This window comes from Aulostomus chinensis, chromosome 5 (genome assembly GCF_037954235.1).
Source record: "Aulostomus chinensis isolate RoL2024-O1b breed Wild chromosome 5, RoL_Achi_v1.0, whole genome shotgun sequence".
Classification (NCBI taxonomy): Eukaryota; Metazoa; Chordata; class Actinopteri; order Syngnathiformes; family Aulostomidae; genus Aulostomus; species Aulostomus chinensis.
Window position 1 is genome coordinate 13,816,926 of NC_141324.1, and position 70,338 is coordinate 13,887,263.

General features: G+C 43.7%; 6 protein-coding genes across 8 annotated transcripts in view; 3 read left to right on the forward strand and 3 right to left on the reverse strand.

Annotated features, from left to right (window-relative positions):
• The first annotated feature begins 9,669 nt into the window (after positions 1–9,669).
• Positions 9,670–16,031, forward strand: dmbx1a (diencephalon/mesencephalon homeobox 1a). 2 transcript variants are annotated; one of them, XM_086204899.1, is made up of 5 exons: positions 9,670–9,916; positions 12,766–12,935; positions 13,165–13,343; positions 13,893–14,292; positions 14,428–16,031. In XM_086204899.1, the coding sequence occupies exons 2-5, from the start codon at positions 12,782–12,784 to the stop codon at positions 14,865–14,867; spliced, it is 1,173 nt and encodes a 390-aa protein (XP_086061025.1). In that variant the 5' UTR covers positions 9,670–9,916; positions 12,766–12,781; the 3' UTR covers positions 14,868–16,031. The 2 variants fall into 2 exon arrangements, with proteins under 2 accessions (XP_086061025.1, XP_086061026.1); XM_086204900.1 differs by lacking the exon at positions 9,670–9,916 and having other exon boundaries at positions 12,479–12,935.
• Positions 16,032–27,473: 11,442 nt separating this feature from the next.
• nsun4 (NOP2/Sun RNA methyltransferase 4) lies at positions 27,474–31,954 on the reverse strand. The gene is made up of 8 exons (XM_086204901.1): positions 31,799–31,954; positions 31,241–31,454; positions 30,582–30,729; positions 30,079–30,233; positions 29,813–29,973; positions 29,590–29,714; positions 28,579–28,711; positions 27,474–28,416 (listed from the first exon to the last, which is right to left on the reverse strand). Exons 1-8 carry the CDS (start codon positions 31,889–31,891, stop codon positions 28,273–28,275), a joined length of 1,173 nt encoding a protein of 390 aa, XP_086061027.1. The 5' UTR covers positions 31,892–31,954; the 3' UTR covers positions 27,474–28,272.
• A 114-nt stretch (positions 31,955–32,068) lies between these two features.
• LOC147261331 (cytochrome b-c1 complex subunit 6, mitochondrial-like) lies at positions 32,069–34,060 on the forward strand. Of its 2 annotated transcripts, XM_086204903.1 has the most exons (5): positions 32,069–32,230; positions 32,628–32,702; positions 33,494–33,655; positions 33,750–33,795; positions 33,955–34,060. In XM_086204903.1, the coding sequence occupies exons 1-4, from the start codon at positions 32,183–32,185 to the stop codon at positions 33,780–33,782; spliced, it is 318 nt and encodes a 105-aa protein (XP_086061029.1). In that variant the 5' UTR covers positions 32,069–32,182; the 3' UTR covers positions 33,783–33,795; positions 33,955–34,060. The 2 variants fall into 2 exon arrangements, with proteins under 2 accessions (XP_086061029.1, XP_086061028.1); XM_086204902.1 differs by having other exon boundaries at positions 32,070–32,230; positions 33,750–34,060.
• A 1,135-nt stretch (positions 34,061–35,195) lies between these two features.
• Positions 35,196–43,949, reverse strand: pif1 (PIF1 5'-to-3' DNA helicase homolog (S. cerevisiae)). The gene is made up of 13 exons (XM_086204904.1): positions 43,868–43,949; positions 43,079–43,701; positions 42,871–42,994; positions 42,413–42,538; positions 41,575–41,728; positions 40,406–40,520; positions 40,096–40,202; positions 39,865–40,004; positions 39,377–39,483; positions 39,203–39,290; positions 37,922–38,067; positions 35,603–35,794; positions 35,196–35,432 (listed from the first exon to the last, which is right to left on the reverse strand). Exons 2-13 carry the CDS (start codon positions 43,619–43,621, stop codon positions 35,385–35,387), a joined length of 1,890 nt encoding a protein of 629 aa, XP_086061030.1. The 5' UTR covers positions 43,622–43,701; positions 43,868–43,949; the 3' UTR covers positions 35,196–35,384.
• A 21,611-nt stretch (positions 43,950–65,560) lies between these two features.
• Positions 65,561–67,245, forward strand: ptger4c (prostaglandin E receptor 4 (subtype EP4) c). Its single transcript, XM_086204905.1, has 2 exons — positions 65,561–66,567; positions 66,667–67,245. Exons 1-2 carry the CDS (start codon positions 65,707–65,709, stop codon positions 67,243–67,245), a joined length of 1,440 nt encoding a protein of 479 aa, XP_086061031.1. The 5' UTR covers positions 65,561–65,706.
• Positions 67,246–68,403: 1,158 nt separating this feature from the next.
• The window catches only part of LOC147261334 (uncharacterized), a 17,749-nt gene continuing 15,814 nt past the window's right edge, over positions 68,404–70,338 (reverse strand). The window contains exons 3-4 of the mRNA XM_086204906.1: positions 69,944–70,157; positions 68,404–69,864 (exon numbers count right to left, since the gene is read on the reverse strand). Coding sequence (XP_086061032.1) covers positions 69,353–69,864; positions 69,944–70,157 — 726 coding nt within the window. The 3' untranslated portion in view covers positions 68,404–69,352. The remainder of the gene's footprint in view (positions 69,865–69,943; positions 70,158–70,338) is intronic.

Below are 70,338 nucleotides of genomic sequence, written 5' to 3' on the forward strand. Positions count from 1 at the left end.
CTGTTTTAGGTTAATTGTGACGTCAAACAGGTCACACACATTAGGAGTGTTTCCATCAACAGGTTTTGAGCAATAAAACACTTCATGTGATGGCATCAGAAGATCGCAGTATGACAGGTGACAGTCGTGGCTTCGACAGAGAAGAAAAAAGAAGAGGCATCTACAAACCAAAAAAATGGAGAAATCTTTAGCTTCAGTTGGACAAGTTGTAAGTGTTCCATTCCCAAATTGTATCAACCATGTTGCTACTGTGCAGTGCCAAAAAAAAAAAAAAAAAAAAAATTATTATTACCCTGGAAAACGTCAGTTGAAACATTTGGTCAGGCATGACGGTTAAAGATTCACTATGTCAGAGCTTATGTGAAAAAAAAGTGATTCCATCTCCAGTTTTGCACAATTACTGTTATCAAAAAAAAGGGGGGGGGGACTTGAGCAAGTATGACTGTTATCTTTTGAGTTTGTGCAAATTTTACCATTTCCATCAAAGTTTTTTAATGCGATACTTAAAAATGTTAAAAAAAAAAAAGTAAAATGTGCACCTCTCAAAAATATTTAAAAGTTCCCTTGAAGTGGAGCTGAAGAAGTCAAATTCTCACGCTGCAGCTTTCAAGCAGAGCGCTTTCCCCTGAAGCTCATCTGTGATCGTGTCAGCTAGCGCTTAGCTTAGCGATCTCCTGTTGCTGCACGGTTTGGCTGTTCCTTCCCCACTGTTTAAATTCCACATCAGTAATCGTTCACTGTAATCTTCCTAGCAACACATAATCACAGGCTTTTAGCACTCAGGAATTAGCTCACCTTTGTCCCATGGGGGCGTGTGTTCATGTGTGTGACTGGATGAAAACCCTTTAATGACTGACAGTCGTGTGATGATGCAGGTAGTCGTGCCTGTTTTATTCGTCAGAAGCAACGCAAGGTGGGGTTTTTCCCACTGACATACAACTTTTTCCTCTACCTTTTCTTTTCATGCATTCTTGGAACTCCACACACGTATTGTGCACACATGCGCACGCATCGAAGGTGAAAACTCGAAGAAATCCATTTGCAATTTAAATGGAAATGTAATGAGCCCATGTGGCAGTGAATTAGCCTGCTGATCAATTGATCATGTCAAGGACAAATAGGTAAACAAACATATCCATTAGCCTCCTGCTCCACCTCCTCCCTCTGCTCCCTGCTGTGGAGGAGCACTGGAGGATCACTGTGAGGTGAGAGCCAGTGTGTGAACACGTGTGTGTGCGCGCCAGGGTGAGAGGTGATAGCAAATACGGACCAAAGTATACTTTCATGGGGATGTTCCAATAAAACACACGCACTCTGGGTTCTCATTCACATAGACAAATGTAAACAGTGTGAGACACACAGTTGCGCACCCCACTGTGCCGGTCCTGCCCAGCTTGTTACACAGACACTTGGGCCCAGCAAGGTTCCTTTCAGAGGCAATGGAGGGAGGGTGAGGAGGAGGAGGAGGAGGAGGGACAATGGGGTATTCAAACAGGGAGCAGGTTAGAGAAAACAAGTGAAGAGGGTACCAGAGAACAGAGGACTGAAATCGGACGCGCTGCCTGGATTCACACCAATCTGTGGGTGTAAGTGTTCAAGCAGGATATAACTGCAGATTCTAATGCAAGAAACCGTCCATTTGGAGACAGGCTGAGAGAAGAAATGACTACAATTAAGAAAGATTTTGTTTGTGCCAGATAATGCTCTTTAATACTTCAAGTTATAACCCCATCATTTCCTTCTGGTTCATTTGTCCACCCCTGTGGTTTCTGGTGAACGCTTTATCTCTCAATTCATTCATCTAGTCTCATTTACAGAGTGGCAAAATCAAAACGGAAGTTTTCCCAGCAAACTTTCATACCCTGACCAGGGCCACTCAAATACTGGTCCTTAATATGTAGGAAATTCAGTTTGCTAAGGTTGGTCAAACTTTAAAACAAACAGGTTACCAAAAAACAAACAAAAAAACAACAACAGAATGTCATAGCATGCGGCTGTTTAACTTTTGTGTTTGTGGTGGTTCGTCCATCAGCAGGACAGTCTCTCTCTCTCTCTCTCTCTCTCTCTCTCTCTCTCTCTCTCTCTCTAAAACCCACCTGTCGAGGAGGCATCCTGAGTTCAATTCTGCTTCGAGGTTGATTCCCATTAAAGGGAGCTTTTTCTTGCTAATATCAGCAGGTAGTTACCTATGGGGGGAATTTTGGGTCCGTAAATACAACACTGAGCACTTATATGTTCTGTAAGTATAACTATATATACTGTATATATACTGATGACATTCTTCGAGGTTATTAGAAAAGTGTGGAAACAATTCGAGATTGCTGAACCAACCCCTGGTCTTTGTGGTTGTCTCTTTAGTGGTGTGCAGCACAGGTGTACCAGTAAATACTGTCCTACCAGCAACACGGTCACTGTTGGACTGCCTTGCTGCTGTCACCAAACAGAGAAGGTTTGTAGCACCGTGGCAAAACACAGTTCAAAACTACCATTGATGCAATTTTTAAACAACATGATTTGCTATGTTTCCAGTTTGTTTCCAAACAGAAGATAATTATGGGCACTTCCTCTTCCTTGGCGACACTGACCAGCTCTGACTTGGGGATCTCAAGACGTTTCAAGGCCAGCATACTAATATGGTCCCTCCACCTGGTCCCCAGAGAGGCACCCAGGTGGTATCCTAACCTGAATCGTCTCAACTGGGTCATTTTGACACAAAAGAGTTGTGAATCTACTCTGAGTCCCTCACAGAGCTTCTCACCTTATCCCTATGAGAGACGCCAGCCTCTGAGGAAACCCATTTCTGCCACTTGTATTCACGATCTCGGTCATGACCCATATTTCATGAGCATAGGTGAGAGTGGGAATGGAGACTGAGAGGAAGGTTGACAGATTCTGTTTCTGGCTCAGCTCTCCTTTCATCACAGCGGTGCGGTAGTGTGAACGCAAAACCCATCAAATGTGTTGTTGACAAAATGGAACAGGCGGAGATTTGTTAGCTGCTGTTCTTGCCACCGTTCATAATATGCAGTTAAGGTGACTCTGCTCTCCATGCCAAGCAGCGATCCACGCCTGACTGGCCCACAGTCCGTGAGGCTGTTCTGCTTTGGGCTGGTCTCATCACATTCAGCGCCCCGTATATTTCCCTACCCAAAACTGGAAGGTAGTTCCACATAAGAGGAGTCTGATAGCTGGAAACTCTGCCTCCCATCCCACTTTTGGAGACTCAAAACTCAAAAATCATAAACTCTGGGAGTCAAGTGTGAATTAGGACAAAGCCAAAACATCAATACTCCATAATTCACTGCACTCCAGACTCACTGAGCCACGTCTATGATCAGTCACAGTCGCTTGTTTTGCTAATCTATCAGTCTTTGAAAATTCAATCACCACAACTAATTCATTCTAATCAGAAACTAATGAAGAACTTCTCGAGCTGGAATGTAGAGTTACCTGAGTAGTGTTTGTCTGTCAGCAGGATTATGACAAAACTATCAGGCTGATTTTCTCAAAACTTGCTGGAGTGGTGTAATATGGCACAAAGAAGAACTCATTATATTTTCGGCGCAAATTGGTCGTAGCGCCACCTTGTGGAAACTGACGTGACGATTGGACTGACTTGATTTTTCACACTCTGATATACTCCTTCTAGTTTAAGACCATGTGAGTTTTTGTTAAACAGTGGTTGTCTTGATATTATGCCATGGAGCAGGAAACTGTCGTACGTGGACGCCACAAGGTCAGATCTTTTCCAGAACTGGAGACATCTACGAGCTGAATTTCAATCATAGCGCCACCAAGTGGTTAGGGGAAACCTGATGTAAGACACAACAAAATGTATACTGGGTTGCCTTCGTGTGATGTACAGCAAGTGTGTTTTCAAGCGCCACCTCGTAGAACATGGAAGCAATGTTCACATGAGCATTAGTCCGCTTTTTCACGCAAAATCCAGATATTGTCAGGTTTCACCTCCCTCTTGGTCAACAGAACAGCCACACGCTGCGATGTGTACGAGGGTGTGAGGGCTCACTCATTGCTACTTGCAGCATTAATTAGCACAAAAGTGACAGGAGCCAAAAGTTCTGCTTGGCAGACGCAAGTGTTCTCTGAGTACTTAGCTTATATGTCAGCAAAGGTTCTCAGCCACTCAGGTCATGAGTGAGTTTGCGCGAAGACGTTTCGCCTCTCATCCAAAGGCTCTTTGAACGTCCAGTTCTTGTTTCGTGAGGACCTATGACAGCGATCTGACCTGTGCCGAGGCCAAGAGCTTCTCCTCAGGTGCCAGCCTTACTCTGAATCCTGATACTGATGGCAGTTGGAGGGACTGATCCAGAATGCAGGACTCTAAGTTCATCACATTTAGATATTTATATAGCAGTAAGATAATATTTCCAGAAATGACCTTGTAATATTACCTGAGGATCTTATGACAGCAACAAAAAATACCCACCATGCCAAACAAAGAGAAAAAAACCCAAAAACCTCCACCACGTTTGATGAAAACTGGCCTGATAGTATTTTTTTACATTCTTAAAGCAAACTAACTGACGGAAGATGATGAAAACTCACCTCTTTGGGGAAAGTAATTACAAGACTACACAATGTGACAAGGACAAGCGAATTCAAGTGAATACTAGTGATCACAATGTACTTGTGATCAGATAAGAGATGGAGACGCGCGGCAGGATGACAGCTTCAGCATTTCTATTGGGGGTTATTTCATGCCGGCTGCCTGTTCAACGAACAGAAAAAAGTGCCACCATCTCCACTTCCAAAGCAGGATAGGATATTATCCTTGGCTTTTGAGGGCAAGGACACATGGAAAGGCATTTGGAATATTATAATATCTTAGCATATACTATATCTATTTTGGTGACATGCCCAGTTAGGAGCATGCTGTAGGAAATACAATGCACTTTCCACAAGACATTGAGAGGCAAAGTACAGATCCTCCTCCTTGGGTGTATTTAACGAAGGAAAAGGTGACCTTACATGTGATTCTACAAATAGTTGCGATACTCAACCTCAAATCTGTCTTGCATAGGAACAAAAATATAAAAGACTGCTGATGAGGAAATTGCAGGTTAATACAGGATGAAGAGAGGGGGGAAAAAAAGACTGGCACAAAAAGAACACGTTTTTTAAAGAGGACCATTTGTAAAACAAGGAGTGTGATCCAGATTATAGGGCAACAATGACACAATCCCTTATGTTCATTCCTGTAATACACTGTGAAGAAGAGGATTTATACTTTATTGTGAAGGAATGCATGGAGGCTGCTTCGCGTCTCCTTCTCCGTCTGCCTGCCTCTTTGGGAAACATTTTCCCCCTCCTGAGGCCAGGTGTAATCCCTGCATGGCGGAAACAAAGATGCCTTCAGCCAACTGCTGATCAGCCTTATAATGGTTCAAGTATTACGAGTGATACCACCAGAGGGAAAATTCCTTCAATCCAGTCTAAAGCTTTCTGACTCCGCAGAGGGCTGTTGGTTTGGGTGGCTGGTTGTTGGATTTCTCCCAGACAACTCTCCCTCTCTCCAGGTCTGAGATGGATTGCACTGGATTGCCTTAATTGTGTGTAATGACTGAATTGTCCCAACTATTTGCTTCATTAGCTCTGTTAGCTCTATTAGGAATGAATGGAGGCGAGGAGGAGGCAGTAATTGAGAGTGTTAATGAAGGCAACAAGATGATTATCCCGCTGAACGTGTCTAAAATTAGAAGTAAAATAATTCCAAAAGCTTTCACTGATATCCACCCCTGGAGCAGGTATGACTTACACCGCTGTGATATCCCTCCGAGCGCCGGCTAAAACCTTGTGAGCGCATAGTTTCCTAAAGCCATCTCCAGATTAGGGTTCAACTGTCCGTAGTGGAGCAGATACAGTGGGATTTTCCCTGGTAAAGACAGATGTTTTAGAAGAAGTGGAGGGATTCCGGCTCTCCAGAGCAGCTTTACAGGGGATAGTATTGTCAAGACTTTGCCTCATGAACCCGTCACTTCATCAGAGAGCAGAGCAGGCCACACCCTCTCTCGCTGTCAGGAAGAAGAATTTACAATATACACATTCTGACTGAAATGATCTCCAATCTGCTGATTTTCACGATCCAGTTTTTATGTGATGCTGCAAATGGAGTTTAGAATGACCAGAGGAACATTGAAATGTAATTGTTTTCATTTAACAAACCAGGTAAATGTAAATAAACAGAGAGCTAAAGATTCACGTACTTTACGCCTGGAAAGTTCCCGTCTCAGGTTTTCAAGCACAACGGATGTTTATTTTTACACTTACATCAAGTTCCACTGAAGCAACAGGAGCTGCAGTGAACGTCTACACATTAATTACAAATTTGTTTCGTTGGATCAATGAAAAGCAGTTAGTCTGAGATATTATCTTGCCTCAAAAAGTAAAATGCGAATAATTCAAGTCGATCAAAATATGTATGTAATCTAACTGAATCCCTCTCAAGTTGTCCTGTGATGATCAGAAAGTCTTTTCAGGCTGTTTCTCTGTGACAGAAGGTGGAATTTCTTTCTCTCTTAATCTTCCCCTGTGACCTTGTCTTCACCCGTGAACATCCTCCCTCCACTCAGCGGAGACTGAGACCACCGTGCTCTCTCTCTCTCTCTCTCTCTCTCTCTCTCTCTCTCTCTCTCTCTCCCTCCATTTGTCTTAACAAACATTTTATTCGTCCTAAAACGTGAAGCAGAAGTTTGAATATATGCAGGTAACTCGTGAAGTGTCCCCGCTGCAGGTGTGGTGAGGGTGCGCCAGTAGAAGGAAACCCTCCCCACATGATCTCTCTTTATTCTCTGTGAGTGTGTGAGATTTTTTTTTTCCTCCAACAATCTCTTGTTCTCTCCTTTTCTCTCTCCTTCTCTGTCACTCTCTCCAGTTTTTTCCTTCTTTTTTCAACACATAGGTGGATTAAGGCAGAGGGGCTTTTGTTTAGATAAAGCGAAGGATTAGGGAGAGATTTGCCCCCATAAAGTTGTGGGCTTGATGGGCCTTTTATCCCTGCATGTCCCTAAAGCTGTGTTGCCTCTGGATTAGGACTATACAATGGGGCCCCTTGTGCAGAGGGATCCGGGCCAGAGAGAGAAAGAGAGGAGAGAAGGCAAGGAAAAGAAATGAGACAGAGGAATTGAGACAAGGGAGAAAAGAGGGCAAGGAGAGAAAGAGAAGGGGATGGAGGTAGAGAAAGAGAGGGGGAATTATACAGCTTTTAGGGGAAACTGACAGGTTGAAAACTTTTAGATGAGGGATTTGCTGAGGAGATCCTGAGATCTTGTCACCAATAAAAGGGATTTCAAGAGGATCCAGAGGCGTGGCGCTGACAATAAACCGCAAACTGTTTCTTTAAATTCATTTATCTCACATAGTTAAAAAATAAAAGCGGGTCTTTACTGTGAAAGTGCTGCTAATAACATGTCTAAGATGTGGCTCCTGGCAAATTGCTTTGTTATTCTTGTCAAAAAGGTCCCCTGCAAGGAGTCGATTTTAAACCACACATCAAAATGATTAATTGCTGTGGGATGAACAGATGCTGGAACACCCTTGAATGGTGTCAGGGAGGCTGAGGCTTGCTGGATTGCAAATCTAATGTATTCATGAAGTTACAGAAACATCATTAAGTGTATTAATTAGCTGTAGGAGAGAATTCGAGGCATCATTTTCATCTTTATCACTTTAGACAGAGGCAGCTGCAAAATGAAAGTTGTGTTAAATCGGTTGCTGTTTTCTGCGAAATCATAAAAACTCAAGAAGCAATAAAGCGAAAAAGAAAAAAAAAAGATTCTGATCAAAAAGGAAGATTTCCTTCACTGTTATGGAGTTTACACTTAATTTTTTTTTTTTTTTAATTAAAGACAAAATAATCCTGTGGCTTCATCCAAATATTCCGAGAGCTCTTCATGTGGAGGTCATTGTTTCCCCACCTTGTATTCAGCAGGGCACCGCCGGGTACAGGGGTAAGGGGAGCTGTGTTTTGGCGTTTAAGCCCCTCAGATGCGCTGGACAGCTCCAGTCGCTCTAAGGAGCTTTGGGTGGAGAGGCGCTGAGAAGAAACTCTTTCTCGCTTTAATTGCTTTAGAGACGGTCCTCACAAAGAGACAGTGGCCAGATTTACCTCCCGTTTAAGTTCTTATTTCCATTGGTTCACAAGTTAATCCTCTTTCTTTCTCAAACCTCGGAGAAAAGCGAGTGATAGGAGCCGAGCAGGGCGAGAGAACCAGAGAGGCACACGAGTTTTCAAGCGAAGGTAAAGACTTGGAGGCAGACACAGAAAAACTCCGAGCTGGTAAAAAACAAACACATTTAACGGAAACATATTGACTGTATTATTATTATTATTATTATTATTATTATTATTATTATTATTATTATTATTATTAGGCTATTATGCCTTTTCTTGATAGATGTACCACTGACCACTGTTAACTAAGTTACTCATATTTCACATGAAATAATTCAGTGCTGCAGCAACTAATGACGGAAATATTTAATCCTTCTAATTGTTTTCCAGTTTAATTTTGAAAGTCATATCGAATCAACTGTGATGTGAGAATATTTGACTGACTTACACCGGTTGTATTTAAATTTTTCATAGGTTACATACACACGCGCGCGCGCACACACACACACACACACACACACACACACACACACTGCAGTCCTGTGCGCAGTGTGTTTTAATGTGAGCACTAATATTCTCTACTCCATGAAATCTTTTGTCTCCTGTTGAAATGTGTCAGAGAGAGAAACATGGTCAGAGATAAAACTGCGTCACAGGCCGAGCACTTTCCCAAAGAATCCCCCAACAAAATATGCAAGCTTTACATTAAAAGGCTACTTTGCGCTGCCCTTAATTCCCTACCTAAACGGTTTTGCTCCGGGAGAAGAAATCTTCTCTAGAAAAAAAAAAAAAAAAACCCTTCAAGAAGAGAAGGGCATTATTGCCCTAATCCTCTTACCCGCAGTCATTTTAAGACAGGGGTTTTTGGAGGCTGAGATGGCGTCTTGTCTTCCCTATCCCATCCCAAATCCTTCCAGACCGGGAGAGAGTCTAAAGGCAGCACCCTGGCATCTATTAGCCATCTCCCTAAAGTCGCTCTCTCCTCCAGTGGCATGGGGAAAAAAAGCCGAAAAGCAAACAAACCAAAGGTTGGTTCCTTCTCATCAACAAAACTAAAGAAAAGCAATTGGATTTATACGCCAAGTGCATTTTAAGCAGTTGCTCATTTCAGTACATGAGCTCCAAAATTAATAGTCTATAAAATGAACGTGCCGTGTTTCTTTACTGCACGCTTTGTCTTTACTCAAAATTCACAATTCAAAGCTAAATAACGTCAGAGCCATCGCTTGTTCAAAGGTGATGAAAGTCATTGAAAATATATGATGGAAATCGAACAAACCTTTTTCAGAGTCGCCAACATGTTTAATCAGTCACCGACTGTCATGGAGCGATCAGAAAGCGCGATTAATGAGCAGCCCAGATGGAAACAAACAAATAAAGCAAGTGTGGACTAACGGCGAGGGGCCGGGCCTCGTAATGTGCTTAAATGGATCATATTTGAAAATAACTCCTGGAGTCACTGAACCAAAGTCCGCCGCTGGACGATCAGCGAGCTCATTGACATGATTGACAACGTGGGCAGCCAATAGGAAGCCAGCCTGACTCCGGCGAGGCTTCCCTTTAAAATCCCTCCTCCGGGCTTCCCGCTCCAGCGCGAGACTCGGAGACCTGGCCGCGAGACGTGCGGGAGGAGCGCGAGCTGTGCGGACTTGAAGAGAAGCAACGGACCGGAGGAGTTTTTCATGACCGACTTCTGGTCTCAGTGCGGGACACAACAGACACCGGGCTGAGAGAGACGGGGGGACACCTGAGGACCCGAGGAGCCGCTCTGCGCTGACGGAGGAGGTACAAACTTCCCCAGCACGTTAGTTGTTGACATTCGGGCAGGGACGGAATTCAACGCTCACCGGTGCAAAAGTGTGTTTTATGCCAGTCTGACGTGATTCCGGTGGCGACTTTATTAGCCTGTTAATTGTATTTTGTGTGCATGATCCAGCAGAGTCACGCTCCGCAGAGGTGTGACAAAATTACAACATCTGTTTTAGCTCGGAAGTCATTTTTATAGCCTGCGGAAAATCATCTACATGGAAAAAAAATCACGTTTTCTGTTTGTTGGGATTTTTGTTGTTGTTGTTTTAGCTTCTGTCTGCAATGACGTTGCTCTTGACAACACATAAAACAAATAAACCAATGAAAAGAATAACAATTACATTATAAAAAAATATGTATTAAATATCAGGCTATTCGAAATAAAATGATTCTTCTTCTCTGCCGGTTAGAAAGAGAAATGGGCCTTTAAAAAAATCTGAGTTGATTTGGACTGGAGAAGTGACGAACTAGCGAGATATCTCCTGTTTTTCCATGACTATTTTTTTTTATTATTATTATTCCTGTCAGAAAATTAATCCCAGATTCGATTTTTTTTTTCCCTAAACGGAACGAACCCAGTGAATTCTTACGAATTTAAATTTCAGTCCGCATAACAAATATTCTTCATAATAACAGCCGGGATGAAAGTCAGAGCTGCTCCTCGCCCTCTGACAGTTGAGTGACGCAGCAGCGAGCAGACCGTCAGGTGGACCCCGGCCCCTCGGGGCTCTTACCAAATAACATTTTTCCTCATTTAGTCGGATCAAAGAGTCGCACTGTACATGCCGATTTACATAATGACGGTTTGATAATCGAAGCGCTGAGCGGAGCTGCCAGGAGGTCCCGGTGCCTGGAGCGGAGCTTTCTGAATGACAATAAGAGCAGGGACAAACTCCCAGAGATGAGCCATTGTAGCGGAGTTGATGAGAGGTGGTGATAAATAATCATCAGCCGACAGCAGACGGAGCGTGGAAGTTCCACCGGAGACGGGAGCTGACACAGCGTCTCATTTACAGCCGCACGTCCCAACAGTCCCTTCTTGTCGAATCGAAGGTCAAACATGTTGTAGTTTAGTTTTGTGCGCCTTTATTTACCTGTAAAAACTTCACTTTTAAATGTGAATGGGAGCGCGCGGAAGGGTGAAATGGAGGCTCTGTTAAAACACACGCGCACGCTGCGACCCGGCGCGAGCCCGGTGCCGCGGTACGTCCGTCGGTGTCAGCGGTGATGATAAATGGAGGGCCTCGCAGTCGAAACCTATTTGCACTTCCATTAGACGGGGAGCCAAATGGGGATCAACATGCATATTTTTACCCGCAGAGAAGCCATACATCTCAGCCAAAACGTTGCCCCGGGGCGATGGGATAAGAGGCCGCCAGAGAGGGGCATGGGAGGGGGGAGAGGGCTGGGAGGGAGGAGGGAGGGGGTGGGCCCATTCAACTCAAATACTTGAGGGAGTAAAGTAAATGTTTAGCGAAGCACCTTCTGTCCCGGCGAATTAAACTATTCCCCACCGGCCTCTGATCACATTCATCAGCCGCCGCAGCCACTTAATAGGCTGGGAATGGGCACTGCGGGCATAAGACACACACACACACACACACACACACACACACACACACACACATTAAATTCAGTGCGTTTTGTTACAGTTTGGCCTTCATGATTGATAGTATTTAAACATTTATCATTTTTAGATTGATGCTATTATTATTATTATTATTATTATTATTATTATTGTTATCATTATTATGAGTGTTTAAGAACATTAACGCGAATAAACTATAACCGGATATTTGAGATAATTTGGCGAAGTCTGGTCCTTATGATATATAAAGTAATTAAAACAAGTCAAATAATAGCTAGAATAGAATTTGTAAAATAATAAACTTCAGCTTCTGTCGCAGATATGTTGAGTCTGTTCAGTATACAGCGGGCAGATGTGGATCTCCTCCCGGTGGTCTACGGTTATAATCAGCGCTGGGCCTCCGGGGGATCTCCTCCTCTCTGCTAATACATATCTAATCGTGTCCTCGAGCCTTTCATCTATGGAAATCTTGGTCGGGAACTACAAAATAGAGTTTGGGAACTTGCTGCTTCGTGCACACGGACGATGGTTACTTCAAGAAATTGTCTTATTCGTGCGCAGTGAGAAACAGTCGAAATATAAGCTTAAATCCACAAATGACGTTTCTTTTTTTTTTCTTTTCTTAAAGGAATCATTGAAGCCCCCCCCCCCCGCCACCCCCCCCCAAAAAAAAATCAGAAAAATAAAATTGACGCAAGAACGAAGTGTTTAAAACACGTTGAGAAATCTCAGTCTAAAAAAATAATAATAACGATGCAAGTTTGTCACGGACACCCGGAACAAATCTGCTTGTCATTTTCCAACACATCTCATCAACGCTCTGACTTGTCAAAGGTTTTCAGGGGGGATTTGGTTTGTGGGGGATCCCAGTGAATTCACTCCTGAATGAATGAATGAATGCATGAATGAATGAGGCGTCCGTCACGGTTCATTATAGCAAGAGTGATAATTACCCCAATTAAAAGCCCTTTGTATAATTAATGGAATGAACAGAGCGATAATTGGATGTTAATGGATAACACGTTTGTGCCGGAGCACATGTTTAAATCCAGGGAGCGCGTGAGCCTGCTGTCACGTTGTTCCTACGTCACACATCTGATATCAGTTGTTTTTATTATTAATTTGTTCTCATAAAATTAGCAGATCACATGCTCAACGGAGCCCGCACGCGCCTTCACAGTCAAAAACTGGCCTCCTTCTGATTGAGAACTGCACCGTCCTGTGTTCCGTCCCGCAGGTAGCGACCTCCCACCATGCAGCACTACGGGGTGAACGGCTACTCTCTACACGCCATGAACTCCCTGAGCGCCATGTACAACCTGCACCAGCAGGCCGCGCAACAGGCGCAGCACGCGCCCGACTACCGGCCCTCGGTGCACGCGCTCACGCTGGCCGAGAGACTCGCTGGTAATGGACCACACACACACACACACACACACACGCAGCTAATCCTTCTGTAAACCACTGCGTTTTTAAGGTGATATGCGCTAATTTAGCCTCCAAACGTTCCAGTCGGACTTCGTTGACTCATCCCAGCTCAGGCCACTGATGTTCTATTGTAATGATGTTGTATTTATAACCAATAAAATAAAACTTGCCGTGTGTTTCTTCTCCTCCAACGGCTGCGCATTTCAAGACATCATCTTGGAGGCTCGCTACGGCTCCCAACACCGCAAACAGCGCCGGAGCCGCACGGCCTTCACCGCCCAGCAGCTGGAAGCGCTGGAGAAGACCTTTCAGAAGACCCACTACCCGGATGTGGTGATGAGGGAGCGGCTGGCCATGTGCACGAACCTGCCCGAGGCCCGTGTGCAGGTAGGCCCCTTCTAGGAAAGCCGGCTGTGCTGATGCTGTGGTGCAGAATCAGTCCTCAGTTCATGCATAGGTTTCTTATAGGTTTGCTACTTTCCCTACTTTGTTACCGTTTGATTCGATTACCTTTCATCTTAAAAGTGTAACCTTTACAAAAACAGTCGATTTAGAAATAGTGCAAAAACAAAAGTGCTTTTTAAAAAAGGCACCTTCTTTTGCTTGTTTGCAGAGGAAAATACAGTAAATGTTTTTGCTCAAAATAATTGTAGTTAGCTGGGGAATGTGATATACACATCCACATATACATATATTATTATTATATTATTATTATATATTATTATAATTTTTTTTTTACATAAGTGAAAAAAATATATCTATTCTTCACTTCTTCAGTATCATCAGACTTTCTATTATTTGAGTCAGATATTTAGCCTCCACCTGCATGGCTTGTCTAGGGACCATCAACTGCTCTATGTGTTTTGTATTTTAAGCTGCTAACTCTGCTAATTCTGCTAACTCTGCTAACTCTGCTAACTCGTCTTCCTCTCGTAGGTTTGGTTCAAGAACCGCAGAGCGAAGTTCCGAAAGAAGCAGCGTAGCCTTCAGAAGGAGCAGCTTCAGAAACAGAAAGAGGCATCAGGGGAAGGAGGAGCTGAAAAGGAGGATGCTCCTCTTTCTTCCACTGTCCTTCCTGACACCCAGCTGCCTCCGTCCTCGTCCTCGTCCTCATCCTCCTCTCTGGAGACAGAAGGTCCTGTGGTTCATGCTGTACCTGTGGACATGGAACTGAATGTCACGTCAGCAGAACATTCGGGCAGTGAGTCGGCGACTGAGGATAATGCCACTGATAGGGAGGATGAGAGTAAATCTCAGAGAGAGGAGATGCAGGGTGAGAGAGCAGCAACACCCGGGGACGTGTCCCCGTCCTGCAAAAGACTCAGTCCTAAACCAGGTATGCATGCAGGAGACTTTACTTCAGTTTTTTCTGTCAAGAAACTTCAATCCTTCTTTTATCATTCACGTACTTGTTCCTAGTTGACTTTTAATTAAATGTATGTGCCCCTAATGTCCTCTTCTCTCTTCCCAGACTCTCCTGTCGTCTCTCCGTCGGTGACCCCCTCCTCCTCCTCGAGCGGCCTGGCCAGCAGCGGCCCCCTCTCTCAGAGCCACTCTTACTCCTCCTCTCCTCTCAGCCTGTTTCGCCTACAGGAGCAGTTCCGCCAGCACATGGCTGCGACTAACAACCTGGTGCACTACCCTGCTTTTGACCTCACTGCCCCATCTTCACTCCCCTACCTGGGAATGAATGTCAACATGCCCCCTGCACCGCTGGGTTCCCTGCCCTGCCAGTCATACTACCAATCTCTGTCCCATCATGCCCAGCAGGTGTGGAACAGCCCGCTGCTGCAGGCGTCAGCAGCTGGAGGCCTCACCAGTCACAACAGTAAGACCACCAGCATCGAGAACCTGCGTCTGAGGGCTAAACAGCACGCCGCCTCGCTGGGACTGGACACAATGTCTAACTGAGATTGTACGGGGGACATTCACATCCAGGCCAGAGCTTCGGGCTATAAATCCTACTCCTGTGTCAGTGTGATAGTTCTTTAGGAGCACTGTATTGACCCCTCCTCGTAAGGATGGGAACATAAAACACGCCAGCATGCACCGGACCTACAGAACTCCATACTTGTTGAGACAGACCGCACCACATCTCCTGTCCAGTAGCTTCTGTTGCAGCTCAAGGCCTCACCCCGGGAAAAGAAAACAAATCAGACATTGATCCTCACCAGAAAATCACAGATGAAAGAAGAAAAGGAAGAATTTCCGGTCCATAATATCCTGCGGTGATGTTTCCAACAGGCTCATCTGAAAAAAAAAAGAAAAAAAATCACACAGTTAAAAGACAATGCAAATAATGTTTACAAGAATGATGAAAAAGTGAGGCACTTTTGGAGGAACTGGGGGTGAAGGGTATTGCTCAGGCTGCAAGTCTGTCGCAGGACCGTTGACATTTCAATTAAGCAACATGGTTGTGTACATAGCATACATAAATAACAATAAAGTCAAGACATGTTGTCCTCAACAGCGTAATTACAAGTGACTAATTTACCAGTTTAATGGCAGCAATATGCCACTTTGTACAGAACGCTGGCTTGATAATGAGAAAATGATTTCAGTGACTAAATTCTCAAAGCGTTTAATTACATTTTTGCCCTGGGCTGATGGCGGCGGGGCAAACGCAATTATGAACATGCATACCATTTAAAACCAATGCAAAGAGTCTGTAGCCTACAATAAATCTGTCAGTTCACATGGCTACGTTACTGGCATCACTTTACAACGACTCCTCATTAACAGGAAACGTGAAAAAAATGTGGCTGTTAATATTCTTGCTGTTCTGCCGAGGAAACATGCTGCTTTTATCCCTCCGACTGTTAGCACTTCACACAAGTCTGATGTTTTCTGTTCATGCGTTTAAAAAAAAAAAAAGGCACATTATTTTAATATGTAAAATACAATAAAATCTATCTATTAATGTTTACTGATATGGTAACGTTGTATAATTGATGATGGAGTTCTTTTAGCTGTCAGATTGTTAAGATTGTACTTGCTGAGCTCACCGGCAGCCCTTCCCACCCCTCCTCTCTCTCTCTCTCTCTCTCTCTCTCTCTCTCTCTCTCTCTCTCTCCATGAATTCATATTTTAAATGTCTACTGTGTCTGGTATTTGACTGGAAAGAAGCAGCTGAACGGATCTGGATGGCTAAAACACCCGCCAGCTGCTGTATTTTCTTTTTTTTTTTCCAGTCAATTTCACGATCCAGGTAGAAAAGTGAAGAAAAGATTTGACTGACTAATTGAGCTGTGTGTGCTGCTGTCTTGATTCTACTTGAGTTCCGTTGTTCTGCTGTTGCTGTTTCTGTCCCTGTCCAACTACTTGGTCCAGTGGTAGATAGATGTATGACGGTGGAGGAGAGACCATCAGCAGTGTTGTTTCCTTTACTCCTCCTTAACAATGTAGACTTGAAATAGTGTTGTTGTACAATAATCACAAATAAAAATATTGCTCGAAGATCTTTATAACGATGACATCTCTATCTCTGATGAGTGTTTGCTCACACGTAAGAGGACGGCGTGGAAGTGGTGGAAATAAGTTTTATGCAGATTTACAAAAAAACAAACAAAAACAAAATATGCCGACATCAAAAGGTTTGTGACGATTTTGAGAGTGATGGAGTCTGTGACCGCTACGAGAGGACGTCAGCCCATCGACACAATCAGTAACATTTACAGCAAGTTACAAAATTTTTTTTTAAAAACGACTGAAATTTGGTTTCTTTATCGTACATGACAACGAAATCACAAACAAGAAATGAAATGGGGAACTATTGTTTTTTAGAAAAAAATAAAATCCAAGGAGAGCAGACCAGAGCTGAGGAGGAGGGAGGAAGTCTAAAGGCGGATTGATATTCGGATTTTGCATCTTTCACGATGCAACATTGGACACTACGTTGCGTCATCGCACCTCAGGTCACGTGCGGCGTCTGACAATTTTCACTAAACAACATTTGTTTTAGGGATGAAAAGTTTGATATCATATTATGAATTCATATAATTTTAGAATTATTAAATGTGTTGTTAATTTGCCTCTAAGGAAAAAACTATATCATGTTGGTTCTACTTTTTTCCACAAGCAAATGCAGTAAAAGACAACAACAAAAATTTAAGAATGACAAGGACTGGTCTTACACCCTTTGGTGTCAAGGACTATGAGACGTTCATCTGGGTGAGTTCTTTTTGCTCGTCTATGCTTTAGTGTTGTTTTTTACAGGCATGAAACCATTTACCAGAGCAGTCACACTTTCTGTTGTTGTGTCGCTTATGGATGGAATTACGGTGAAAATAAATTATTCCCTTTTATTTGTTGACACCCCCCCCCCCGGGGGTCCCTGGCCCCCACTTTGAGAACCATCATTGAAGCGAACAGCTGAAAGAGTGTTTGTGTGTGTGTGTGTGTGTGTGTGTGTGTGTGTGTGTGTGGGTGTGTGCCCACATGTCTTCAACCAAAGATGAAGAAGGGATGTAAAGGTCATATTAACAACTACAAATAAACTGTGTTAGCATCTGCAGAGAGACAAAGAGACAGAAAAAGAACAACGTAATCGGAAAAATAAAATGCTGCACAGAGACATAAGCCATCCCCAATGAATAAGCAGGCCATTATCCTGAAGAATGACGGCCCGGGGCGGTGATTATGCCTCTATTATATCTTTAACAGCATGGTTTGTCAAAACGCACAGAGCCCCACCCCTTACTCTGCTGGTAGACACACACACACACACACACACACACACACACACACACACACACACACACACACACACACACACACACACACACACACACACACACTCACACAAACATCCCTGCGAACACCTCCAAAACGTGCCCTTGCTCTTCCCGCAGAAAACTTAAGCTGTGGGTGTGACATTGCTCAGCTGCTCATTGAGGATTCCAGTGTGTAAATAACAAACGCACTTTTAATAGAGCGAGTTTGTTGACAATAATGAACGACTCCTTCTAAAATCAGTTAGATAGATAATGATCTGAGTAGATTAGCAGCATTAATGTGGCTGTAAAGAGTCACCCCAACCTCGTTGTGTTTTATTACACCATATAACCCTGTGTGTGTGTGTGTGTGTGTGTGTGTGTGTGTGTGTGTGTGTGTGTGTCCTCCGCCAAGGGCGTCCTGATTACATGACTGATATGACTGGATATGCAGTCCAACTGAATGTCCTTGTTATCCAGGGTGCGAACGTGTCGAGGTACACGCCATCATTTCCTCCCAGGAGGCTCTGGAGCGGTTAACATAACACAATAGTCTTGTTCCAAATGTTCTCTCATTTCTTAACCCCCCCCCCCCCAACAGACACACACATACACACATACACACACGCCTGGGGGTTGAGTAGGGATTGCTAGATTGTACTGCTGCAGGGTCAAGTGAGTTGAGCTCTTGATGCTGGATCAGGTGCTTCCATCTCTTTGCCACTAACGCCATGACCAGCTATTTGTACACACATAAACACACACATCTCCATCCACTTCCCTTTAAGCAAGTGTTGACGTGTGTGTGTGTGTGTGTGTGTGTGGGGGGGGGGGTGCTGCCTGATAAATAGCAGTAGAACGCATGAAAGCAATACTGAAAGGTCAAACAGGTTTCATCCTTAGGATTTTAGACGTCTTGGAACTTAAAAAAAAAGCTTGACGTACCTTTAAACAAGAGAGTTGTGTGTAAAACCCACACAGGCACATTGGGTTCGCTGAATTACTCGTATTGACTCACACACTCACACAGAGCAAGCCCCCCTCACAAAAATCACAGTGTACCATTCAATCAGTGCTTTTCTCTCCCTTCTCTCCATGGTTCTCTTAAAGGCTTTAACCATGGCGGGAATGAAAAGTGCCAGCGTAAGAAACCTCAGCCAATTGAGGAGGTGACAAGGTCTGCCAGAATATGATCCTAATCCTGTTTCCAGCATTCTTTTAGCTCACTGGCACTGCCATTTCACCATATATTCTCGGAGCTGTCAGGCCTGGGGAAATCCCTCTAATAGTGAATTGCCCAGATACACATCAAAGCCGTCCTGGAAACCAGCAGCAGCAGCAGCAGCAGCAGCAGGAGGAGCAGCAGCAGGAGGAACTGAACAGAGACGGACTCAAAGTACAATCTGGCTCACAGCTGCACATACACTTCCAAATAAAAAATAAGAAAAGAGAAAAAAAACAAGTACCGCTTAACGTGATTCAGCTCGTATATGAAGGAGTCTAAACTTGTCAAACATTTCTGCCGTAATCCTCTCCCCCTTTTTCCTGGATTCTTTAACACTTTTGTCAGAGTTTGTAACGAATAGTGCAGGTGAGAGATAAAGAGAGATGCTCGCCGAGATAGAGAAACAAAGAAAGGAGTGATACCAAGAGGCAGTCAACAGGTGGCTAAGCTGCATCCCCGGCCACCTTCCTTTAGTTCCACCTCATCCTCCATTTTCTTCTTGTCCTCTTTTCTTAAACACTCTGACTGCCATCTCGCCCCGCCCCAGATAATCTCCTTAGAGAGAAGAAAACCTCCATTCTCTCTCTTTTTAATCTGGCTGCAGCCTAAACCTACGGCTGCATTTCCAATGTGGGCCTCGCCAAAACCAAACGGCGAGCCCCGCCAGCTAGTTCTCCCGGTGTCAAGGCAGCGAAGGATCAGATAACAAAGTCTTCTAGAGGCAGCTTATTGAAGTCATTCGAAAAATGTTTTGTTCTTGTTGTTGTTTTTGGGAGGAAAACATCATGTATGTAACAGCACCAATCCGTCTCCCGAACTACAGTCCACTAACTGACATTACCGACAAGTCATATCTTGGAGAAAATGTTTTAATCTCAAGTTTAAAGAATATTTTAAGGATAATTCATCCTTTCAAATAATATCCTGAGCCATCAAATTTGTCTCTGTAAATATTTGAAAACATTATTCAAAAAAATTAACAGCTTGAAGACTAGTGCTGCATGATAATGTCGGCGGATATTGTTCATGTCTTTAATATATCCTATCGGTCCAACAGCCAGTATTTTTATCGGCCCAGTTTTGTCCGTCTCTTCTTCTTTGCTCATCAGTGACAAAACACCAATAAATAAAAGATTTGTAGACTTTTTAAAGATGTTTTGGAAGTGAAGAAAAACCTTCAGATTCACGCAATGTGTTTTTCAGTATAGTTTGTTTTTAAACAGGCAGCACTGACATCTGTAGCTATAGTCCGACTCAAATATTGGCTCATCAGATAGCGGCGTGCATAAAGCCCCACATCATGCATCTCTGCTTAAAATGCTCTTAAACAGCTGTCTGGAAATGGCACAAAACTTTTTTTGAGGTCTTCCAAGTGGGTTTTGTCCTGTTCTGGAGGAAGAACGTTCATACCAGTGACTTTCCCCTTTACCCTACGAGTCTCTTGGAGGTGCGTGATTTTCATTACTTCATCTAATGAGTAGAGGGTCGTCTGCTCACTGGCTTGTGTAGCACACATGTAAAACTATTAAGAGCGTTTTGCATGTTTATTGACAAAAAAGGCAACTTATAAATTCAAAAAAACCTCCAAGAAACATCGCCGTATAGATAAATCCATAATATCCATCTTTCTAATACACCGCATATGTCTGCCTAACAAAAGCTTACACACAAACACACACGCACGCACGCACGCACACACGCACGCACGCAGGCACGCAGGCACGCACACACACACAGACAAATGCACAGCGCCTCATTGGCTAATTCAGTAATAAAGCAGTCAGCTGGTGGAGTCTACAGACAGGCAGAATAGAGAGTAACTCATCTCTAACAGTCCGCCGTCTCCTGAGTGTTAAAACATGTAAATTTATGTAAGGGCCCATAGGAAACACATATTTACAATACGTTTAGGTAATCACAAGATATGCGGACAGGCATTCAAGGCCCTGGAGATGAAGGCAGTCAATACAAAAATAGTTTTTATGTGTCATTAATTCCCCCTGCATTCCCCGATACATCCCCCTTTTACCGCAGTAATACAGTAATCACTCACAATCGCACAGAAAATTATCTGCACTCATCTGTGGAATAAAAAAGCAGAGGGCCAAAACAGGGCGAGATGTCCCATTTTAGCTCTCTGCTGCCTCTTTAATGTTCATCTGGGAGTCGCATGGCTGCCGTCCGTCCCTGAATGGGGATGGGAGTCAGCTCCTGCACTTGGAGCAGCTTAATGACTCTCCAGCATGCCCCACTCGTTAGAGACACACACACACACACACACACACACACACACACACACACACACACACACACACACACACACACACACACACACACACACACATATATATATATAAATATATATGAATGTATGCATATATGTATGTGTATACACAGACACACACAGACACAGACACACACAGACACACAGACACACACACACACACACACACACACACACGCACACACACACACCTTTTTCATGCTACATTGCCTGGCCAGGACAACATAGAGGGTCATCTGCGATGTGATGGAAAAAGAGGTGCCTCTCCGCTCACATTAGGTTATAAGGAAACATTTCACCTCTGAATGATGTCAATGCAAAACAATCCAGCGACATAATGATAGCTGCACAGATTCAGATGTGAGAAGCCAAATGGTCAAATAAGTCATTACCTGCCTGTTCATTATGCCTTTCTCTGCAATACATTCGGCATTATTAGGCAAAGTCATCAAACCTGATGAATAACCAACCCAGGGTCATTGCAGAGCTAAAGAGAGTCGGTCATTCGGAGGGAAACGTCTCAGTAATGTGGTTTTCCATTCTGAAAGCTTTGCATAGATTTATCTTTATCCATCTGACAAAGTACAGGAGGACATAACTTTTTTTTTTCTCCTGTCAATAACATTAACAGACGTACCATTAGAGTCCTTTTAATCTTCAATTAACTGTTGCCATCTATGGGGCAAAAATAAAAGTGCAAATATGGCTGCTAGCAGGTTCTAGACCCCAATCAGCCAAAATTAAAGTTGCACACAGTCGGGCGAGCCAGCCTGGTCTCCTCAGTAATGTGAATGCCTGATGCATGGATTCATAAATTTATGATATTTAGGATATCTGTAATGAGTTTCATCAAGATTGCTCAAAGACAACTTGGATTATTTCATGGCAGCCATGTTTTAAGACAAGTCTTGCCCAATTACACAAGTGTGTAGCTCAGTCCGCAAGATGGTGTGTTACTATTTTTCAAAGCTGAAAAACATTATTATTTTGGCAAAAAGGGTTAGTATTTTGGGGTAAAACAAATAAAGTTGCAAATGTATATAAAGTTTGTCAGTTTTAGGTGTGTCATATTTTCAGCTACAAATTGTAGCATCGCCACGAAGCCGAATGAAATCCTAATTTTTTTTGTGCAGCATTTCCACATCATTTGCACGGAGGGTGAAAAGTTGTTTTTTTTTTTTAAATCTTTCTCTCTTTCCAGGTCCCTGAACACTGAGCAAAGGAATGAAAAGGTCAGCGAGGATTAAAAAAAAAAAAAAAACATGCTAACATGAACTAATCAATAGTCATCATCAAAATATGAGAATACAATATCAGCGAGTTTTTCACAATTCAGAGGAACGTTTTCATGACAATAAATGATCTGAATCCAGTTGACACAAGGAAAATAAACAGAGAAATCCATGTCAAGTTTGTTTGTGGTGCCCCCTGTGGTTCAGACCTCATTCTGTGTGGTGACTTGCAGTTTGTCAAAGCCCAAAAACTGAGTGTCAAATTACAGATTTTCAGTTTATGTAAACTAGCAACAACAACAAAAAATCCAGCACAATGGACTGTTTTTTAAATATTCAAACTGCCACTTACACTTCAATATATAATAACAAGGCCCGCACAAGTCACCATAGGTGCCAGGGGTGCAGCTGGACTATCAGTAAATTGATTGATCAGGGGCCCCTCTGTGACAGAGTCATTTTAAAATTTATAGTTAAAAAAAAAAGGCAAAATAGCTGATAAATCCATACGTTGTACGTTAAGTGTCACTTGTTGAGCCAAGTAAGCCTACGTCAAATAAAACACACAGAAGAGCCACTGCGTCAGACAAGCTTATGTTGGAGAACAAAGAAAACAGTTTGCCAGTTGGTTCAAATCTCTCAGCACCAAAGACAGAGCTGAGCTGACAGGCCACAGCTGATGACAGCTCTCAATCAGTGCCGCAATTTACATCACCACAGCAGGCACGAGCCTGTAGTAGCACTCAAACATACCTTCACCAAACCACTTTCATAGAAAGACTTTGCACGAGCCATAGCTCAAAACCATCACTTTTCTCAGTGAAAGCAATTTTCATTTGAGAATAAGGATATTAGTGGCATGTTATTAAGGAATTAAAAGCATGAGGTATCGTGCAGCGCTGTAATTCATTACTAGCACTGCAACCATGAATGCCATTACTGGCAGTGTTTCAGTAGTTTCAGCTAACATTCCTTATCATTATCAGTAGGACCAATCAAATTCTCGGAATTCTTCTTCTACTGTTTCCTTGATGGTAGCATCCAATCAGGGACGGCCAAAGATCACCAAGGGACAAGACAGATATCTGCCAATTTCAAAAAGTCTGTCTCGTTCAGCCAAAGATCAACAACAGATATTTTCATCTTAGGGGCTCCCCTGAGCCACCTCTTGGATGCGCGACGGCGTGGAAACCAAATCACTGATTAGAATGAATTCAGAATCTTTTGTTTACTTGTTAAAGTAGGATTTAAAGAGCTAAACCGGCAACAAACAGCCACGTTCAGCGCACGAGCCGCAGGTTTCAGTACCGCAGGAACACAAAGCTCCTGTGCAACTCTGCACAAGGAAGCAGCGAGACGCAGCAAAGATATTTACTTTTTCTCAACCTAAAAATACAATGTTTGAGACAAACTATTTCATTTTACTAGGTTTTGTCCCAGCCTAGCAGCTGGTTACTGGATTAGTTAAATCCACTCAAGGAACCTCCAGAATAAATTTTCCAATCAGTTATAAACTGTTTACATCATTGCCCCCTTTTTAAATCATTGTCTTTATCCATGTTTATGCCCCACTCCTGCTACCTGCTCCCGCCCGGCGCCCAGCACTCCTGATGCAAGTCAGATATGTGCCAAATGCTGCACAGCCTCATTGGGGCATCAAAAACATCTCAGACTCATTTAATGTTAATTGGACCAATTATTGCCAAATTATTCAAAATTTACTGTCTGGAATAGGGTACTATATGTTAGGGTTGATATCTTTTCAGTGTTTGGGGGCTATTAAAATTCTTGATATTGCTTTTATTTTTGCATTATTTTGAGAAATTGTGACTTTGGCTTCCGCCTGGCACCAAATTTGGTACAAAGATTCAGAGGAACTTCATGAAGATTTGGGCCTAGATTCATGTTAAGTGGAGGAACCTGAAGATGCAAAGCACTCCCTTTTTTGACAGAAGTATTTTTTGGTTTATAACTTACATTTATGGGATAATCCAAATTATTATTATTACTTTTTTAAAATAAATTTTCAACCACAATATTTCTACAGGCTGCACGGTGGTGCAGTGGTCAGCACTGTCGCCTCAAAGCAAGAAGGTTCCAGGTTCAAGTCCTGGCTCCATCACAGGATCTTTCTGTGTGGAGTCTCCATGTTCTCTCTGTTCCTGTGTGGGTTCTCTCTGGTACTCCAGCTTCCTCCCACAGTCCAAAGACATCAAGAGGGGACGAGGCTGATTGATACTCTAAATTGACTGTAGGTGTGACTGTGAGTGTGAATGGTTGTCTGTCTCCATGTGTTGGCCCTGAGATGTCCAGGGTGAACCCTGCCTCTCACCTCTCGGATAGGCTCCAGGCCCCCCGCGATCCCCAATCGGGATAAGCGGAAGAGAATGGGTGGAGTATTTCTACATTATTTGAGCAAATTTCTGTCCAAAATGGACAAACAGCCTTAGAGGAGTACCACAAAAAATAAAAAAACAACATTTAAAAACAACAAGTTTGCTAGTTGATGGGCCCCTGGGGACCAACTGGAACCAAATTTGGTTCAGATGTTCAGTTGTCCATCTGAACCAAATTTCATGTTGATTGTACCAGCTGTTGTAAAGATACACAACACGTCCTGTTTGTGATGCAATGTACAAGGCATAGTTTGGTTATAACCTTTGTAGTTTCAATGGTATCAAATCCCTTCAATAGATTTTTGTCACGGGTGTCTGTAGATTATATGTGAAGAGTTTTCGTGCACATTTGATGCAGACCCAGGGTGGACTTCAGAAAAACAGATTCCACAGTTTTGCAGAACATTTTTCAAGTAACTATGGGCGTGGCCTACATCACCACATTTATCTCACATCAGGGAATGTGTGAATATGAGATTTAGGACTGTGCAATGTTCCACGTGGATTTATGGGCCAAAACGTGTTTACCTTGATTATAGTGACATCTAGTGGTTAATTTGCACTATTTTTAGTTTCTGTCATTTATGGCCCATTCTGCAACTGCATTATTTAATAGTGCCACCTATTTGCTGAGATATGTCATTTTCATTTTTTCAAAGTGGCGGAAGATGAGCTACTGTTCCAAATTCGGTATTATTTTGACTGAATGTTACTGACTTATATACTTTCTTTTTTGACGCCAGGGTTGGTAGATGATTGTCCAAATCCAGGGACGGCCTATGTACACTTCAAAGTCGATTGCTTCTGAGTCTGATGATTGTAAACAGTGAGACCGCGGTCAGCAAACAAGTCAGCCTGAGGGCAAAGATGGCGGTCATCATCAGCAGGTGAAGGCCACTCGCTGGGAGAACGTGAACACCGACCAGCAGCACGAGAGAAGAGATCGTGGTGCAACACCGGCGGGAGAAGCCCCAACTATTTGGTCATGGACCTTGATTTAATGCATCTCCCCATCATGATTGTAGTTTGGACCCAACTTCTAAATGTCTTTCTTCTTTCATTGAGACTGAGCCATCACCAACCCGCGGCGGAAGGAAAACTCTCACGAGATGCAAACAGGATGAGAATGTCCCGCTTTCCATGTGTGCGTTAATCCGAACTTTCCAGCAGGATGCCGGTTCAGGCAGCGCCATCACAAGTCGCTTGTTTACCTGTGGACGCAAACACATCCAGGCAGGCAGTTATACATGCTGCAGTTATGTCATCTGTCCACAAGGGGGCTACAAACACCCTCTATGTTAGCGATAAAGCCTCATTCAGCTGCTGTGACAGCTGAGCAAGTAAACCACGATTTGGGAAACGCAGGCAGATCATCAGGTCACATCGGTACCTGAATGTTTCTGCTACAGGTCACAGAGGTCAGCTGTGCAGGTCAGGTGATCACAGTGCAACAAATATTACACCAAAGTGACCCACATTTACATGAACTTCAGTGACCAAACCTCAGCCACTGCATTGTTTTAAGCCAGTGTTATTTCATGTCACAGCACTTTCCATACAACGGCTGTTGACTCCATGGGAGCCGATTAAATAAAAGTAGGCAAAGATGATACTTAACAAGACTATGAACCAATTATAGTACAAGTGAGTGAAATGAGGAGTTAAGAGATTATTCATTATATTGATTCTATTGGAATATAATTACCCAGTAAAAGATGTTTTGAAAACTGCTTTAATAGATAGCTTGTTGAGAGGGACACACACACACACACACACGCACACACACACACACACACACACACACACACACACACCTCTTTTAAATCACTATATCAGTCACTTCAATAACATATCAGGTTGGTTCACTAATTAACCTGCAACTCAACAACTGTGCTCAGATTTGATTCATATTCATCAGTCCTTCCTTCCACAGTTGTTAAGCCTGCACTGTTGTTCTGTGTACAAATACACCCTGAAGAGGTTTTGTGTGTGTGTGTGTGTGTGTGTGTGTGTGTGTGTGTGTGTGTGTGTGTGTGTGTGTGTGGTGTACTCATGATAAACAGAGGCCAGTCCTACTTATGCAGAACCTAATTTTTGAGTTCTTGGTTAAATTTAAGGTTTGAATTGAAGTCAGGTTAAGGTTGGGATTGGGATTAGGATTTAGTCTTGAATGAAAGGCAATCAAAATTCCTGATAAAGATAGCTGCTCAAACCTCTGCGTATGTGTGTGTGTGTGTGTGTGTTTACTGCCTAGATGTCATTTCCTGCCTACAAAACCTTCCTCCTCCAGGTGGGATGGATGCTTAAGGCAAGCAGGAGAGCTGAGAGAGAACTTCATCCTCTTCTGCTATTCCTCACCATGTGTTTTCATTCATTTTTTTTCAAATGATAAAGGCTGTTGTGTTGATTTCTCTCTAGTCTGGTGTTGATTACTAATGCAGTTGTGTACGTGTTTCAGTTTGCTTGTTGGTAAAACATAAGCATTTTACATAAAGTTGAATTTAAATATAAAATGTTTAAAACATTTTAATAGATGAAAATATTCCAAACAATCAGTTAAAGGCGTAATAAAATGGAGTCCAGGAAACACTAGCAAGATGCTGCAACTACAAGTGTCAGACAGGAGCTACAGATAGAATGTGAGTAAACCAGAACAATGCAACCATCAGCACAGTAAACACACACTGTTGTACTTTGAAATCACTTTTTTTCATTTATTTTCAAAATGGTTCCAAGGAAGGTTTTCTCTATATATTTGGATATTGTAACATCAGGACTTAGAGCTGAATATCACCCTTGAAAAGCAGAGCAGAATATCAAGAGAAATGAGAAATGATGAATGAGACATGATTCGTCTGGAGCTCCTCACCCGGCAGCTGAAAGCACACGAGCTCTGGTGGGTACTGCAGGGGTGTGTGACCGCCCCCCATGGAAGACACCACTGGCAAAGTCGATCCCTCAGTCAGTAACCCAACTTATGACCAGAGGTGAGTGATGGAATGTAAATCAACTGGTAAACTCAGCCTTTCCCCTTAGCTTGTGTGAAAGAAGTTAGCATTTTCTTGTTTCCTGTGGAAGAGCAACACAAATCTCTGCTCATACCCCCCCCCCCCCCCATGTGGAGTGTGAAATATGAAGCACTTGCTTGTTCAGACTGGTTATTAGCCGCATTTTTACTGTGAACTGACCACTAAAAATGGGACAGTTGTCTCCTGCATGAGGTTTGTTTCGTTATATTTAATATTCTATGTTTAAAAAGTTGAAACGCTGTTCCTGTTCGTTACCAAGGACACAAAAGTTCATGTTCTCATGATATGACATGAGTAGGGGCCATGAGCTGCTCGCTTCTTGTATTCTGAAGTTGAAACACAGCAAAATTAAAGAGTCAAATCCATCAACGGCTAATGCTAACAGGTGCAGGTGTCCATGCTGTCTTGCAGGCCAAGTCACCAAACAGTCCATCCAGTCTACGTCAGCCTCCTGAGCTTGCACATGTAGATCGGTCCGAAGTTAGCAGCTAAGTGTGGGATGACCATCTCGCCCAGATGGAGGTCAGGGGCAAAGTGAAAGGTTTTCCTGAACATTTGTGCGAGAGGTCGTAGATCCACAACCTGGAAGGAGGTTTTATTAGGAAAACAGAGTCAGTAAAAATACATTCAGGTTCCTATGTCCATTACCAGAAGTTACACAGGTCCTTGTCGTGAATCATCGTCCGCGATTCTTCAGTGCATTTATTATTATCCTGGTTCTTGAGCAGCTTGTGTGTCACTGACCTGAAGGTGGATGCCGTGGTTCTCTTGAGCCAGGTGTATAGCCTGTTCTACTACAGCAACATTCTGGATGTGAGAGAGTGTGCAGGTGGAGTAAAGGACCTCCCCACCTGAACACGCTGCTTCGATTCCTGCCCTGCAACATGAACAAAGCACTTAAAGAAGCGAGCTCACAGGTTTAAACGGACGATGAGCATCTCTGAGATGGAAACATTAATCAATTAAAGATTATAGGAGCTAATAGCACAATTTGGGGATCTTTGATGGAGGGATGGGCTCGATTAATCGATGATTGATAATAGATTGTTAAGAATTTTGTCGATCACTTGAAATTTCATTGATCACAGGAGTTGCTCTGTAATTTCAGTATGTTGGAGCAGTGAGACATCTTACCATCAGGGGGCAGTATTTAACTACCTCTACCTCTACTCTTCTACCTATGAGCTGCTAACGTAATCATGAAGAGGTCATCACGAAGTTTGGTGTGGGAGCGTTTCAAATGGAAAAAACCTAAGTTCGCTGTAAGCACGGTGAAGCCGTGTACAAGTACAACACAATAACAACACCAGTGATGTACCACTTGAACGAAGTACATCCCTCCTCGGTTAACGTTGATGCCTGCTCCTCCTCTCAACCTAGCATCACCTCAGCGTTAGCACAGAGGAGCCGCGATGCTAAACGGGTTGAGGAAATTAGCCAAAGGATCTGCAGCTTTATTGAGATGGACATGTTGCCCACTGGTACCGTTGAGGGCTAACGGTCCAGATCTGATACACTGAATTAAACCAGCGTGCAGCATTACCACATGCCAATACAACAACCACTACATTGGTTACTGATTGATAATTTTACCGATGACCGGGCAAAGAAATTTCTTTAAACGCCCATCCCTACTTCTAATTACTGACCCGTTGGATTTATGATCAAGGTCTTGGTTGACTCAAATAAAACAAAGGGACTGTAAAGGATGATGCATGTCTAAACAGCCCCACCCCCCAAGAGGCCTGATCTTACAGCAGCAGCTTCAGTTGCAGCTGTGGCAGCTGTTGCCTCTCACTGGTTCTGCTCCTACTGAATATATTGTTGTCATCTTCCATGAGGGAATGTCGGTCTGTGGTGCAAGGAACGTCAACAAGGACCTGAACACACAGATAAAGGGAGGCGGTGGATGAAGCGCCGTTACGTATATGACAACTGTGTTCAATCATTTTGTCTAAGAACGATGGGACTGTCTTACTCTGTCGAAAGTGTTCCTTTCTATTTCCCCCCATTTGGTGCCATCAAAGGACATGATGCGAAGATTCTGATCATTCAAAAGCTGCTTAGGAACGTAGCTCTGGATAACTTTTCTCAGTCGCAGTGTCCGAGACGGTGAGGCGTCATTTAGACACAAAAACCCTGCAATATAAAGACAGATGAAGGACGACTGAGGTGGAGGAGAAGCTCTACTTCCGACAGGCACCATGCAGGAAAGATTCTGGACCAAACAAAGAACTATCTCACCGCTACGCTGGGTCTGAAATAAAGTCAGGGCTTTGCCTCCGGGGGCTGCGCAGAGGTCAAGGACGTTGTGGCCCTCGTGGATATCCAACGCAAGACAAGGCAACACACAGGCTGCATCCATCAGGTAGTAACCCAACAAACTGAACATGTCTGGTCTTGATAGGACAAGAAAGTATCAGATCACCTGTTGGTTCTAGAACATGTCATCATCAATGATAATGGAATATTAAGATTTTCCTGAAAAAAGTATTTTTTATAAGCACATTTCCAAACAATTCAGAAAATCATACAGTCTAACAGAATGGTTAGTACACAAGGAAGTATTTTCATGAAATTAGAAAAACAGTTAAAGTACAGAGGAGACTGAGGACCAGGTGGAGGGATTATGTGCCTCAGGGTCCCCCATGTCAGAGCTGGCTAACGCAGCCAGAGAACAAGTCTGGGGTCTCCTGCCAAAAATGTGACATCCATATTCAGACTAAGTCATAACCACAGAAGTTCACCTGGCAGGTTTGAACCGTGTGATATCGCCTCTTGGAAACACCACACACTTGATCTTGGAGCTGAGCTGTAGAGGCGACCACTGTCGACCAGTAACCTCAGACCCATCCTTCAATCCCTTTTCGGGTTCCTGCTCAACGACTGGCTGAGCTGCAGGAATAATGAAAAATATCGAAAGGATGATTAAAAAAAGTGTGAGCCCCTGCTTGGCCACGGGATCTTTCTGTGCGAGTCTCCATGTTCTCCCTGTTCCTGTGTGGGTTCTCTCTGGTACTCCAGCTTCCTCCCACAGTCCAAAGACATCAAGAGGGGACGAGGCTGATTGATACTCTAAATTGACTGTAGGTGTGACTGTGAGTGTGAATGGTTGTCTGTCTCTATGTGTTGGTCCTGTGATGGACTGGTGACCTGTCCAGGGTGAACCCTGCCTCTCACCTGAAGGCTGCTGGGATAGGCTCCAGCCCCCCCCCCCCCCCCCACCCCAACACACGACCCTTAACAGGATAAGCAGTAGAAAATGGATGGATGGTGTGTACAAACAAGGTGGCTGCAATTAGATTAATTTTTTTTTTTAAATTCTGTGAGATTTCTTCTAAAAAGAACATGAGCTGATTATTCCTCCCTCAACACTGACAGACTTACATCATAAATAAGCACCCACCGTCGGTGTCTGTGATGAAGTCTCTGCATCCTTGGGCTTCAAAGTCTTCCAGAAGAGCGTCGCTGGAGAAATTATTGAGCAGGGCTCCATACTTCTTCTCTGAGAGCAGGGCAGCTCGGACTGATGGCCAGAGGTGCCCCAGCTGAGTGCTGTAGGTGCTATCAAAATACTTCAAGGCCAAAGCTGTAGGAGGGTACTTGGGGCGCGTAGCAGCCTGTCAGTCAGGACGCAGACGAGGGTAAAGGGTTACATGATGACGTCTGTGTGAATTCAATCATGCAACTTAAACGCCCAGAAAATTGGACGAGCTTTACTACGATATGCTACTAATGTAAGTCATGACCAAAATAGTGTTAACATATTGATGCACATTGTAAATTTTGTCAACGACGCTACAGATTTGATCGTACAATATAATGACATGTACGAATGTTACGTAGTGACGCTCATTATAATCGTATCTATGTCCTTAAAAACAGCTCTCTACTTCCGAACACGAGTCTAATTTTCACTTCTCGAGGAGGTTACAGCATGTTTATCACCATGCTGACAACATACCCATTTATCTTTGACTCGGTTTCTTCTGGGAGTCAAACACCTTAAATCTTGAACTTTCCTTAACAGGAGCCTGGCGTCCAGGACCAGCGCCATCACGCTGCGCGACACTTCTTATGTCCGAGTTCACTTCAACACATTCAGCACAGATGGTTCCGGGCGGTCCCTCGCTTGCTTGAATGGGCGGGGCCTAAACTACACTGACCAGTGCGTGACTGCGACTACCGTCATGTTTTCTAGCCAATAAGGGTCTTCTTCCCGTGAGCTAGCGAGACGTCATTTCCTGCGTGTGACCGACCTCACGTCCTCAGCGAAGTGTATCCCTGTCGGCTAGCCAGGACGTTTGTCCTCTTTGGGGAGTTGTGTGTGTATTTTAGAACCGTAATCATGGGTTTCGAGAGGAAAATGATCACCTATGACGACCCGGAGGACGAGGTGAGAACATCCGGGTGTTTTACCCCGGGGTCACCTGTTATTTGTGTGATTGTTCCTTAACTCGGCGCAGCGGTTAGCATGACTCTATTGACTCTACTGACTCCTGCGGCGAAAATTGAAGCTGCAAGCAAAACGTACCGAGGAAACCAAGGAAAATCGGAAATTGACTACCAGATTATCGTGCGTTGCTTGTATTCGTTAAACAGGGGTTTCTACGATTCATGCTGATTTTATGACGATAACAAAGGTGATTACAGACCTGTTTCCTCATATTATTGTCAGTGATCGATTCATTTATATCAGCCACAGTACTAAAAATCGGTGGATTAAAACAGGAAATGAATTAGTAAGGTTATTTTGAATTCTTAATGAATTCCCATTCGTACTTTGGAACCAGGAGGAAGATGCACCTGCCGAGGAAGAGGAGGAGGCAGAAGAAGAGGAAGAGGAGGAGGAGGAGGAAGATCTGGTGGTAAGTTTGTTTTGGGTTTACTAGTTTTTATTTTAAGAAGCAAAAGAAGGAACTCAGCTGCCCCCACAGAGGCTGAAGTATGGTAAGAAGTCACCTTGAATGACAAAGGAATGAAGGCTACATGCTCAGAAGGAGCCAAAATAAAATGGAAAGTGCATCTTCATTAACTTGACTCACATTTGTCTGATAAACAGCACAGTTGCAGTATTGTTTCATGTCCTGAACCTGTAACCATGGAACTGAGTGTGTAACTACTGGTTCACCTGCAATAAAATGAAAACACTGATACAAGAACCCTGCAGTAGAATATGTTCTATGTCTTGGCTTTTCAAAAATGTAGAAGATCTCACTCATATCAATTAAGGCTGAAAAATATCAAGAGAACCCTTCAAACAGCTGTTAAAATAAACATGGCTGTAAAACCATGAATGAAAACTGGTTATAATCCTCACAAATTGAAGATTTTCTACATCAGTTTTGTCTAAGAGTGTGTGGTGAATTTGAAAGCGTGTATTGTATACGCTGGGTATATAATAACTGCGTAATAATTGCCTGCATGAGTCTTGTGTGTTTCAGTTTTGAATTTTTACTAGATGAATTTTGTAGTAGTATATCTCCAGTTTCCTTGACATAAAGGACGTTTTTATTGTTTTTATGCCACGCATACACAAAGTAGTTAGATTCCAGTTGCAGAAAAATAAGATGTGTCAGGAGAGGAAGAGACCACCGACCTCCCCTCCATTCAAATGGAAAATTAAGCAACAGCCTTCCACTCCTTCTGTGTGTCTCAGGACCCTCTAGAGATGATACGAGTCAAGTGCGAGCAGACTGAACACTGCGCACACTTCAAGGAGCGTCTGGAGACGTGTGAGGCCCGAGTCAGCTCCAGACACAGAACTGAAGAAGAGTGCACAGAAGAACTGTTCGACTTCCTGCATGCACGGGACCATTGTGTGAGTATGAAGAGATCATGGTGAGAGGCTCCTTTTTGTGTCTTCCTTCCTCTCTAAATGTGTGTTTTGTTTTGTTTTTCTCCCCTCTTTGCAGGTCGCGCACAAGCTGTTCCACAATGTGAAATGACCGGCCCAACCAGGTCTCACCACCTGCAGCTCAGTTTCTATTTAACTGCTAAAACTGTAAAAAGAAAAGGAAGAAAGATTTCAGTAGAATAGTTCAAACTCACTTCGTTCTGTGTTTTAATGTACATTTTCTTGGGTTCCTGGACTAAATACATGCCACCTTCTGTCCACAGGCATACAGCATGAGAGGCTGATTGTACATAGTGAATCACTGCTTGTATGAATGATGGGTACAGCCACAAGTCAAGGTTGTGCAAATAAAATGTTCCATTGATGATGTGGTCGGTCCAGTGATGCAGCGTTTACCTCAGGTTTGGTCATGGATTTTCATTTGGCCCCGAAAATAATAAAACTTACTTGGTTATCAGTTTGGACTTCATTGTTCTAGAACGTTTAATGTTTCTGTCCAACAAGCAACTAATCTTCAACGTAGCGTCTACAGGCTGTATGTACTACACGCGTTTACTCAAGTCTTTCCCTGCTGACGGCCCAGACCATGGCCATCTCAGTCCTCACAGCATCTTTACATCTCGTCTTTAATACTCTATTGTAGTTCCAGGCATTTCTTTCATCAAGAATGATTTTCAAACTCAAAAATTTCAGTCACTTTTTTTCCAGCAAAAAGTACCGTTTGCCTCAGTTTCTCCATTCTGCTGTCTTGAGAGATGCAATTCATTAGGAGCAGAGAGCTCTGCACCAGGGAGAGCAGAAAGCCAGCTACAGAGCTTTTGTAGCTTTTTCTCTGCGACTAAGGAATTTTACCTAAATGGACACAAAAAAAACTTATCATAAAATGGTAAGTAAAAACTACAGAAAGATCCAGACTCCTCCTGGGTGAACGCCAAGAGTATGAACCGTTCACCTACCCTGAACCACTGGACTGACAATGGATGTTAATGAGTAAACATTCACCTGCTGTCCTGGAGGTTTTCGGGTAGAAATCTAGAAGCTACTTGTAACTTTTTGGATCCACAACTCATACCATGCAGCTGGAATTGAACTAGGGTGCTTTAAATTTCATGCAATTCTTAGTGTGAGAAGTTTTTCCAGAATGATTACATGGGGAGGGGAGGGGAACCATCCAATAATGTAGTCACAGACTTGTAGCAACATCAACCGCTGCTGACCCTGACTTTACTCCCCAAATTAAAGATTTAAATGGAACATTGGGAATTCAGGGGAAATGGGTATCTGCAACACTAGATTCTTTGGAAGCTATGACTATGAAGTATCATTCTGATAAAGTAGTCAGGTAAACTAATCCACCACATGCAAATGAGCACTGGCGGCAGAAACAAATTCGATTTGCCACCCGGGAACTGAAGTCATAAAAATGAATCACCGTCATCTTTACGTTCATAATGTTTTCATAAAAATAAATGTCAAGTGAGGAAAGGCACAAGTGTAAGAGCCGAGTAAAACTTTATTGGAATTCCATCCAGTAATCATAATAAATTAAAAACAAGTCAATTAAAAAAATAATAAAAAGTCTCAGTATTGGCCACATGGTGGCAGTGTGAGTTCACTGTATAACAGGAGCTGTGAGGTGGACGTCTGGTTCCAGTTCAGGGCAGGTAACATGGCAGTCACCGCTGAGAGGCTCTCACCAGTTTTCTTGGTTGTTATTGCTAACAAAGTCGTCCATGGAGGCCTGAGGAAAGCGAGAGACACAGGAAGTTATTCAAAATGACTAAAGTTTGAAAAATATTTCTAAAATCGACCTCAATCCCAACCATGACATAAAGTCTTGAAAGTAGTTTATGATTGACTGGAAATAATGTGCACCATGTAAAAGTTCAGTTCATATCTACAAACAGTGACCTGCATGAGGAGCCTCTCCTTCCTCAGTTTCTTGTAGAAGAGGAGAACATCTGGGTCCGCACGGACCACTCGGGGGTCAAAATCCATAACCCTCAGACCCTCCAAACTCCGAGCCCGAGACAAGGCCACGTAGGCCTGGCCGCTCTCGAACACCCGCGCTAGAGAGATTTCCACGCAGTCCAACGTCATCCCCTAAAATAAGACAGTAATTCCACATCACATCGTTGCAGAGGAACAAACAAGTTGAGTGAGTTGATTGTTGACAACACAGACAAGACAGGAATTGTCTGGATTCACAGCCACCTCTGAAACACAGACACCTCTTATTCTCCAGTCTCATTTCCTCTGAAGGGAGGCAGGTGCAGGGGAGTGTTGTTACTCTGCTGCTGATCCAACATCGGTGACCCTCAGGTCGTGACAAATGAACTTAATCACCCACAGGCCTCGCTTTTGTCTCTAACCAATTCCATAGTTAGAGGTCAGGATATTGAAGGCTGGGAGCAGAGTGGGTGGGGGTGGGGGTGGGGGTGGGGGGCTGGAAACATGGCACAGTGAGAAGTGATCAAACCGAGTGGGTTCACGAGGAGCACCGGCGGTGTAGGAGACCAGGAGTCATCTCACGTAGCACCCGGAAGCTAACATTAGCATTTAAATGCACACGTTAGGAGAAAATTCAAAGGAATACGAGGAATGTGAAGTATTATGAAGTTTGGGGTCTGTAAGTAGTCTGTGTAGGTTCTCATTCATCCAGGTCATCGTAGATCGAAGCGAAGTAAAATCTGGTCAACTGGACGTAAGTCTGTAAGTAATTCAAAGCTTTCTTATTTCTCAGATTTTTGTTATCATCGAAAAGATTATTTCATCACTTTATGAAGAGTACGCCTGAATTCATCAGTGATTTGACTTCAATTATCTTAATTACAAATTTAAAATTACATTGAATTGATTTTATTTCAAATGACATTTCAATCTTATGGAAAATGTAATTATTTGCTTCGATTTCTCATTTATGTGATTCGGTTTAATTTATTTACCGAGACAAGATTCAAATTAATTTCAAATTATCCTCGGCTTTAAATACAATGCAACTTTGAATGCAATCAAATATTTAATGATCAAAGCATTGATTTTTTTTAATCATGACGTTGTAAGCTGAGGCAGATGAGAACATCATGTTTGAGAGTGTGTTTGGTGTAATTACACACACACACACACACACACACACACACACACACACACACTTCAGCCTGCAGCAATGGTCGAATTGTAGAAAGGCGCAATATTTAAGAGCAACTTCGTGTCAAAACACCATTTCCACTTATGCCTATAAAAATGAACAAATACATCACGCAACCATTTTAATGGATTTTTCCAATGCAAATAAAACTGATATAAAAATCTACCTTCCCTTCTCACGTCACAAACTAAAACTCTTCGGCGCTTTCAACAGAATGTGGGATGAGTAATAAATGCATTAGTGAATTAAAAAAAAACATCACCACATAATCTTAAGAACTAGCCGGGAACGAGGCTTTTGAGGTTTTTTTCTCCAGAAAGTTAGAGAATAAAGCATCACCGATACTGTGTTTCTCAACTGGCGGGTAGGGCCCCGTGGGTGGGCCGTGAAATGGTTTCACGTTGAAGCTCATCTTTTGAGAGAGGTTTTTTTTTTTTCCTCTCGTCAAGTTAATATCAATAAAAAAATATGATGGAAAGCATTAGTATTTTTAAGAATGAATCTAACATCCATCTTCAAACAGCCGGAAGTTGCGCTGTTGTCAGATTGGAAGAGATGGATTAGCGAAAATGACTTGGAGCCCTGGAGTAAAGGGTTCATCCGTACAGACCTCTGACAGAGGGAGTGGGTACACGGGTGGAGCAGGAAATACAGAGTGACCTAAAGCCCATCTTATGTGTAGAGTTCAGTCTGGCTTTGATCAAAGCAGCTGTCGTGAGGAGACATTTTATTAAAACCCCCGCTGCGCGTCTTCCTCCACTCTGGTCTGTACTCCTCGTGGTCTTAACGTTCGACAGCCATTACTAAATGGAGAGAGGAGTGATTACCTTTCAGGCTTATACTGCTGCCTGTCTTGATTCGATTACAATTCAGCACAAAATAAGAGTATAATTAGCTTTCTGACCAATTAAATCAAAATAAACATGCGTCAGGTGAGTCACTCCTTCTAGAGAAACCCACACAAAACCCCTGTTTCCCATGGCAACGCTGAACAACCTCAGAGACGTGACGCCATTGGTGAGCCTTTGTCTCTGGGGTGTGTGTGTGTGTGTGTGTGTGAGAGAGAGTGTGTGTTGGACCACCTGGCTCTTGTGTATGGAGATGGCCCAGGCAAGTTTGAGTGGCAACTGCTGTCGACTCAGGAAAATGCCGCCCCCCGACTTAAACACCCAGCGCTCAAGCTTCAACACTTCTGTAACGCCACACAGGAAACGCACACGTGGGAGTCCTAAGGAAACAAGGAATTAGCAAACTGTCCTTGTTGTAACTAAAGATAAGACAAAAAGAAAAAACAGTTGAAGTTGTTTTTGTAGTGTGATTTTACTTTCCAGGTTCAACTACGTGCTACAGTTGACACGCCTGATGTCGTGGGAAGCAGGTGGCCGGGAGTGGCTGAGGGGTGAAGGTAGACTATGAGTGTGTTCTGTATGGTTAGCATTTGCTGGTCAGCTTAGCTACCAATCAAATCTCCTCAAAAGTAAAAATGGCATCCCGTTTTACATGCCAACAACTGAATTTGGATTTGCGAATCACTTTTATGTAATTTTTGAATCCCCTTTACATTCCTTCATGCATTTAATTACTTTTTGTGACCCATCCAGGGACAGCAGATGAAAAGGAGCCTGGCAGCTAACGTACACATTTACATTGTAGGGTTGGGCAATCCACTCTGTTGTCAGATAATCCAGCCATGCTTAATGGAGCTCGCTGGTTTACCAGCCAATCACGCAAGGGGTGGGGGAGTTATGTCACTGACGGGCAGTGGCATGACGAACAAAGAAGTTAAGTTAGAGGCGAAGAAAAAGGTCGTGTCTCTTATTTGGCTTTATTTTAGGTTTTACCAAGACACCAAAGAGAAGCCTTTGGACACCACACAGCCCACCTGCAAGCTGTGCAGAAGATGTGCGCTAGTGAAAAATGTGCAAACTATTAATCTATTTACACACCTGGAGACTCACCATTCCTCCGTGGCTGATCAACTGCATCAAGCTAGCACCACTAATGCATCTTGCCAGTCTTTGCCAGTGGCAACTTTTTGCAAAAAATGTGTGAAATACAAGCATGACAGCACAAGACAGTGTGGTGCACAACAGCTGTTGCAAGATAGATGAGCAAAGAAGTCATACATGACACATGGAGAAAGGGGGTGTCAGCAATGTAGAAGAAACCCGGAACAGAACTATACAAGTACCCCCCCCCCCCCCCCAACACACACACACACACACACTTTTCTAAAATCAATTCACAAAAAGTAGAATTCTTTCAGGCCTGAGGTTACATTCACCCATCAGGGCAGATGTCTGGTCATGACTTGGACTGTTCTGACTGGAGGAATCGAAGAAGAAATTTAAAAAAGTTCTGACCTTGTTTTCCAGACTCAAACGCCACCACAACCCCTCGAGCTCCGTTCACCAGACCTCGAGCCACATCCAGGTTCTTTGTCAGCATGACCTAAAAAAACAAAGCTAACACTGAGTGCAGTGTTCATATACGTAAACCGCAAGTGAGGAAGAAATGAAGCGCTCAAACAAACACACCTGGGCTCCCACTTTGAGTTGGATTAGTCTGCTGACGGGAGTGTGAGCGTCAATGGTTCGCACCAGCGCCGGATCACTGTCGAGGGCCTCAAACACACGCGACGGGCCTGAGGAACAGTGACACACCATCATTCTGCAGGCACGAGAAGTCGGCCCTTCTTACATAAAATTTAGAGGAGTGGGTGGGGTGGCTGTGGCAGAACTCAGGTGGATTCACCCAAAAATGTCAAAGGTATCACACAACAAATAGGTTTGTAATAGAAGAGGAATGTAGTCAGTTGTTTTGCTCTAAACGCAGGGCAAATCTGCCGCCGTAGGGGAAGAGATGCACTCCAGCAGCATTTATGTCTCAAAATAAAATCACTACAAGAGATGAAAATAAAGAGTGGGAGCAAGAGTCTGTCTGAAGCTCTGTTTTTGCCCATTTCCACCTGGCTCACAGCCAGATGGCAGGCAAATTGAAAAGTAACAAAGCAAACAATTCGGACCTGGCAGCTGCTGGAGTTTGTTCTCATTTGTGAGCTCCACGTCGTCCTTGTGTGTGCACAGCCTGGTCGCTACGATACCGTCCCTGTCGATCTGGTGATAGGCGCTTTCCATCAGTTTGGATGTGACTTCCTCAGTCACTCTGAATCAGGTGAGTAGAGAAAAGAACCTTCACTTGTACGCTTTTTTTTTTGGATTGAATATTTACAATCTACATGAACCCGAGAGGTTACCTGCCCACCCTCACCGCCTGCAGGAGGGAGATGAAGGCCTTGTCCGTTTGCCGCCTCACTTCTGTCAGCTCCATGTTGACCTGAATGACTTTACGCCAACTTCTGGCCTGAAGTTTCAAAGAGTGAACAAGGCCTAACATTAAACTATAATTCACAGCCTTCAGGTGGTGCTCGCAACAGCTTAATGCGCATGACTCACGCATGTTCCCAGCTCACGCCCGTCCGCATGGATTTAATCATATTTTAAGAGACTGTTGGCTGCAGCACGAACCAACAGTCGTCACCTGGATTTAGACTTGGTAGCACTGACCTGGAAGCAGAAACTGGCCTTTTCCTTCCCCTTGGAAACAGGAGGCAGCTGAAGGAAGTCGCCACACACGATCAGTTGGATGCCTCCGAATGGTGCAGTAGATCTCCTCACTGCCCTGCCGCAGAGCAGAACAGAGAGTGTGTCTGCGTGTGCACATCATCAGTGCATCACTTCTGTTCAGTTAATGAGGTTTAGGTAAATATTCCTTTCAGAATGCAGTGGTTTTGGTCAAACAATACTTTCTTCCAGAAAGTTGACAATTGTTATTGATTATGCATAACAAATTGGTCATAAGTCACAATCTCAACCCCAAAATTTGTAAGATTGAAACAGTGTTAAATCATGGCATATCAGTGTTTTGATCTATCGACTGGTGAGGAGTTTACATTTCTACAACGGGCCGTACAATTCAGCACACACCAAAAACTCCTCACGCAGACGGAGCTCTGCTCACTCAAGTTGTGGAGGAAGTGCTGCTCTTTGTTACCCGTCAACCATTTAGAGCTCTAAATGCTTCTTTGTGTACATAAGTCCCGGCCTCCCTCTCGGTCTAGTTCGCTGCCATAGTAACCAAGCTAAGTGATAGAGGAGACGTGTTCCAGGATAGACAAGAATAAACTGATGCTCCGCAACATGCAAGATGACCTAAGTTAATGTGACTTTATGTTACTTGCTATCCATCAGCCTTTCAAACGTTACGTTAGGCGCTGGTTTTAACTTAAAATCGACAGTTTAAACTTGGACAACTTGCTTTATCATTTCGAATCATCGTTTCAGTTGCACAAACTAGAATTTGGTTGGTGCCCAATGCCAGCTGACCGGGTCATGAAGTGCGTCAGACGGATATCATTTGAATGTTCAAGTTGTGCAAAAGATGGCAAAAATGAGTCAATTCATGAGGAAGCTTTTCTTTACCAAGATGTCTGTCTTTGACAATATTTTGATGCAGGCTGTGTACGGGGGTGGCTTAGGTACTTATTTGTAAAAAAAGAAAAGAAATTTTGGACTTGCACACTGAAGAATAACAAGGGGACACACTCAAGAGTGTCATAACGCACCGCTGATGTCACAGCACACAGCTGCCAAACTAAAACCCAGCACAACTCCACAAATGCTTCTATTCTTAATCCACTCCGACGGCGTCTCATCCTGGCGTCAACCCTTCTAACCTTGCTACGGACTCCAGCTTGTCAAAGAAACCGGCCTCCACCATGGAGATCTCATCAATGATGAGCTGTCGACAGCTGGTCCAGTGCTGCAGCACCCCCGGCCTCTGGGCCAGCTCGATACACTGCTCCAGCGGGGCTGAGCCCGAGCCAATACCTGGAGACAGATGGAAGGTTGGGGGACAGAGGACGGAGAGACGGATAGCCAGGGGACACAAATGAAGAACATCTGTGCAGAGACTCCATTCCCAGCCTCCACCGTACAATGGGATTTAATTAAAACCCATCTCACACCTCTCCTTTTCATTAAAGATTCATAATGTTAAATGCGCCATCACACAGACGCTGGGAGCAGGAAGGCTGCAGCTGGATGGAGCACAAACAGAAGCTGCTCTTTATTTTATGATAGAGGAGGAATTGAGTGCCTTGGTTTTATTCTTTTTTTTTTTTTTTAGCAAAATGTTAAATATATTCACTGGTTCTAGTTTGGGAAATGTCTTCTGTGATTCAACTGAGTTCTCATTTTCAAGCAAAACAGGAGAATATGAGAGATTTTCTCCTTTTTTGCAGTAAATGAGCAATTTTGAAAATGACATGCAGATAAATCAGTTATAAAAATGTTTACTTCTTGCACAGAAAAGAGACGGGTGTGCTTGCATACAGGGTCACTTCAGGCCTTTGGAGGTGATCGGACCGGTTATTTAGACAAATTTTTAAAAAAAGAATAGAAGCTTGTTGACGTGAGAGGAAATAACCTCATCAGCAATTTTCTGTTACATAATGAGTACGCTGCTGTTTTGGTTTGTATCCAATTTATCGCTTAAGAAGCACAATAACTGACCAGCAAAGTTGTGTAAGGTTGTTCCTCCGATGTGACACGCCGCCACTCCTGTGCTGGCTGTGGCGAAGGTGCTCTTTGGAGGAAGAGAGCCAATGATTCTCTTGAGTAAGAAGGACTTTCCCGTACCTGAAAGGACACGTTCAGGTGAGCAAACAACAGGCAGACAAGCATAAAACTTGTATGTGTGTGTGTGCGTTTGTGTTGCTGGTTGAACAAAATGAGCTGGAGCAAATATCAGGCTTCATCTGTGCTTTTACCAATAAATAAGTGATCCACGCCTTTCTTACAAATAATTTCTCCAGCAATTTCTGCTGGTTATTTTCATTTAAGATTAAAAAAAATTTTGAAAATTCTATTTTTGAATTCTAAGAATTCGCCAGGTTTTTCATGAATCCCAAAATATTAATATTCTAAATACACATCACATATGTAACAGTCTCTTTACCGACGCCTCATACCTGCGCTTCCCGTGAAGAAGACGTTCCTGCCGCTCAGCACAGCTGTGAGGACCGCGACCTGGTCCTTGTTCAGCTTCCGTGACGGGAGAGACAGGGTGGGCTTCTTACTGGGGTGGGCTTTCACCTGAAACAGTCACACAAGTGCTCACCATCTCACCGCTCACACTCAACAAACGTTGCTACCTCACTTTGGTACTGTTTAACTCACAGGGCTTAAGTTGCAGTCACTCCTTGACCTTTTGACCTGCTGACCTGCACCGGCCATCTTATTGGTGCGATCTGAGATTCCTGCAGGAGGCGCCTTACTCCTGAGCTCATTGACCTTCTGGATGTCTTTCTGCTGAAGGGGGCTGATGGCCTCGAAGCTGCGGGGCAGGCCGGCTTTCAGCTTCTCTCGATCGCTCAGAGGCTTGCTACACCTCCAGGCCTGGTGTTTGATGCTCAGGGTTTTGAGGAAGAGTTTTAGTTGGTCTGGGGGGCAGTTGGAGATAAGAACCTGGATGTTTTCAGGAAGCAGTTTGACGGTGCACTTCCCCTCCCTCGCGAACTTAGTGAAGAGTTTAAAGTCTTTTAATTTGTAACTTTGCGGGATTTTTCCATCGTGGACTCGGAGGATGATCTCCTGGAACTCATTCCTTCCCAGAGTGACAGAAGCTTTGCGGATGAGCTGCCTCCGCGTCGCCTGTCCAGAAGTGTCGAGATGCTCCACCGACACGCAACACTGCAGATGAGCTCCGCTGTCCTCGGACATGCTGCGTCTTTCTCCCGAGACAAACAGTTTTACTTCTCAGTCACGGTTTTGGGCGATGAAGGAGGAGAAGGAGAACAAATCTGCGAGCGATTAGGAGACAATGCTCGGTTTTAGTCCGGTGCTGTGAACTGAGCGCTGCAGTAACAATTAAACACCCAACATGACGTGACACCGCTGGATTACGGTACAGCATCCAAACACGCAGGTCTGATTCAGAATAAACACATATATTCAAATATTTCTTACCTTCTTTTCCTTCCTGCAGCTGTTCTCTTCTCTCGCTGAATTCAAATTGTCGGTGAAAGTGAAATGAGCCAATAGGACGAAGACGCTCTTGTCCAATCGGGGGGAGGAGATTTAAAAATGTAGCCAATCAAAAGAACAGGAACCGCCTCCTTTCAGTTCGCTGACCAATAAGAGCTACCAGGCCTTGTGACGACGCGGATCTGTGGGAAAACGCGTTTATTCTGTGACAAAAAGTGTTTGAAATCCTGTTCAGTACGTAAACAATGAATGGAGACAAGGCAGTGGCAAAAACAGACACGTGCGATAAGATTGATTGATTGATTGATATAAACCCATCCATCCTGCCATCCTTCCATTTTCTATCTCCTATCCTATTAAGGGTCTCAGTCAGTCAGGTCAGCAGTCCATCACAAGGCCAACACATACAGACAGACAACCATTCACACTCACAGTCACACCTACAGTCAATTTAGAGTATCAATCAGCCTCGTCCCCTCTTGATGTCTTTGGACTGTGGGAGGAAGCTGGAGTACCAGAGAGAACCCACACAGACACAGGGAGAACATGCAGACTCCACACAGAAAGATCCTGTGCTGGAGCCGGGACTTGAACCCAGAACCTTCTTGCTGTGAGGCCACAGTGCTGACCACTGCACCACCATGCCGCCAAAATAAAGTCGTATTATCATTTATTCATATCATGCTCTCAAAGAATCATAACACCACTTTAGAAATGAATGATGACTGAAGTTTGCGTGGGTTCTCTCTGGTACTCCGGCTTCCTCCCACCGTCTGGAGGAATGTCATGGTTTTATTACACATTCTTTGGACATTTAAATGTTCAGTTCCATTGTTTGGAAGTTTTCTGTGACGTTTTCTCCTGTGAGATTCCGTGTTTTTTGGACTGAGATCTTCCCTCAACCTTCTATTGCCGTGACAGTGAGTAGATGATGAAAGGGGAAAAACTAATTTAGGTGACTCACATATTAACCAGTGCCATTGCTGTATGTACCAGAGCAGAATATATGAATAAATGAACACATAAATACATTTGACATCACCACAGTGCAATTGAAGTCGGGGACGTGTAGGTGCAAGTTTTGCAATAAAACTTCTGAGTTAAAGTGTCAAAAGTCCAGCTGCTATGAATATTCCACAGCTGTGGCTTCAGTAGACTCCGTCCCCAACCTGAGAGCTGCAGCAGGTGGGAGGAAAACCTCCGTCTGCAGTACCTCAAGACAGTAAGACATTCTCTGCTCACTACACACTTTTTGTTACTTTACACCATTTTCCAATCCAGAGTGAAAACTGAATATTCATAGCGAAACACAAATTCAAACGCGAACAAGCAGTTATTCTAATTCATCATTATGCAGCTCTGAATGTGACGCGTTCAATCACTTTGACGTGTGGTGAAAAAAATAATTGCTCCCTTCAAGAACGTGTCAAAATTCGGCGACATGAGGTTTTTTGTTTCGTTTTAGTTTCTGTGCATGTCTACAATCCAGTTCTAGTTTTAGGGTGGATATTTGTACTTGGACAGACCATGAATTCAAGTGAAATACTCTTTATTGATGAACTGACAATCCCATTCTATGAAGCCCAAAATATAAAAGCACTGTATGTTTTCCAAAGTCTTGTACTTCCCACAACATGGGGGTTGAGCATATTTTATATTTCCACTTCTTTACCACACTACACCGACAGCTTTCACCATCTATCCTTTTAACACAAACCATTTAAATTCTTTTTTTTAAGATACAATTTTGAGGCAATCTAACAGCTCCCAATGGCCTTGGTTCGTTACAAGACTTAAAGACGATCTACACACTCATCGAGATTTTAGTTGTCTTCAAGTTGTTGCCAGGTGCGAGGAAGGCGGACCCAAATGCAGAAACAAGAAAACAGGCAGGACAAGATGGAAAACTCCACTGGATATTTAAAAATAAATAGATAAAAAGCCTAACTGGCAATCCAAATATGACAAAAATGACACAAGAAACTCAAAAACGAAGATATGCAAACAGGCTGGATGACGACAAGGCACGTACAAACACAACCAGATCGGACAAAGACGGGCGTGAGCAACTGAACTTAAACAACGGGGCAGATTATCAGAGGAGACACTGGTGATTCATTTCAAACAAGACAGGAAACAGACAAAGACAGGAAGCAACACAGGAGTACAGACAAGGGATGTGAATTTCAAAATAAAACATTAAATGACTAGAAAAAACACAAGAGAAACCAAACACAAACATGGGAACACTAGAAAAACCACCAAGATCAGCAGTGGAAAAATAAACTAAACAGTGAGCCATTCAAAGTAAACCATCCAAAACTGAAGTCTAATAACGAAATATAACACAGCTCTGATGGGACGGGGAAAGAATCCGACTGGCAAAAAGAAAGGCGGTTTGATTAAAATCCCTTTTTCAAGGCCCAACCTGACATTTTCCATCAAAGTGGAATAAATGTAAAGAAGGAAACATCTGAAGAGTCAAAGCAAATGTGCGAAGAAGAACTTCCTTTTCTCTCCTTTGTCCATAAATCCTCTCAGATGGTTGTGACTGTAAATCCTGTTAATGTAAGATGTAATTTTTCTTAAATATGTTCATTTCATGTCCATAGTATAATTTGCTTTGAACTCCTCTGTATTCATGTATCTGCACTTTTGTCCATTTGTGTTCTTCTATTCTTATCATGACTCTCAAAAAAAAAGTCCTTTCCAAACAGTAGTGACAGAATTGCAATATTTTGGAAAAGATCAGACAATTACGTCTTAAATCTACATGAATTAATTTGTCCTCCAGGGGGCAGCAGCAGGCTCACACCTTGTATGTCTCAGAATTTATTGCTAAGTGGATTTACATATCTACAAGTGTTTGTGTACATTCCCTCACCGAGCAGCTCCATCATCCCTCCTCTGGCTTCACCACAGAATCTCTAACCACCTCTCATAAAGCCCCCCCATTTCTCACAAAGTGTGACCTCCATATTTAATTTGAAGGATAAAAGCTTTAATACCACTTTAATAGCTTCTCAGTATTCTTCCAGGACAGATGTTCAACCTTCATGATCAAATTTCCAGTGGAGATAGAAAAGCATTCATCATTTTCCATGTTGGATATAAATTCACGGATAGGAACATTTCTGTTATTCAAACCAACAAAATCTGCGTCAGGACAGCCTCACTAACAGTAAATGAACATTTGAACTGTAATCGGAGGTATTTTGTTCCCCTGCGGGCTGTTGATTCCAACATGTGGGTCTCAAGTTGACTGTGCTTATGTAATCTGATGGTACATTTATAGTAAACACCAGTCTCTGATGTGACTGCAGATGCTTGGGCCTGTGACTATGAGCACATCACTTATGGCTTGAAACCACAACATGTTTGTGGAAAAATACACCTAATGGGCATTAGAGGAGGTGATTTTTTAAAAGCTTTCAAAAGTCCTAAGTGTGCTTCTGGAGGCAATTTCCCACCAAGCAGTAAAATGCATGAAAAAATGTTTTCATTACTGTGTGATGGCTCATTGTTCTGTCACGATGGTACAGGGGCCACGCTGTGCAATATTCAGCTGACCTTTAACGCTCATCATTGGGAGGGGGAATCGTGGACGTTGGTGCCTCTTAACTCCTGTTGATATGAAACCAAATAAAAATGACTCGCTAGACTGATGGGAGTGTGCTGAGGCTGACCATTTTATTGTCGTTTCGAGGCCGAACAAGACTTTCTTCCTTTCTTTATTCTTCCCTTTTTTCAAAGCCTCTCTCTGTAGAGTTTTTTTGGTTTTTTTTTAAAGCTACAGGAAGAACCAAATACCTTTTCATGCTCTGTCAAAGTAAAGGGCACATCTACTTAGTCTCTACCACCACCACCACACACACACACACACACACACACACACACACACACACACACACACACACACACACACACACAGAGTCTTACTAATTTTAATACCACAGATATGTGAAGGTGCATAACAACTCAGTCCACAACCCAACCTGGCCACCCTTGTCTGTCAGGATAAACAAAGCTTGACCAACAGCCAACACACACAGACACAGACACGGACACACACACACACACAGAGACACAGACACACACACACACATTATACACATAACAAATGCATTTAAACTCTATAACAAAATCCTCAGCACGTGAGATAAACCCCCTTCACATCCGCTTCAGTAAGATTTCATCGTCTTTGTTTGATTTCTGTTCCAGGGGTGCAACTTGTGGCTCACGTAAAAAACAGGCAGTCCAAACAACAAGAACACACCTCCAAATACACCTCCAAATCAGTTCAAATGAGCCTAAAGTCATATTTGGAAAACAAAAAATAATGTCATAAAAGGAAGTGCCTTGAAGCCACCAAAAATCAGGGGAAAAAAAAGATGAATGGCCTCACTGGTTTGCTGGACACGATCGTAGTAATCTTGGCTGGAGTCAAGAAACTTTTTTTTGTTTTAATTTTTCTCTCCCACAGCTTCCTGTTATTATAATGAAGCTGATCGTTTGGCCCCATTGCCTGCTTGCGTGTGTCCTCAGGTGCAGTAGCGTCCAGGGGCCACACACAAAGCCAGGCGCAACCAGAAGCAGCTGATGGAGTCAACGATGCACAGGTGAGGAGGAGTCAGGAGCTAAAGGTGAGGAGGAGTCAGTGGAATGCCTGTGTAAACCTGGACGTAATACAGCATGAACTGTCCTCCAGATGAGATGGGTGAGTGGTGCGGGAAGGGACATGATGAATATTAGTGGTATATGGAATGTGAAGAATCCTGGTCCAACATTTCTTAACTTTTTAACGTGTGACCTTTACTGTGATGCCCCTAAGCGCCGTACATGTAACCTTAGGTTCAGTACTTTCTCTGGCCGACGAGGGGGGAGTGATCCCCACACAGAGCATATAACTATTGAATCAGTGTGCTGGCCAAGAGGTGCAAATGCGCTACAATTGAAGAGGACAAATGCAAAAACAACAAACAAACAAACAAAAAACACAAATAACAACAAAAAAACAAAAGCCAAAATACACGAGGAGTAGAAATCCTGCAAATCCTACCGCCACAGTGGAAGTGCTCCAGGGCACTAGGAGCAGCGTGAAGCAGAAGTTGATGAACCGAGACAGAACGGGAGGACAAACACTGCCCCTAGTGCCCTGGAGCACTTCTGATGCGGCAGCCGGATTTGCAGGATTTCTAATCTGTATGAATTTGGACTTTAGGATAGTTTTTGGTTTTGATGTTAAACTCCAACACAGACCAAATGTGAACGTGAGAGCCCATTTTTCCCAGTCTCCGTCAGGCTCTCTGAAGCCTGGGTGTAATTCAATGTCTTTGTCTCTTAAAGGGCAGGGACCGTACGTGGTCGGAACTTTCAGCTTGTTGCTCTTTTCTGAGTTGACAACAGATCCTTACGGACATGAAGAATCACTGCAGGGGCACAACAGATTACAGACCAGCTTTACAGAGCACAGAGTGCTTGTTCAACCGCACCACATCCACCTTTCCCTAGACCAGAACACGGTCCAGTTCTATCAGAAGAAGCTATTTCCTAAAATACTTCCAGCAATAGAACATTTCTAACAGCGTAACACTATCATTTTAACAACAATATGACAATCATCACCTGTTTTAGTTTCTTTGTCTCCTTGATAACACACAAGAAATGAATATTTAAAGAAATTCTGGCACTTCATCATGTCTCTTTGGTAATACACAAAGTTTGGTGTGACCTTTATTTAGGTACCCATGACACTGTCTCTGTACCTGGTAGAGGGTCTGACTGTTCTTCCACTGCTGAAGCGGGGGTCTACTCTGCAGGACCTGTCCCAGCAACACCTGTGGGGTCACTCATTCAAGCCTGTGGTCTTTCTCAGTGATAGCAGCAAAATGGGGGTCTGGAACTGTTTGTTGTTGCATGTTTCGCTGTCTTTTTGCCTGTCTTTTTTTCTGTGAATATGCTGAGCTGGAGTGTGCAGGCTTGAACTCCCATGATGCTTCATCTCGCAGCTGGCAAACGGGACCTCGTCGCTCAGTAGGGTTTTTGGTATTCCAAACCTGGAAAAGACAGATTTCATTTTCTGGATAACTGTGTGAGCTGTTTTATCAGGTAAGTTCAGTTCTTCTGGACACTTTGTCAGGTAGTAAAATAACAGAAGTTCTGAGTGACCTTTCAGCTTGAAGATAAGTGGTCCTTTCTGTTGTTGTGGTTTGAGCTGCTGACACAGCACTTCTCCACCATCATTTGGATGTCGTGTGACATTCCAGGCCAGTAAATAGAAAGAAAGCAAGCAAGAAATCAAATATATTCTTAATTCCATGTTAAATGTAACAGTTCACATTTTTGTTTGACGTACTTTCTCGCAACAATTTGTATTTATTACAAACAAGCCTCATGAGTATGCCACTCTAAACATGCGGAGAAGAAACACATTATTTTGATGCTGTCAATCCAAACATCAACTCATGTCTATCAATAACATTCTAAAGTCTTCAGGAACCACCATCTGGTTTTGATTGGCTGTTAGGTTTATTATTATTCTCTAGAGAGATCAGCTGACAGGTCTTTGCTCTTCATCCCAATGGAGCTGCCGGAACAGCAGACAATGCTCTCCCTCTGTCGTAGTCCAGTGGTGCCTCCTCATTTCCTTGTTGTTCCCACTGTTTTCCCCTCCTCTTTCGTGTCTCGTGTGTCTTGTTTGTCCTCTCTGACTGGGAGTGGCCATCCTCCCAACCACCAGCTGCCAACCTGACTCGCCTGCAACCAATCCACTAATCGACTCAAGCAGTATATCTGCCCCAGCTCGTCATCCAGTCTTTGCCAGATTGTTGTCTTTGCAACAGTGGTAGTTACATTCAGGCTGCCTCAATCTGCAAGTCCCCCCTCCGTGCCAACCTGCTTGTTTGTGCTCAGGACCATCGCTGCCGCCACCTGCCAGTAATCTGCCTGCCTGCTCGTCCACCTGTTCTCCAGCCAGCCCATCTCATCACCCTCTGCTTCAGCTCTGCCACTTCTTCTGAAGCCATTCCCAGTTCCTGTCTACGTTTAAAACTTTTCAGTTTGAACATCTTGAGTCTGCCCCTGGGTCTCTTCAGTTGAAGCTTAACACCCCCAGTTGACAATTAAAAGCAAAAGAGAGCAAAGCCACAAATAGTAATAATTAATCTTTATGTCAGGTGTGCACAGGGCCTTGCTTGTGATGGGAAGATGCTTTGAAGCTGCTGCTGGTGCATGTGTTGGAACAACCCCCAAAGGCTGCGTGCGTCCATGAGCATTCAAAGATTCAACAGCTGTATTGTTTGAAAGACTTTAGAGCATCGTGTATGATTGAAATGATGCAGGCTCAGTGTCACAGAATCATTTGTGCATAATGACAAAGAGGACTATTTCTTCACTAAATATTTGTATTGTTTTTCTGATCTTTATAGTTTGCTCCCAGGATGCACAGCAGTGGAATAAGACATCTGCCATAGCAACACCTGTGTTCTGTGGTGATGGGTAGATCACCTTTGCCCTTAAAACTGATTGTGGAAACTATGAATGTAGGTTGTTCTTATGGCTTCCAACTGAAAAACCCTGCAGCTGATAACTGGACTCTTTTTGTGAAGTACCATCTAACGGTCACACCCTGCCACTGAAGGTGTGAGCTCGTTTACAGCAGTGTCCCTGCAAAGACTCCCGCTGATTAGTCGCTCTCTTTGATATACTGTCTGGGAAATAACATCTACCCTCCAAACAAGTGTGTGTGTGTGTGTGTGTGTGTGTGTGTGTGTGCTGGATTCATGATGAATTATTTATACAGAGAGAGAAAAGATCAAGAACAACAGGATAAACCAACTGTATAGTTTAATAAGCCCCTACTTCAGGAGACGGTGAAGAGAGGAAGGATCATGATGAGTCACTCCCTAAACACTCCACTCACTTCACGTTTGGCAGCCTTTCTTCAGTTTTTCTCACCCATAAACTAAGATGCTTTTTCAAATGGAAAAACAAATGCAGGTAGCTGATTTCAGTGTAATTACTAGCAATCTGTCCATTTTCTATACCTCATTTCTATTAAGGGTTGGGGGGGGGGGGGCCTGGAGCCTATCCCAGCTGACATTGGGCGAAGGGCAGGGTTCACCCTGGACGGGTCGCCTGTCCACCGCAGGTCCGATAGGAGCAATTAGGGGTTAAGTAGACGGCCACTCTACCTCCATGCCTCCCCTTCAGTTTATTTACATTATACCAAAATACAGATACACACCATCCCCCTGCACCAGGAAGCATGTTGGTCCTGACTGCAATGAAATATGAAAAAAACCAACAACTATTATATTCAACATCAATGAGAAATGGTACAGCACATTTAAAAATGCAGCAGTCCATCTTTTGCTCCCCTCCTCCCTCTCTCTGTAGCTGTCGACTGTTGTTCAAATGAAAAACTCCCATAAGGTTGTATTTGCAGTCTTCTACATAAACATTTAAATTGCCCCAGTACATTAACCTACCCTATGTGAGGGAAACTCACATATTGACAGCAGCTTTGCCTGTTTTTACACTTTACATAAATTTGAATTAAACTCGAACTGGCATTTGCACATTTCAATACACACGTCCTGGACACTGGCATTATCCTATTTACATTTTTGCTGTGTGCGTGCATAAATCAGTATTCTTTTGTATGCATCGAACGTGTAAAAATCTTTGACTTAATACCCTAAAGGATGTAAAATCTCATCCGAAAAACAGTGACTCATTTTATCTGCAACAAGATGACTCAGCCTGCTTGGTTTAAGTAAGGGTGTGAGGACTGTGACGTTAAATCCACTTCAATAATAACCCTTCTCTCACAACTTGGACCGTTTCTAGCAATTAGGCTCAGTTAGGGGAAGGAAACCAATAGATTGAGATGGATGAAGACAATAGCAGAGACATGCAAGTCTATAGGAAGTTCCAGATATTAGTCAGCAGAGGAAATGAAAGCAAACTGAAACATTAAACTAAAATCAGCTAAAACAATATTACATTTGAAATTATTATCAGTCCAATGTGGAACTATGCTTGCTTTTTCAGTGCAGTCACATATCAGCCTATCACTGCAGACATCATCCAGAGAGTTAAGTCAGGGTTTGGTTCCAACAATCAGATTAGTATGTTCTCCCCGTGCTTGAGTGGGTTCTCTCCAGGTGCTCCAATATCCTCCCACACATTAAAAACATGCCAGCAATGTTAAACAAAGTCACTGCATGGCGTGTGGGTGTTGATATGAGCACGAGTGGATGTCTGTCTCTGTGATGGACCCCACACACCCCACCTTTCGGCCAGCGACAGCTGAGACAGGCCGCAGCCCCCCCATGACCCTTCACAGTGTAAGAAGTATCGGCAATTGATGTCCTGATGATGCCGTTCATGGAATTAACTCATATTTTTCCTATTGAGAGCTTGAATTTACTGCAGCATCCAAAAGTACTGGTCCAATAGAATCTGAGATTTCTATGCACAGCAGAGAAGTTTTTTCACATTATAAATATGCGATAGAGGGATATAGGTTTTTTTTTTTAGTTTGTTTTTACTTTAAAGTATTTATGAATTACTGAACATGTGACTGGATAAAGAAGATTATACGAGACACTGCGGTGAGTTTGCAGTTTCGATTTTTGATGGTTTTCTGTTTTTCTTCAAGCTGACTGGATGTTTTGTCACTCTGGAGTCACAAAAAAGTGTTGCAGGAAAATAAGGCCAACATATTGTGGGCTCAAGATACACATGAGTGAGTATTGAAAGGCAACCAACACTTTCTGAATGAAGCCTCTCTTTAAAGCGCATTGATTACAACAGGAAATCTTCGTCTTAACGTAGAGGAAGAAATGGAACAAGTGACTAAAATCAATAAACATGCCCTCCAGAGAACTTGCATTTCTAATAAAATGTTCAGGTACCTCAATAACAGCTCTCAGAATTACATTCATCCGTTCTTATTTGGAGAGTTTGAACGTGAAATATGAATATGCACGGATGCAAAACAAAACGATTGCATAGACGCCTGAAATCTGCGTCACTGGAAACTCTGGTCTCCTTGTATTTGTACTGGAGGGTGAAAGTCTCCTTTCATGAGAGTTTGGGTGCCCATTTTGAGGGCTTACTCTCCTGAACTGTCATGTTGGATGATGACGATGGTGATGATGACATCTTGTCAGTCAATGAACAGCTCGATCAATTATCCTCATCCTCCGTGTTGTAAAACAAAAAAGCAGTTCCCTTCCTATGTTTAGGAGACACCGTTCTGTCTGCAGGCTGCCAAGGGTTCATTGAAACAGATGAATAATTCACCTCAGCTGTCTCTGCTTTTTTCCCCCCAGTGAACCTGCAACCACCTCTCTGACCTCTGACCTTTGTGATGTAGGTGCTGGATCACTCTAAAACATGGCCTCTGCTTTTCAGGGTTGCCGGTTTATGCGGCCTTTTTTGATCAGCCAAGAGAACATGATACAGTTCCAAAATGTATGTATCTGATAAAATAACAACATCTGCTAATTCTCAAGTTTTTGTCGCAGCTGTAACAGCTCTAGTTCTATCAGCGTACGCAAAGACAGATTTGGATTTAAGAGTATTTGCTGCTTGGTAGCATTTCCATGGAAACATCAACTGGAAAAATGCCCCTTCTCTTTTTCTGTTCGGTGATGGGGGCGTGCAGAGCTTTAAAATATCCACACAAAACTCAACAGTATAAGTATTGTTTAGTGACAAACCTCCTGAAGGGAGACAGTATTGTTCTGAATGCACAGCATCCTACTCTAGTATCACATCAATTGCCTCGGCCTTTGTTCAGCCTGCTTCTCCCGGTGACAGTTTCTGTGACGGTTGTTCAACTTTTTTCGCGATGACAATTTTGGGTGACGATTCGTGTTCAGGAGTCGGGTAGGTGGGAGTCAGATGAGCTGGCAGGGAGCTGACTGTCTGGCTGCTGGAGCCAATTAAGGCAATGCTGCACCGTAAATACTGTTAAATGATACACAGTCTAAAATAATGAAAACAGATGCGTGCTTCCATATACACGTTTGATCATCCGTCTCCGTGTCTGCTGCTGTATTTCACGTTTCAAATATTTCAATTGAGGCGAAATGTTTGGTGGCAAAAGTGATGACAGAAAGCAAATGAATTGCTTTCTCCGTGGCATCTCTGTCTCCGCGGCTCTACGCTCTGTTGAACATGTCTCAAACTACTTTTAATTGCCACTTCTTTCTAGTTGCAGGTTACACGCTGATCCCTATCAGGAAGAGGAAGGTGCATCTGCGATATCGTCTGCTAGGGTATCGATGACGTAGTTTCTCACTCTAATGAGGCGATTGATTGCTGCTATGAAAAAAAACAACTACAACAAGTTAAACAAGGTTGAGCTGTGGGTGACGACATAATTTGATGGAAGGAAGATGCTGATTGTCTCCTATTAATTATTCTCTTTAAGAGCATTTGTGTGATTAAAGTGTTGAAAAACCTCCTGGTTCAATTATGAAACAAATGTTCCACTCCCACAAGGGGAGAAATATGTGATTTTTCTTAAAAATTGGTATAAATAAATGGACTGGACAGGAGAGGCATGTATCAGTGAGCTGGTATGCATCCGTATTCACTTGAAGCAACATTTCAATTCAGCGTTTGATCGTTTATAGTCGCTATTTGATCTTGTTCATTACCTTTTCAATTTTTTTTTTGTTTTTTAAGTTTGTTTTCCTTTCATCCATCCATTCCACTTGTTCCTGTTAAGGGTTGCTGGGGGGGCTGGAGCCTATCCCAGCGGCTTTCGGGCGAGAGGCGGGGTTCACCCTGGACGGGTCGCCAGTCCATCGCAGGGCCAACATACAGAGACCTTGTCCTTTCATGTTCAAAATAAACATTTCAATCAATCAATCAATAAAACAATAAAATCAATTTCAAGAAAGTGAATGTGTTTACATCAACTTTATTTCTAGATGTGTCATGAGTGTAAACACTCCCCTTCTGACCTACAAAATGTTGACTAAAGGAATCCGATTGTACTTATTTACATTTGATAGACATTGTTTTTAGGAATTATGTCTTCTTCACTTTCTAGTTTCCACGTTGAGGAAATGAGTTCCACTCTCGTCTCTGGTCTCCTGATCAATCATCATTGTGTTTACGCGAACACGTCAGAGGAAGAGAGGAAGAGAAGGAAAAGAAGGAGGAGGTCTTCGCAGAATGCAAGTGGGACAAACACAAAGCACCAGTGAGGGACTTTGAGGGGACAATACACATTTCTGTCGTTGTTGTACCCTCTGATGTAACCGTGCGTCCCCTAGGAGTACGCGTGCACCAGATCGGCTTCATGAACAACCCAACAAAAAAGAAAATCAATATCAGTTGAACATTCCCTATGGATACATTTCAGCAGTGTCATGGCTGGCACTTGTTGTCTTTGGGATGCTAGTTTCTCCTCTGTACGACGACCGTCCTCACTGTGGGCCACTCGTTGCATCTCGCTGCAGGACCAGTGTTTGGGTCGCAGTTCCAGAAAGAAAGAAAAGTAGTGACTATGTCAGCGACGATGAAACGCTGCTCAATGTGGAGCTTGTTGGCGCTGCTCAGATTGGGTCTTGTTGATTGTGTCTTTCTTGATGAAAGCGCATCACTCTTCCAGGTTTGCATACATGGTTTGGAACTATTCCTTTCAATTCACATCAGTAATTCCAGTTTGGGTCTTTGAGGTAAGAATACTGTTTTTTTTTATTATTGTTTCTGTTTTAAAAGAATAATGTACTGTTTATTTGACCACATAATAAAAGTTGTGGATGTTTTTTGTGTATTTTAAATGCACTTTATATAACATCCTCCCTGCAGACATTTTGTGGGTGGATCATTTATCGTATAAAACTGTGTTTTTCGTTGTACACAAGAGGTGAGTGATGAACCCAGGGGGTGCAAAGAGACAAGCACTTTTGGGAAAATATTTCTCCCTCCCACATACACACACAGTCGCACACACATTCACCTTAACACCATCAAGGATCTTCTGTTCTAAAGATCAAGTTTTATAGCCTGCAACTCTGCATCCTGCTGTTCATCACTGCCGACATCCCACACACAACCCACTAACCATGTAACTTGATCCTCATTACATTTAGCTGGCGCTGCTGTGTGTGCGTGTGTGTGTGTGTGTTTGCATGAGTGTGTGTGTGTGTGCTGTCGTTCTAATGTCACCATACATACTTCTAGAAATACCCAGTGAATATGACATGAGTCTTCAGTTCCTCTACAACAGAGACATTCAATCTAATGCGGATCCCTCATGAGGAAAATTTTGATTCCAGCTTTATTCATTCCTCTGTTCTCATTCAACTTTTTGTAAAAAAAAATACTGACCGCTAATGTGATTTCTCCTTCTCAGTATGGATTGTGCGTAACTGATATTTGAAGATAATGGGCTTCACTAACTCTTCATCACAGCAGACTAATATCCTTCAGTGGAGGGAAGACGAGGAGACACGGCCAGTGACAGTGTCACATTAAGCACCCATGACGTCAACTCAAACTTTTTGCCAAATCACAAATAGAGCAAGGCAGCACCGTGGTGCAGTGGTCAGCACTGTTGCCTCACACCAAGAAGGTTCTTGGTTCAAGTCCCGGCTCCAGCACAGGATCTTTCTGTGTGGAGTCTCCATGTTCTCCCTGCTCCTGTGTGGGTTCTCTCTGGTACTCCAGCTTCCTCTCACAGTCCAAAGACATCAAGGGGGGACGAGGCTGATTGATACTCTAAATTGACTAATTGTCTCTCTGTATGCGATGGATTGGTGAACCCTGCCTCTTACCCATAGCCGCTGGGATAGGCTCCACCCCCGTGACCCTTAACAGGATAAGCAGTAGAAAATGGATGGATGGAGAAGTAGAGCACAGTTGGAACCTCACTCTTTAAAATGATGTCATTTAAAGAGACCCAACAACAACACTTGATTATGAGGATATAAAACAGAGATTTCCTACATAAGTTTGTCTAAAAAAACATTATAATTCATCTTAGAACATCTGTGACATCACAAAAACATCAGCGGTAGGGTGCAATGATGGAAGATCCCAAACGTCCGCTCCACCTGGGTGGCCATCTGCCTCGACCAGTTCTGGATGAAAACGGTTGAGTGAGAAGGAACGCGCAGAGGGATTGATTGCAGCCAAACCTCTTTAGATTTTCAGCGGAAAACCTTATAACACCAAAGACTCAAACATATTTCTTTGTATTGTGTTTTCTGTATCATTCCCCCCTCAAGTAGGAAAAAGAATTATGTGAAAGCAAAGAGGCAAGAATTGAGCATCATCATTTACCACTGTCCATGTTCTTACTTGCTCAAAGTAATAGTCCTGCATTTAGGGAAAAATACTTTATCTGCCATTTTGCAGAAGACAAAACAACTCTCTGCTTTACATTTATTCATCCAAAGTGTCCCATTAATGAGGCAAGCTCAAGTTTGAGGCGCGACACATCAGCAGGACGCCTATGTGCCTCCACGCGCCATCTGACACAAGTGCCTGGAGACTTGCAGCTGCATAAGATAACATGTGTAGCACATATATGCCTGTTATCAAGTCACAGCCAGCAGCAGATCGTTGGTTCTGCATAATGGCCGGAAAGAGAGAGCGGGAGAGAGAGAGAGAGAGAGAGAGAGAGAGAGAGAGAAAGAGAGACAGAGAGAGAGACAGACAGAAACTCAGAAAACCTGTAAGATCTAGTTGTGGTGTTATCGGGGCTGAGAGAAGTTATGTCTGACTTTACTGCCAGCAGACAGGGATTTAGAAAGAAGATCTAGTCCAAGACGACACCCCATTTACATAAAGGTTACTCACAATGCAGAAAAAGTTGCAGGTTTTCTGGCTGAGCTGGCTGATGAATGTTGTTTCCCCTCTGGTGTTGAGCGTTAATGAGTATTAGAGCAATATTTCGAGCCCACCTCAGAGCCTGATGGGGATGATCCACGTGACAGAGGCGGCTTTAAATTGACATGAAACGCCTTCAAAATCACGACAATGCAAACCAGCGCTGATTCAAAAACACTAGCTTTTATGTTTTTGAGGACATGCGTCCGTGTTCGTGCACATTAAGACCGTTTTCATCTTTTAAACCTTGATGAGTTCTTCCATGGCACATAGCCATGAAGCACCCACAACACAAATTAATAATGAGGCTTGAAAACATATGACACATCACATCTGGTGTTCAGACTCTGTTCTGTTGGGCTTATTTAGTTGTGGGTTACATGACAAAAATGTTCAATAACCTGCAGCTGCATTGGCTCATGAATGTGAAAACCCAGTGTGGAGGACCATTAGCAGTGATGGATCCACTCTGAGCTGAAGCAGTCATCGCTTCCACAGAGACACATTGAGAGTGCAAAGGAAGGGAACAATGATGAAATCTCTCTTGGCACAAATACCAACGTAAATGCATTCAAATTCATGTGGAAGTCATCAACATGCCAATAAATACCTCTCTCACTGCCTCCTACACACGCACACACGCACACACACACACACACACACGCGCAATTTTTAAGGTTTGTTTGGTGTAGTTTTCACGCGATTTGATGTTGCATAAATACAAATTAAATATAACGTTTATTTAGTCAGCAATATATCAAAAAAACTGCAGGAAATTTGGAGTCTGGCATGTGGAGACCAGGTAATACATATTAATCAACAGGTATCTCTCCACAAAATACATCAAATCAACTGGTATCATCTCAGAAACCACTGGGGACAAAAACATGGAGCACAACAAAAGTGCAACACACAACATCATAAACAATGTAAAGCTTCTACTTTGCCACAAAGCTGGAAGTATCACCAGCAGAAGGAAAATGAGTCAAATTGAGAGAAGAGAACGGAGGAAAAGTAATATGAGTGGAGTGAGTAAATGAGCCTTAGCTCCCCGGCGAATTGAGCTTGGCAGGCTGCTGCGGAGGAAGACGTGTGATTGGACGTCTGGGTGGGGGAAGAGAGCGGGGAGAGAAGACGAAATACGATAAATCTATGATAATATCCAGGCGCTGGGATGTGTGACGTCATACTCATAAGATTGTGTCACCGTCATATCACAACAGCGGTGCAGAGGTCATTAACACGGAGCCGTTATCACTGAGGTGAGGATACAGAGTAATATCGGTGAGCCGTCTCACGGCGTTCCTGCGACGAAGCACTTGGTTCTTCTGCACTGGAGGCAAACACGGGACTCCTCCAGGTGCTCAGGCACATCTAACATCTCTCTCCAAAAGATTTAGTGGACAAGTCTCAAGCGGGTTTTTAACTGCAGATATTAAAAAAAGAAAGAAGACATGCTAAATATACACTTGTGCATTTCATTACAAGAGTGAGTGTTATAAAGTTGAGTTTCTATACTTAAGTGCAACCTGAATCCGAGCGAGGTAAATATGAGGTTGAATCATGAGTGGCGTTGAAATAAAAGCGATGAAGAGGATAAAAGAGTGGCGCTTAATTACTTACATTTTCAAACATAAAAAAAATAAAACGGCTGGATAAATGGGATGAATTGTTTTTCATAGTTTACACCAGTCGGAGACAAATATAGGCAGAAGTTCCCTCCGTTAGAACTGTATTCGAGTTTAAAAAAAAAAACTACTTCAAGATTCAAAGTACTTCTACTCAACTGTCTACCATTGCAAGACATAGAAAAAACACTGCCACACCTTTTGTGTATGGAGGAAAATATAAGAAAAGAATGAGGTAAACAGGATAAGAGGCCAGGTGAATAAAGGCTCAGTGGATTGGCTGTGACACACTAAACACAACAGGGCCATCACAAATGAGGGTTATTTCAACTTGCTATGACGTCAAAAACGTCTTGGTGTGACAAGTGCCGATCGGCATGATACATTTTCTTTGTTTAAAACGTACAAAAACACAAAAAGACACGGATCCGTAACTTCCTGGAGGCTTCGTCCGTTGCCTGGCAACTTCCTGGCGATGACAATTCCCAGTTAAGTCACTGCTTCAAGCAAAGAAAGCTTAGAGGTTGTTGGTAGATGGTAGACGTTTTATTTATATTTTTAGACAAGGCCAGGCAAATATTTTCCGAAAACTGAGCCAGAAGCTGTACTCTGGGGAGGAAAGTGAAATTTTTGACCATTTCAAACTTCTTTTTTTTTTCACACCAGCAATGCAGGCAGAATTACCCAACTAAAAACTACCAGATGTGGTCTTACAAGTGCCTGTTGATCTGTTCTTGTTTTTTCATTTTCTCTCATGCTGATCAGTATCAAATTGGTGGGCTGATTCCACTCCAGAGGAAATCAATATTAGGCTTTTGTTTATAATAGGTGGTGAGAATCCTAGACAGCTCTGTGGTGATGTTCCTGGCTGAAGCCCCTGATACCCACCCAAGCCATTTAAATTATTAAAGCCACCTATCCAGCCAGCCTGATGAATGAGTGTGTCAGCGTCACCACACACCCTCCACTTGATTAGAGGCTCGTAGAGAGGAACCAATGGGGAATCCCCGCGGATCACGCACACGCACCAGGTGACCGTGACACTCATACACTTAACCTCATATAAAGAGATCCTCCAAGAGCCCACCCACCTCCAGGTCTGGACATCGTCATGACTCCCTCAGGTCTGTGTGTGTGTGTGTGTGTGTGTGAGAGAGAGAGAGAGAGAGAGAGAGAGTAAGTTAAAGAGAGTACTTTTGTGTGGGGGCATCACAGCCACTGACGTCTTTGGGTTATTATAGCGAAGAGAAGCAGAGTGAAACCCACAAACACACCCAGGAGGCATCTGTCCAAGAGAGGAGGAGAGGAATCCACTTACTCAGACAGAGACAGAGCTCCCCGCCATCTCACAGACCTTTCCTCCCCTGAATATGATGAATTCTTTCATTTCCACTGATTAGATTACTCTGCTGCTGAGCTCACAGATGTGTGCGTCCTTCTGTCTTTGGGGGGAAGGATGTGAGGTCTGGACCTCCCCAGTGACGTCATTTCCTCCAGATTTGGACGAATCCTAAAGAGGCAATTTGAGGGTTAAGACCTGGTTTTTAGATTGAGGTCAGTGTTAGTGTGTAGGGTGGAAATTAGGTTGTTTACGACGGCTATGCTCAGATCAGGGCAAAGGTAAGAATATTTCACTCATATTGGGATCCATTTGTATCATTCAGACCAATTAGATCCAATTAAATCACTTTATCTCATTACAATTCGATGACCTTTGCTCTTTTTTTCACCTGATGTGAATAAAAGGTGATCTCCTTCTCCAAGGAGCTACTGGTGAGGTTCTTCTGTCGGCACCATTATCTAAAACCAAATTAAAGTCATTAAATTTTGAGGCACAGTAGCTACAGTGCCACCTGGTGGTTACAGGAAATTGCATGTTTTTCACACATTGATGTCCTGCTCCTCGTTGGCCAACCTGATCAATCTCAAATTTGCTTCGAAAAACCTTAAGAACTGGGTGATGGGTTACAGTGGGGACGGTCAGTTTTTGAACATTTGTTACCATGGCGAGGGACTCGATTTTTATATTTCTCAATGGAACAAGAAATTGTTCTTACTGGACTCCGCGTGGGCAGATCTGTTCTACATTTCACGTTTCATCAAACATGAGAGTCCTGAACTGAAAACAACTGGATGATGAAAGCAATTCATAATTATAGCAGCTCAGAGTGGCTAATAAGACAGAAAATGAGGAGAAAATTTGACTTGAAAAACAAATTACTCCATATTGTCTTTATGTAATGTACTATGATGAATGTGTGTTCTCTAGCGCCACCTAGTGGACAGAGGAAGTGATATTTGCACCACAGTTCATGTATTAATCTGCTCCCTCATGTAAAATGAATGTCTTTACATGTTTCCATCCTTGTTTCTTACATTCTTGCTCCACAGAACAGCGACGCACTCATGGCTGCTTCTTTCACAAGCTTGTGCTCTTTGGTTTCCTCTTTTTTCATCCATCCATCCATCCATTTTCTTCCGCTTATCCTGTCAAGGGTCACAGGGGGGGGGGGGGGGGGGCTGGAGCCCATCTGTTTCGGGTGAGAGGCGGGGTTCACCCTGGACAGGTCGCCAATCCATCGCAGGCCCAAGACAGACAACCATTCACAGTCACACCTACGGTCAATTTAGAGTATCAATCAGCCTCGTCCCCTCTTGATGTCTTTGGACTGTGGGAGGAAGCTGGAGTACCAGAGAGAACCCACACAGGAACAGGGAGAACATGGAGACTCCACACAGAAAGATCCCGTGATGGAGCCGGGACTCGAACCCAGAACCTTCTTGCTGTGAGGCAACAGTGCTGACCACTGCACCACCGTGCCACCCTTCTTTCATCCAGTAATTTGAATTAGAGATGTTTCTATTTTTTAATTTTGAGCATTTGACTGACTGTGTATATTGTAGACACGCGAGCAGGCCGGCTGTAAAGGTGATATTTAAATCAATGTTGTATTTCTTTTCTGTTGCACTAGATGGCACAAGAACTTTATATTGAAGCAAATGACCTTTTCCAATATGAAATGGTTTGATTTATTGTGACAGTCACAAAACATGTCACATTTGTCCCTGCTCTCCCCTGATGATGATGGTGGAGGAAGATGCAGCAGGCACGGCGAGCTGTTAGCGGAACGACAGGCGACAGGCCGCAGCCTTGGCTTGTCAGTGGTAACAAACAGAGCTCAACATGTGCAGCATCAAATCACAGCACATTTCATTATATCTTATTAAAAGGACAAAATTGTGCCGCCAGACTCGAAATGCTCCTGAGGAGCTCCAAACCAATAATACGTCCAAAAATGTCAAACGATCCGTCTAAATATCAGCATCATAACAGGCCTCGAATCTTATTTGTGGGTTTATTTTCTGTCGTACATAAATAGGCTGTTTTTTTGTTTTTTTTTATCAAATCTTAATTTTGCATCACGTCCCCCCCCAATATCTCTTCTTATCCCACTATTTACTGATTGAATTGCCATCTTGGGTGACAGAGAGTTTATGAATCACTGCTAGAAACACAACAAATCCCAGTAGAACTTGACAATAAGGTCTCTCTTTTTCAGATAGCGACTCATAAACCGATGCTACAGAGGAACAGAGATAGAAATATTGTCTTGAAGCAGGCAATCGATTGCCCAGCAATGATTGTTAACACAGCAGCAGATGAATATTTGGCCTGCAGCTCAGATCAAATGTGATTCTGCATGAAAAATAGCATGTTTCTGAGGAATATTCAGTTATTGATTATTTTTAAGTTTAAAGTTATACAGCCTACTGATAGGCTTTTTATTTGTTATTAAAGGAACCTGTGGAATACTCGTCAGTATTAAGAGCCATGAAGGTTGAGACATATTTCTCGGTTCAATGAACGACAGCCTCAAACTCAATTTTAATAAACAGCAGAAACTGACACTCCCCTTTGGGGTCGGCAGATAATTAGATGTTCATTTATGCATCTGTTTGTTTTCAGTTGACTACTTCAGCTCCCAGGGGTGTTTGCACTGCACAGTCGTATCATTCAAAATAAAAATTCCCTAATCTTCCTTATAATACCTGTTAAAGACACTCGTATGAAAGAATACAATAAAACTGAAGCCCAGAAATCACCTGAGTGTTGGTCAGGCTGACCCCTGCAGGCCTTTGTGGAAGATTTCCCCTCCTTTAAGTGTATTCAAGCAGCCATGTAAATGTATGGTGGGTTCCTTTCTGATTCCTCTTCTGCTGTAAAGCAACCCTGACGCAGGTCTGTCTCTCCCAATGGTCGAAACCAGTCACCACACACACACACACACACACACACACACAGAGCAGCAGCCATAAATTCATGGAATAAGTAATATCGACAGTTGGTCCCCATGAGGGCACTTCTGGGGAGCGGCACTATCTTTGACTGATGTAGACCACCTTTCACTGTCATCACACACACACACACACACACACACACACACACACGCGCGCGCGCGCACACACACACGCACACACGCGCGCGCGCGCGCACACACACACACACACACACACACACACACACACACATGATTTGAACTCTTCTAAGATGTTTTCATATGTCAGTGTCATTCAGGACTCATTTGTCCTGGGTGGTGACATCGATATTTAATCAGACTTATGGAGGTGTTACCAGTAAAGTCACACAGAAGCGGAGAGTTTGGCGTCCTGGTGCGGATTCTGTTGGCGGCGCTGACCGTGGTGCTGAAATTTGGACTTTGTGGTGAGACACGCAGCAACCAGAAACTCCAAATGTTACTGATCACGCAACGCAATTCATCAAACCCAGAGAAGCGTGATTCCCTGTCAGTCCCTAGGACGGAGAGTTCGCCACATAAACATCGTTGGAGCGCTGCGGCCACAAGTTTCCCTGATGTGCGTTTGCCCTCCACAAATTACTGTATTTAATCATCATAGCTTTTATTGTAGGTTTTGCACCAGACGGCGTCGCTGCTGGCTCGTTACTTCTATACGTGGCGAGCAATGACAAGTGTTTTATATTGATTAGTTTCTCTGGCTCCAGAAATTTGATCCTGGGAAACCTGGGTTGCTGAGCCTAAAGCCCGCACGTCACTGTCTTGACATCAGCACTCGTCTTAAATACCCGCAGCAGCAGCCAGCAGAGTATAAACACAAGCAGCCACACCTTCCCTCGGAGCCTGCTGCAGCCACGCTGTGACTGGGAGAGCGTGAAGCATGGACCTAACTTTGTTGACCGACTCAGAAGCAGTTTGATTTACTTTAAGAAGAACTTCGTGTTCACAGTACAAGTTTACAGACCACCACAGGACCTTCCTGCACTCTCGTTCTTGTGCGTAATTGTGTTTAAGAATGATCAACGACACCGTCGCTTTTGGTGAAGTGGACGCGAATGTTTCTGAGCCGCTGCCGCCTCTGTCCCTCATTCGCAACCACAGCGAGTTCCCCGCGCTCCGGCTGGAGTCAAAGTCTCTGGTCATTTCGGCCACCATGTTTGGCGTGGGAGTCCTGGGGAACCTCATCGCCATTGTTGTGCTGTGCATCTCCAAGAAAGAGCAGAAGGAAACCACGTTCTACACTCTGGTCTGCGGGATGGCCATCACGGATCTTCTGGGCACCTGCTTCACCAGCCCGGTGGTCATCGCCACCTATGTGGCGAGCCGCTGGCCAGGAGGAGCCCTGCTCTGCCACTTCTTCTCCTTCTCCATGCTCTTTTTCGGCTCCGCCGGTATGTCCATCCTATGCGCCATGGCGGTAGAGCGGTACTTGGCCATCAACCATGCATACTTCTACTCCCAGCACATAGACCGAACCATGGCGCGCTTCGCGCTCCTCGTCACCTACCTGGTGAACGTTGGTCTGTGCATTATGCCCAGTTTTGGATTCGGACAGCACGTCAGGCATTACCCGGGAACGTGGTGCTTCCTGGACTGGAGGGCGATGGACTCGCTGAGCGCCTGCTATTCCTTACTGTATGGCGGGGTGATGCTGCTGTTGATAGCGGTGACGGTGCTGTGTAATCTGGCGGTGTGCAGGTCGCTGGTGGGGATGAACCAGAGGACTGGAATAGTCAGGGCCGAGCTGTGCGAGCAGGGCGGCTCACGTCGCAGGTTTCCCCGGCTGCCGTCGGTCACCTCAGCAGCGGAGATCCAAATGTTCTGGCTTCTGGTCTTCATGACCATCGTGTTCCTGGTCTGCTCCATTCCTCTGGTGGTAAGAACACATCATCCAACCAAGTATTTCATTACTTACGAGGCTTGTGCCAACACTATTCTGCATGTTTATTCTAATCTAAATGTCTGCGTGTGGCAGGTGCGAATCTTTGTGAACCAGCTCTATGACCCCGCGTATATCTCCGCTGGGGGCAAACCGGACTACCGGAGCGACCTGATGGCGATCCGCTTCGCCTCATTTAACCCCATTCTAGACCCCTGGGTGTACATCTTGTGCCGGAAGAACCTGCTGTTGAAGGGCTGCGAGAAGCTGAAGAGGACCGTGACCCGGTCTAAGGAGGGTCGTGATGACAACATTGGCGGGGCATGGGGTCAACACTCCCCTCCGTCTTTAAACAGCAATGACACCAGTTATGCGTCATTACGCAGAACCAGTTTCAGGAACGACGTGGAAAGGCGGTTGCCTATTCAGAATTCGTCCTTTACAGACTTTGCTATGAGACAAGCGTGGGAGTACGACACAGCCCGGGTCAACTTCCACCCGTTCAGCGTCGAGTCCACAGCAATCATCGCGTGTGAAGCGGAAGTAGTAGCGGGATCCAAACAGGAGGTGACGGAGAAGGCGTCTCCGCTCCGGTCAGAGCAGGTGAGAAGAGGAGACATCGTCACTTGCACGTTTAGCACGCCAAGTTCCTGTCAGTCAGCCAAATACCTTTGATGGACGGTTTCTCAACCAACATGCAGACAAACTGATCTCAGCAGAGGCAGCTACGGCACGCACACAGCAAACTTTACATGTTCCAACTTGGATCAAGTTCACGTCAGACGGTTTGAATCCAGCACCGGAGCAGCAGCAGCTTCTCAGATCAAACGGAACAGACACCAACGTGCATTTCACCTCCATAATTCTAGCTCAAGCCCCTTTGACAGCAGGATGGAAGTACACTCGAGAGCAGGATTTTGCGTTGTATCGTCCAGTTTTACATGCAACAGGTTTTCCTAAATTTGGATGCCAGAAATACAAAAAAAAAAGCAACAACAAAAAAAAAAACCCGAAAACGAAAAAATAAATAAATCAGCTTTATAGTGAAATGATGTGATTGCATGAGGGTAGGCAGGCTACCAGCGGTTAAGGTGTCAGCAAGCATCCAACAGCTGAGGCTATCAGATGTTATGAAGCCTGGTGTGGTTTCCAAACAGGGGAACTGATATCATTATACCCCATGGGTACAACTGCAGGTTTGAAAGTATGTATGAATCCTATAATGTGCCCTTAGTGTCTTCATACAACACACTGTGTATTTTGTTTGTTTGTTGTTGTTGTTTTAAATCTCCATGCTGCTATTTTCTCTGTGCCATACAACAGTGATGCAGGGACAACAGAATGTAGACATTGTTGTTGTTGTTGTTGTTGTTTTATAAGTTGGCGTATAAAGTTTTTGATAACGGCAAATTTAAAGAGCCAAAGCGAACATATCAAGTGTCCAACAAAAGGAGAGAGGGAAAAAACAAACCTGTTGCTGAGCTGTGGTGTTTGCTGGATTGTTGGTGGGTCTGTGCAGAGAAATAAAAAAGTAGACTGATGAGCTTTTTTTTTTTTTTTTTTTTTATACAGCTGACAAGTTAAAAAAAATCCCTGTCGTCCTTTGTTCGTGCTCACTCTCGGCCAGCAGGTGGTGCAACAACATCGAACAGTTGAAGCTAACTGAACAGACTGGCGAGTCTCATGCCTTGGAATAAATAATGACCAGGAACAACCAGGAGTATATTCATCAGAACTTTATTCCCTTGGAGGATAATGCCATACAAAAATAAAGAAAATTTATAATAATTTTAATAATAATATTAATAATAATAGCAATAACAATAATAATAATGGTAGAGTGTATCTGAATTACTCAATGGCTTTCAGGTGATAACTATTGAGATCTTGTCGTATGAATATTTTAGGTCTTTGCTGTATGTCTGGACCTAATTTTTGTTTAAAAGACCACAACAATAATCAGCTCTCAGATACAAATGCGTACGACTCACAGTGTAATTTCACTGTAGGTCGATTTGTCAGGAAATTATTACAATTTTTAGTTAAAGTCTGTTAAAGGAGATTTCATAAACCTTGGAGAGATGGAAAGGGCTTTCAGTCCAGGTCTGAGAAGTTATGCACCTTTATAAAGTATGGGAGCAGATGTAACATCAACTCTTGGCAATAAATAGATATCTACAATACAGTTAATAAAAACAGCTCTCATATGAAGCTATAATAAATAAATAATTTATCAGAAATAAATATATTTTACTTTAATACAGTAATACATGAAGATGCATGGCATCCATTTGGCTGAGCTCACCTGAACATGAAAAATAATACAATATAATGTGAAAAAATAATAACAATGACTTCAGGGAAGAGCTGGCTTCATAGTGATGATGGCGTCGGTCTTTTTTTTCGAGTTCAAGCACAGTGTCAGTGTCAGTCCTCCTGCTTCGTCTCTTTACCTCCTGAGCTTCAGTCTTTGAGTGTCAAAACTGTCAGTTGGTCCACTGCAGGAGTAAGAATCTCTCTGGAGTGACCTGCTTCAGTCGCACAAGTGGAAACACACAGAACAAATCCAGACTCCCCCCGATGACCCCTGAGTCTTCCATCTTGACCTGTGACCTCTTGCCTACGCCCAGACCTTGCTTCGCCCTCTTAACGGGAAATAATCCACAGGAAATGACCAAGTGGCCTCCGTCACTTCCTCTGCTGCGTTTTACAGCGCCCCCTCCAGGATCCAGGACTTCCTGCACACAGCTCCTTCCTGCTCTGGATGGTCTCCTTCATCTCTTCAGCCCATACACATGCAGCTGGCAGCAGATAACGACTGGATGGTCCTCCACGTGGTCTGAGCGTCCATGAAGGAAACCGGCTCGTACCGGTCCGGCCGGCAGCAAGGGTGGTTGCTGACCTTGCGGGCGGTACGGCGGGGCAGCGAGCCGTTCTCCAGCAGGGCTTTCAAGGCTAAATCATAGTTTGTTCTGGAAGACTGGCAGGAGCCCACACAGAACTTGAAGAGGACGATCTCATCTGAGTCAAAGCCCAGACCCAGGTCCCGGACCTTCATCTCTCTCTTCTCCACACGGCAGTCCCTGCTGCTCTGTTTCAGCTGCTTGTTTTTACCTCGACCCTTTCTATCGCTCTTTCCTGTCTCCTCCTCCTCTTCCTCTCCTTTCTTCTTCCTCTTCTTCTTTTTCTTTGGCGATCCTTTAGACTGAGATTCTGAGGGATCAGAGGATCGCGGGGAGCGCCCCACCCAGCGACTACTGGGATGGTCGTCCACCTCGTCTATCACAAAGGGGTCTGAAACAGAGGCAGAATGACGAGTGAATACAACAGAACTTCCAAACTCTCCCTCTACTCTGTTGCTGAGCTTCGGTACCGTATAGAGCATTCCACGTGGAGTAAGGGTCAGCATCATCTTCCTCATCCTCCATCACCTCCGCCACCGTCACAGGAAGCTCTCGCTCCTCTCGGCTCCCCAGCAGACCCACAGCGCCACCTGAGTCTGCACCCGCGCCAGCAGCACCCACACTAGCTCTCATACCAGCCCCCTGCACCAGCGGCAGCAGGGACAGAAGCACCCAGAGCAGCACCTACAGGAGACGGAGGACACGGGGGGTGTGAGAGGGAATCCTGTCATGGTTGTGAACAGTAAATAAAAGAGAAAAATGAAGACAAGCGCTTGCGAGATGAGCACCTTCTTAGAGACAAGCCGGCTGATACTTGTGCATTTAACCATGGGCTGATATGATTTATGGTTTGTCCTGTAGTGAG

Coding starts and splice junctions, on each gene's coding strand:
- nsun4 (XM_086204901.1), bottom strand. CDS start 31,891: ATGGCGCTGGTCCTGGACGCCAGGCTCCTGTTAAGGAAAGTTCAAGAT. Junction 31,455..31,798: donor ACCGAGTCAAAGATAAATGG/GTATGTTGTCAG, acceptor CCTGACTGACAG/GCTGCTACGCGCCCCAAGTA. Junction 28,712..29,589: donor CTGCAACTGAAGCTGCTGCT/GTAAGATCAGGC, acceptor TTCATGTTGCAG/GGCAGGAATCGAAGCAGCGT.
- pif1 (XM_086204904.1), bottom strand. CDS start 43,621: ATGTCCGAGGACAGCGGAGCTCATCTGCAGTGTTGCGTGTCGGTGGAG. Junction 41,729..42,412: donor AACCTTACACAACTTTGCTG/GTCAGTTATTGT, acceptor ATCTGTCTCCAG/GTATTGGCTCGGGCTCAGCC. Junction 35,433..35,602: donor AGGAGAGGCTCCTCATGCAG/GTCACTGTTTGT, acceptor CGCTTTCCTCAG/GCCTCCATGGACGACTTTGT.
- dmbx1a (XM_086204899.1), top strand. CDS start 12,782: ATGCAGCACTACGGGGTGAACGGCTACTCTCTACACGCCATGAACTCC. Junction 12,936..13,164: donor GCTGGCCGAGAGACTCGCTG/GTAATGGACCAC, acceptor GCGCATTTCAAG/ACATCATCTTGGAGGCTCGC. Junction 13,344..13,892: donor TGCCCGAGGCCCGTGTGCAG/GTAGGCCCCTTC, acceptor TTCCTCTCGTAG/GTTTGGTTCAAGAACCGCAG.
- ptger4c (XM_086204905.1), top strand. CDS start 65,707: ATGATCAACGACACCGTCGCTTTTGGTGAAGTGGACGCGAATGTTTCT. Junction 66,568..66,666: donor TCTGCTCCATTCCTCTGGTG/GTAAGAACACAT, acceptor TGCGTGTGGCAG/GTGCGAATCTTTGTGAACCA.
- LOC147261331 (XM_086204903.1), top strand. CDS start 32,183: ATGGGTTTCGAGAGGAAAATGATCACCTATGACGACCCGGAGGACGAG. Junction 32,231..32,627: donor ATGACGACCCGGAGGACGAG/GTGAGAACATCC, acceptor CTTTGGAACCAG/GAGGAAGATGCACCTGCCGA. Junction 33,656..33,749: donor TGCATGCACGGGACCATTGT/GTGAGTATGAAG, acceptor CCCTCTTTGCAG/GTCGCGCACAAGCTGTTCCA.